The following is a 72,089-nucleotide window of genomic DNA, read 5'->3' as shown; positions in this document are numbered from 1 at the left end:
AAGGGCGTCGTAAATAATGAATGTGTTCTGTTGACAACACAACACACATAACATAACATAAAAAGTAAATAAATAAATAAATAAATAAATAAATAAATAAATAAATTATATATATATATATATATATACTGACCAGGCATTACATTACGATATTACACTATAATATTATGACAAGTGAAGTGAACAACACTGATTATCTCTTCTTCATGGTGTGTGTATGTATATGTATATATATATATATATATATATATATATATATATATATATATATATATATATATATATATATTTATGCAAATGTATGTTTATTTTTGGTGAGACTATACTCAACATAGTGCATGAAGACAAAATATTCCTGTAAATGTTTTGAAGTACTTATGGTGTTTTAAATTACATAAATCATCAGGACACCAAATGGAACTTTTGGTTTGTTTCCACATGGATGGTTTTAATTTCCAGATGTGTGCATCATGGTGAATTATGGTGCTTCATTGGAGACTTGGCACATAAGCAAAACAAATGTTTACCAATTAAAAAAAAGATTTTGTTGGAGTTTACAAAGGACGTCGTAAATAATGAATGTGTTCTGTTGACAACACAACACACATAACATAACATAAAAAGTAAATAAATAAATAAATAAATAAATTATATATATATATATATATATATATATATATATATATATATATATATATATATATATATATATATATATTGTTTTGTTTTGTTTTTTATTGTTATATCAAATTATTATATCATATGCCATTCCTTGAGTTTTGAGCAAATATTGTCATGTTTTTCTGCATACAGGTGAGACCATTCCTAGAGGTGAGCAGGGTATTCCAGGTGAAGTTGGACCACAAGGTCCTCAAGGACCACAAGGACCACCAGGGCCTCCTGGGCCTAAGGGAAATGGTATCCCAGGCCCTCCAGGAATTCAAGGCCCTCCTGGCCCTCCAGGGTTACCTGGCCTTGGTAAACCAGGAATGCCAGGCATGCAAGGGAAGCCAGGTGAAATGGGACCAAAAGGAGAAAAAGGTGAACAGGGACCTGGTGGGGCAGAGGGGCTACCAGGCAGGATAGGACCACCAGGTCCACCTGGACCCCAGGGCTTACTAGGTATTGGGAAGCCAGGTGGCCAAGGACCACCAGGACTGACAGGACCCAAAGGAGAACCAGGGCACAAAGGTCTTCCTGGTCTTCCAGGGTTGCCTGGCCCTAAAGGAGATAAAGGAATTGGATATCCAGGCCCACAAGGCCCAAAAGGCCCACCTGGGCCTACAGGACTTCCTGGACATAAAGGATTGCCAGGGGTGGGCAAGCCTGGAGCACCTGGTTTGCCAGGACAACCAGGTAAACAAGGACAGCCTGGACCACCTGGACCACTTGGCCCATTAGGTCCACCTGGCTTAGAGGGCAAACAAGGACCACAAGGATTGCCTGGCATTGGGAAACCAGGTGAGGAAGGAGTGCCGGGACAGCCAGGTGCCCCAGGCCATAAAGGACTACCAGGGCCACCAGGTTTGCCAGGAAAGCCTGGATTACCTGGCATTGGAAAACCAGGATTCCCTGGCTCAAAGGGTGACAAAGGAATAGGGGGACCACCTGGGCCTCCAGGACTAAAAGGTGAAAAAGGAAATGGAGGTCAACCTGGTTTGGTAGGACCCACAGGACCCATTGGTCCTCCTGGCCCTCCAGGATCAGTAGGAAAGCCTGGTGGGATTGGTGCACCAGGACCTAAGGGAGATTTAGGTGAAGGCGGAGCAAAGGGAGAACAAGGGCCTATAGGAGATCCAGGGCCTACAGGAATGCCAGGCCAACCAGGTAAACCTGGTGAGGAAGGGGAACCTGGGCCACGGGGACCAGCTGGACCTATTGGTCCCAAAGGAGAGGAAGGAGAGAAGGGTCTACCTGGGCCCCCTGGCCTTCCTGGCCTGCCTGGTCTTAAAGGAGAAGGGGGTGCACTTGGTCCTGCAGGGCCTCAGGGACCTAAAGGGATTCCGGGACTTGCAGGACCAGGTGGACCGATTGGACCACCTGGCCCTGCGGGGCCTAAGGGAGAAGCTGGGCTTCCTGGCAAGGCTGGTTCTCCAGGTGAGGGACTCCGTGGTGCTATAGGCCCCATTGGCCCTCCTGGGCCTCCTGGCCCAGGCGGTGCTCCAGGCACGGCAGGTCACCCAGGCCCTCCTGGTCCTCCAGGACCGCCTGGACCACCAGCCGTAAACCCTGACCTCATGGGTGTTTTGCCTGAGATGGGGCCATCCCTGGATGGAGTAAAGGCTGGTGGGTATATGAAAGGAAAGAACAAAGGTAAAGCTGACATAATGGGTTCTACTGGTCTGGAGATGCCTGCTTTCACTGCTCAACTCACTACACCCTATCCTCCAGTTGGCACACCAGTGATATTTGACAAGCTATTGTATAATGGCCGGCAAAATTACAACCCAAAAACTGGTGTGTTCACCTGCGACCTTCCCGGTATCTACTACTTCTCATATCATGTGCATTGCAAGGGATCAAACGTATGGGTCGGGCTGTACCGAAATGGAGAAGCTGTGACGTATACATACGATGAATACAAGAAGGGAGTTTTGGACCAGGCTTCTGGCAGTGCTGTGGTTCCCTTACAGCCGGGAGATACTGTTCACATCCAGTTACCATCTGACCAGGCATCTGGACTCTATGCAGGGCAATATGTCCACTCTTCTTTCTCTGGTTTCCTACTGTACCCCATGTAAATCAGTAAAGAAGAAGGAAGAGTGAGAGAGAAGTAATCAAAATAAAAAACAGGAAAGGACATCTTGAAACTGTTCCTGTGATATTTTGCCAATGATAATGCATATGTCTAGTATTGTGTATATGCAGACACTATACTACCTGAACAAAGACTCTAGTAACAAGTTTCATTCTGTTAAAATTTCATAATTGGAGCTTTCTAGAAGGAGTCAAGATAATGTGGTGCTAATATATGTGTATTTGTGTACTGAGTTTTAGAATGTTTTGGGACACATGGAGAATTTCCTATTTTTTGACAATGTGCTATATGTGGGTTGACCAAAGTGGCAGCTGCCCAAAGATTACAAGACAAACCTATTTAAAAAAAAACCTTAATTAAAATTAATTAATTGTTCTGTCATATTTAAATATTTACTGAAATGTACTGATGTTAAACATTTTCAAAACAAGTACCAATTTTGTAATGATGTCTTCTCCTATATTTTTTATAAATATCAAATCTTTGCACAGACATAATCTTTTCACACCAGTTCCTATTGAACAACAGGATTAACTTTACTCTACGTGAATTGGAATAATAATCTGACATCTGATAATCTTAAAGGTACTTTAGCAATCTGCTCACATGTTTTGAAAACCACTGAATAAATATGATTAATAATGAAAGATACATTTGGGGATTTAAACCCTTATTTAGATATCATACATTAAACATGTCCATACATTTCAGCGCACATCACATTAATGCAGCACATTACAATACCTTCCATCTATCTTAATTTTCTTCTTCTTTGCATCATTCTAATTTTCTTACCATGAATAAATTAGGTTGCCTTAGGAAAATCTTTTGTCATCTGTGCTTGCTAATGACTGGTTGATTAAAAATTTTAAATGGGCTTGGAGGAAAAAATTTAATTGTTTACTCTGTCACTTTATATAAATGGTAAAAAAAGATAAATAATCCATCAAGAAGCCTGAGCTGTTTTTCTTTTTTTTAAGAATTTTGTCTTTTTTTTTTTTTATAAATAAAGGATTTATATCCATTACAAAGTGTTTTTTAATTGAACTGCTGCACTTGTACATATGCACAAGTATCTTCTTCTTCTTCTTCTTCTTCTTTCGGCTTCTCCTATTAGGGGTCGCCACAGTGGCTCATCCATTTTCATACCCCCCTGTCCTCTACATCTGCCTCTTTCAAACCAACTAGCTGCATGTCTTCCCTCACCACACCTATAAACCTCCTCCTTGGTCTTCCTCTTTTCCTCCTTCCTGGTGACTCCATCCTCGGCATTCTCCTACCAATATACACCATGTCCCTCTAATAAACTCATTTCTAATCCTGTCCATCCTCATCACTCCCAACGAAAACCTCAACATCTTCAGCTCTGCTACCTCCAGCTTCACCTCTTTTACTCAATGCCACTGTCTCTAAATCATACAACATCGCAGGTCTCACCCCAGTCCTATAAACTTTCCCTTTCACTCTCACAGATACTCTTCTATCACAAATCACTTCAGCTATCACTCTTTTCCACCCACTCCACCCTGCCTGCACTCTTTTCTTTACTTCTCTAACACATTCTCCATTACAATGCACTGTTGACCCCAGGTACCTAAACCCCTCCTGTCAGACTGTTCTCATACATGTCCTGCACCACCCTCACATACTTCTCAGACACACCTGACTTCCTCATACAATACCACAACTCCTCGGCACTCTGTTGTTCGCTTTCTCTAAATCCACCAACACACAATGCAACTCCTTCTGACCTTCTCTATACTTCATCAATATTCTCAAAGCAAATAATGCATCTGTGGTGCTCTTCCTCGGTATTAAACCATACTGGTGCTCACAGATGGTCACCTCTTCTCTCAGCCTGGCTTCCACTACTCTTTCCCATAACTTCATGGTGTGACTGATCAATTTAAATGCACAAGTATATAGAATATAAATTATAAAACATTTAAATAAAAAGCATATTTTGGACTTTGACCACAAAATCAACCATATACCAAATTTATCCATACTCAATATGTTTAAAATATATGCTTAAAAAGAAATTATAGCCTCTGTCTCTTATTTATTGTTTGTGGAATCATTCACATCAAAGGTGCACACACTTTTACAATGAAGGTCCAAAAACCTTAATTGAGGGCAGAGTTCTAAAAGTAAATGTTGCATTATCCAATGCAATTAGATTATATTAAATTAAAGTTGCCATAGTTGCCCTAATTTATGATTTCATAATATTGAGAAATAAACATTCAATGCATAAAAAAGCTATTCAAGCTTTGCAGCCATGTAGTTGAAATATCAGCTACCTCTAATGAGAGAAAAGAAGCTGGTCCATATTTTTTCTGTTTTTCCAATTTAGTCAACTTCACTTCTATTCTCTACATTTAATGTCAATTAATATTTTCACAGCTGTAAAATAAAACAACAAAGATTAGTTTTAATGTAAAATTAGAAATACAAATCTGGTTCAGTGGTAACCCTTTCTTTTTTTTCCCTTTTCTCAGGGCATGGTGGGCCAAAACAATGGACCCTAGTTTGGGTATCTCTTTAAACACCTCAGTGATGCAGATGAGCAGAGAATGAATTCCTATACCAGTGTCAGTGCATTAATATTGGCCCTATTAGGGTCCCTTACCCTTGATGCTTTGGAGTTGACGAGCGCTGATAAATTGGGCATAGCAACCACTGGTCTACAGTCAATGTCTAAACACCTACAAACTGCTTGCTGCTTGTGAGAAAAAGGGTCAACTGCACAATAATTTATAGATGTAAATATATATGATTAAGGAACATTCTTTAATCTACATAGCATTGTATATATTATAACGTTTCTCATAACTTTATGGTCAAAATATTAACCAGAACTAAAGGTAACATTTTATAATTAACTTTTAAGCCTAACTCAGGAATTCAATATAAATCATTAATGCCAATCACTAAAATTATATGAATACAGTACACTAAGTACACATTTCTGCAGACTAAAGTATCAAACCCATTTAAAACATCCTACATTTATCAGTTGGTCTTATTCCCAGATCATTAAGATTAAGATTAAGATTAATTTACCTCACATTTACCTGTCCAGAAAATAAATGTACATATTTGGCATGGCTTGAAAAAACTTCATGATTATTTATTGAAGTAGTAGATTGTGTATCTATTGTCTATGCATCATAATCATGTGTATTAGTGACATGACAATTGTACAAGATAAAAAGGTTCTACCTCAATGCTGACTGCTCCTTCTTCCAAGTCGTCTTATTGTTATCAAGCACTTTCATTGCAAAAGCTTAGTAAACGTTTGCATATTATATAGCCAGAGAACACACGGTCGACTTCGATACATTCCATTCACCAAGAAAGAGTGTATTAGTCTAATCTTACACAGTACACACTGACACACTGGCAAATTGCTCAATGCATTTATTTCTTTCCTTTTTTTTTTTAGACTGCATGTCAGATACCATTCAACTTCCTTACTTTTTTTTTATATCATTACAAAGTGTGTTTTTTTTTGTTGAACAGCTGCACTAGTACATATGTACAAGTGAAAATTAAAATGAAAAACATATTTTGGTTATTTATCAGCAAATCAATTCATGCTTTTACAGTCTGTATTTGATAAAAAAAAAAAGTAGAAGTAGAAGTAGAAGTAAGGAGAACAAAATAAGCAAAACAGCTGAAATCAATAGCCTTAATAAATATGGTTAAAAACTATATCTACAAAATTATAGCTTTTGTCACTTATTTAATTTCAAGGAATCCTTATATCAGAGGTGCCCACATTTCTTTTACAATTAAAGGCCAAACTTGTTTGAGGTCCAAGAGCTGAAAGAAAATGTTGCATAAAACCGAACTGTTGAGCTTTAGTTTATGAGTTGCTCAGTAGCTCCTGGTTCCATAATCTCAAAAGACTGTATAATACTGTAGAAAGAACATTACTTATAATCTTACACTCCAGTGCTCATGTTAGTTCTCACTCTCCAGTGTTCTGTATTGTTTAAAGAATATAATTACACTCTTGATATCACCCAAATGAGGATGGGTTCCTCTTTTGAGTCTGGTTTCTCTCAAGGTTTCTTTCTCATAACATCTAAGGGACTTTTTCCTTGCCACAGTCGCCATGGCTGCTCATCAGGGATAAACACACACTGTTCACCTCAACTCTTAAATTCTGTAAAGCTGCTTTGAGACAATGTCTCATGTTGTTCTTAATCTCTATGTTGTTGTTTAGTGTAGCACCAGGGTTCCGGAGGAACATTGTCTGGTTTTTACTGTGTACTGTGTACTGTGTACCACTGTGTACAGTAAAACTGACAATAAAAACCTCTTTACTTGACTTGACTTGATGCCTGTTGTGAAAAATGATATAGAAATAAACGTGACTATTAAATTAAGGTTGCCATGGTTCCTATTATTGATGCTTTAATAATATTTCAAAAAAGTATTAACTATTATTAACTATTTTCCAAATCCACAACAAGAGCAGCATCCCAAAGCCCACTGCAGGAGGATGGTGATGCTGATGATAACATCGTTTTGTGGGCGGAGACAGCTGGAGACTCGTACTGCGCATGTGCAGTGCAGGTCTGTACGCCGTCCATTGTCCCACGCCTTTGTCGGCTTTCATCCGGTTTTATTAGCGATTATTGAATAAGACGTATTCCACGCGGGATTTCAGCCATTTTACAGTAAGTCTTGTATTCGGGTGTTTTTTTTTAAATAAAGATATATATAAGAGAGAGCGATAGCTATAGCAGCTGTTTAAATACCTCACCAGGTGAAGCCTCTTATTACTCCATAGACCAGAAGCACGCGCGTGTTATTCTGTATACAGCTCGAATACATGTCGTATGGATGCAGAATAAGATTGCATGATCGCATAATTCAATATTTGTCTCATACGTCTTATTCCAGTAAAAAAATGTTTTAAATACAATAAAATACATGCAATTAGTCTATTGATGAAAATCTATACTGCTGTGTCATATACAATCCCAGGCTGTTCTATAGCTGGCAGGCCTTAATAATAACAGAAATGCAGGTTTTTATTCAATGTATGTCTGTTTTGGTGATATTTACAAATGTCTAAATCTAATCTAATCTGTCTGGATTAAAATAACCCGTCCTGTCATTTCATTTTACAGCCTCATCCCTATAAGCTGCATAATACTATATGCCTTTTCATTTAATTGATTTTTTCATTCATTTCCTGTACACATTATTCTGATCTACTTCCTATGTTTGACATTTGAATGATTTATTATACATCCAGCATAAAGCATGTCACGCTACCTGCGCAGAGTAGTGCAATCTTTGCACTGTTGTGTAATCATTGCAAACTTGTGTTTCATTAATGTATTTTGAAACTGACCGTAGAGTAAATGGCTTTCTCACACAGGAACCGGCCATGACGTCACGTGCAGGCCCAAGAGCTGTCAGGACTGATGGGAGTGACTTCAAGCACAGAGAAAAAGTGGCTCCTCATTATCAGATGAGGTTGTATCTTTAAACAGTAAACCTCCTATTGTGCATGTTTTCAGGGAACAGTATATGGATAGTAGTGTGTTCAATGATTTTGGAGTATCTCGGTGTTAATAGGGAAATGTACAATAAGTCATTGCTCCGACATTGTTGTTTAATACAGTGAAATTGTGTTGCCTATATGTTCCTTTGTTTCTGTTTCGCATTTTTAAAATGCCAGTCCCATCTTTTTCACCCTCTTATTCCATCCTAACTGAACCTCTTTGTGTTGCAGTGCATCTTTAAAGTCTGAGATCAAGAAGCTCACCGTTGTGCATCTGTTAATATGGTTATTAATAGCCTCCCAAGTGGTAGTCACCCACTTCAAGCTGTTTTCCTCTGACGTTGTGGCCATGCCCTATCAGTGGGAGTACCCATATCTCCTCAGCCTTCTGCCCTCGCTGCTCTCTGGCATGGCCATGCCCAAGAACAATATCAGCTACCTGGTGATCTCCATGATCAGCGCAGGCCTATTTTCTGTTGCTCCGCTAATCTTCGGTGCCATGGAGATGTTCCCGGTTGCGCAGCAGCTCTACCGGCACGGCAAGGCTTACCGATTTATCTTTGGCTTCTCTGCGGTGTCAGTGATGTACCTGCTGATGGTGATCGCCATTCAGGTGCACGCAGGGCAGATTTACTACAGCAAGAAGCTCCTGGATGCCTGGTTTGACTCGACACAGGAAAAGAAGAAAAAATAAAGAGACTATTGATGAAGAACTGTTCACGCATGTTGTACATTACTCACAGTTTTGAGATGCATAGAATTATCAATAATCTAAGATGAAATGGACATACAGAATATACCACTGGGCTCTGGTTTATTTATATTTACAGGTTACTCTTTATATTGTGGCTACCATCTAATTTATTTTTATTTTTATCTGACACGACATTACCCTTCGATAGGGTGAAGCTTCTAAGACAGTCAACTGTATTGTAATTTATGTACAGGTACACATTGTTTTACTGCTTCACCAGTCTTCAGTGCTCTCACATTAAAAGTGCTTTTAATGGTCATTGTATTGTGTTTGAAACTACTATTACTATCATGTGCACATGTATTTATTTTAATATTCGAACCTAATTAAAATCAATGCTAATAATGACACTGGAGATAAGTTGCGACTGGATAGGCCTGCTGTATATGATGCCAGGACTTGGGACAATTTGTACTATTTTGAGCAACATATTTGGCCTGTATAATACGAAGACCACATTTTGCCTGTATACCTGGAATGGACTACAAAGAGTTGACCTTGTTTTCCCTTCTCTAATGTCGGGGCTAACACTAAGCACCATTTCCTAACCAAAAAGCAAGCTTCTTTAATCCATATAGCTAAGCTGAACCAGTGGAGACTAATGAAATACGATTATGTAATATACACTCACTAGGTATTTCTATGTACTATTTATATCTGACCATTCAAGCAGTGATCTACTAAGCCAGCTGAAACTGGAGGGTTGAAAATCTTGTTTTGTCCAATCCTCAGCTGTCCAGCTTTGCCCTTTGTAGCCTCAGATTCCAATCCCTGGCTGAAAGAACCCAATGTGTTTTTCTGCTTTCTAAAGTGCATCTTCTACGAGGTTTGATATACTTTCTGAGAGCGTTTTCTGTCCATTATGGTTGTAATTTTACTTGAGTTAATAGAGTTATTTGAGTTACTCTTGACTTCCTGTCAACTCGAGCCAGTCTGGCAATTCTCCTCTGACCTCTCTCATCAGTGTGTTTCTGCCCACACAACTCCTGCTCACTGAATGTTTTCTCTCTTTCACATTCGGTGTAAACTTAGACACTAGACCATTATATGTGAAACCCCAAGTAGATGAGCAATTTCCAATACTTAAATTCAAACCAGCCCATCAAGCCACAGTCAAAGCCATTGAGATCCGTTTCTAAAAAAACACAAAGTTCTGGTTATGCATGATCCTATTGATGATAATAGTATGGTGCAAATATATAGGAAAATTGTTGTAAAAGGCCTGGCTAAGTATGGAAATATTGCAGATTTTCATCTCACTCAACAAGCTCTCCATTGTTTGCTGTATCTTACTTAGACTTTCAGCCTTGTGAGGATGAAGGGACAGAATATTTCTATTTTTCTATGTCCACATTGTCCTCTCCAAACCTCCACACACATGTTCTCTTCCAGATCAGACAAAAAGAGAAATTTGAATAGAGCAGAATTTATCTTGCTAAAGTAGCCATGGATTAACAGAATGATGACACACACATTAGAACTTTCTAATGAACTTTCCTGATCTCAGCGGGAGCCAAAAAAAAAAGTTAAGTTTAAAAGTTTTTGTGTTTTTATACATGAAAAAGAGTCTGGAGAAAAAGAAAAAAAAATCAACAATACAAGACAAAAGACAATAATAATAATAATAAAGTTTTCTGGGAAATTCTTTGTTATAAATTGTAGAAATATTTGGGTGGTGACATAGCTATAGTTTAATGGCCTTAAAAGAGTATCATAAATGTGTAGAATATCTTTGCTCTGTGCTTTATGCACAGTAACACCTTTGTCTAAAGAGAACTGTCCCTCCATGTATCCTATATTTCTGGAATTGATTCTGGAACCACCGTGACCCTATCCAGGACAAAGCATATATTTAAAATAATTGATTAACACTACACAGTGAAGGTTTATAGAGGTTACAGATCCAGGATCAACCCCTTTGATGACACTTTACTAGGGTTTGAAACTTTGTACCAGATTTTAGAGGAGGTCAAATCAAAGTCAAGTCAAGTCAAGTAGGTTTTTACTTTCATCCTAACCACATACAGTACAGTACACAGGGAAACAAACCAACATTTTCCCATGAACAAAGTGCTACAGCATAAATAAACACACATATAAAAACACAGAACTAACTTGTGATTTTTTTTCTGAGTAAGCAGTGATCTGTAGATATTACATGGTGAAAGTACAAGTAGAGTTAGCATTAAAATCTTTTACTATGATAATTACATGTACATAAGTGGTCTTCAAGATCCAATGATGTCCTCATTTTCAATTGAAAGACAATTTCTAAAGATATTATCCCAAGGATAAAGAACACAATTCTGTCTAATCAGTCAGTGCTGTAATTCAATCATCATACTTAGCATGGCTGTATGTGTTAAGAATGTCAATTTGTAGCATTTCCAAGAATCAGAGCAGAATGATAGCAAATAATTAAGTATTATAAAATATTCAGTATCAAATGTGCACTTTAAGATCATCCTCCTATCACTGCTTATCTCTGTTTTGGACTGATGCAGACACAGTGTTGGCTGAAGTTGTTTCTTCTGCCATTAATAAGGTGATAAAATCAGGGTGTAGATTTTGACATGGGAAAGTAAACATCTACTGTAGTGTACTTTTAAATCTTTATTATTATGATAATTACATGTACAGCAGTGGTCTGTAGATCTTTAACATGGGAATGTAATACATATTTTACCCTCTGTATGTATATACACATATATAGGGTGGTATCAAAAGTTTTAGATTAGCTTTAGTAACCAGACAGTGCTTTATTTATCTATGTTTGCACACTATCACCTTCAAAACAGTCCCCTTGCACAGCAATACAGTGCTCACAGTGCTCCTGCCACGTCTCAAATGTGTCCTGAAAGTCTTAGTCAATTCGGGCTGGATCTCCGCAATTTTGCCAAAATGGTGACCTCTGAGCTGGATTTTTATCTTCAGGAAGAGGGGAAAGTCTGAAGGAGCCAAATCTGCAAGTGGGGTGGGTGCAGATCTGGCGAGAAACACGCATGTGAGGAAGGCTCGCATGGTCAGAATAGCAGACGTGGTGATGCATATGTTGAGAATAGCACCAGTTGCACAGTTTCCTTCTTCCTGGCGTCTCCATCCTCAGCATTCTCCTACCGATATAACCAATGTCCCTCCTCTGCACATGTCCAAACCATTTCAATCTCGCCTCCCTCACCTTGTATCCAAAACGTCCTACATGCGCTGTTCCTCTAATAAACTAATTTCTAATCCTGTCCATCATCGTCAATTTTAATGAAAATCTCAACATCTTCAGCTCTGCTACCTCCAGCTCCACCTCCTGTCTTTTACTCAATGCCACTGTCTCTGATCCATACAACATCACAGGTCTCACCACAGTCCTATAAACTTTCACACTTCTCCACCCACTCCACCCTGCCTGCACTCTTTTCTTCACTTCTCTAACACACTCTCCATTACTTTGCACTGTTGACACCAGGTACTTGAACTCCTCCACCTTCTCCACCTCTTCTCCCTGCAACCGTACCACTCCACTGCCCCCCCTCTCATTCACACACATGTACTCTGTCTTACTCCTACTGACTTTCATTCCTCTTCTCTCCAGCACGTACCTTCACCTCTCCAGGCACCTGCTCCCTACTCTCACCACAAATCACAATGTCATCCGCAAACATCATAGTCCATGGAGACTCCTGTCTGTCCTCATCTGTCAACCTGTCCATCACCACTGCAAACAGGAAAGGGCTCAGAGCCGATCCTCAATGCAGTCCAACCTCCACCTTGAACCAGTCTGTCGTTCTTACTGCACACTTCACTGCTGTCACACTGTCCTCATACATGTCCTGCACCACCCTCACATACTTCTCTGACACACCTGACTTCCTCATACAGTACCACAACTCCTCTCTCAGCACCCTGTCATACGCTTTCTCTAAATCCACAAACACACAATGCAACTCCTTCTGACCTTTTTTTACTTCTCTATCAACATACTTAAAGCAAATAAGGCATCAGCTGCTCAAAATACTCCCTCCATCTTCTCAACACACTCTCCTCACTAGTCAACACATTTCCATCTCCATCCTTTATTGCTCTAACTTGCAGCACATCCTTCCCAGCTCAGTTCCTCTACCTGGCCAATCGGTACAAATCATTTTTTTCTTCCTTAGTGTCTGACTTCTAATACAGAATAGAATAGTTTTTATTTGTCACATATATATTACAGCACAGTGAAATTTGTTCTTTGCATATCCCTGTGTGCTCAGAAGCTGGGGGTCAGAGCGCAGGGTCAACCATGATACGGCGCCCCTGGAGCAGGGTTAAGGGCCTTGTTTAAGGGCCCAACAGTGGCAGCTTACGATACCGGGGCTTGAACCCCCGACCTTTCGATCAGTAACCCAGCACCTTAACCACTGAGCTACAACTCCTAATATGCCTTTTCTTTTGCTTTTGCCACATGCGATTTATAAGAATAAACATACAGACTTCCCTAGACATTCAAGTGCAATGGGCACTAATAACCTCCTCGGTTACCATAGCAACGAAACAAACAGACCACATACTTTTAGGCTTGTGACGCTTTATAGGCTTGTGACGCTTTGATCCTCACCAAACACAATCTAAACATACTTAAGTGCAATACCAAATTGTTTTCGGACCTTTCCGATAACAAAAAAGTCATTGTAGGTTTTCAGACAACGATAAGTCTTTACACGCGGCTGGATACGATATTTCAGGTAAACGATTAATGTTCTGAGTAAAGATGTTGTCGCATCAATGTCTGATTTAAGGGTCCGGTAATTCCACATTATCATCTATATTTAGTTTTAACAAATATCTTAACTGTTTTGTTTTAGATAGACTTTGTGTTAGTCGTTTTGTTTTGACAGCTCCATGCTTTAAAAATTGCGGTATTGTAAATGCTTAAGGACCAGACATGCGCAGTATCAACACAACGCATTTGTCATTGTTTACTTCATACGGTCTATCTATCTATCTATCTATCTATCTATCTATCTATCTATCTGTCTGTCTGTCTGTCTGTCTGTCTGTCTGTCTGTCTGTCTTTCTGTCTGTCTGTCTGTCTGTCTATCTGGCAGTCGTCAATCCGTCCATCATCTATCTGTCTGTCTGTCTGTCTGTATGTCCGTCCGTCCGTCCGTCATCTATCTGTCTGTCTGTCTGTCCGTCCGTCCGTCTCCGTCCGTCCGTCCGTCCGTCTATCTATCTATCTATCTATCTATCTATCTATCTATCTATCTATCTATCTATCTATCTGTGTATTTAAATCTATTATTATGATAAATACATGTACAGAAGTGTCCTGTAGATCAGGTGAGTATGCAGTGTATGTTAAATCTTTATGATCATGCTAAGTATGTACATTAGTGTCTTTAAATCCAATCATGTTCCCTCTACTAGCTTTCCATTTGAAAGACACTTTCTACGGATATCAATTCAGAGACAAGGAACACACAGCACTTCTTTTTTTTTCCTTTCTCTTTTTTAAGGTGTTTGATCATGCACAAAGGTGCTTGATGTGGTCCCGCAGTCGTGTGTCTAATCAGTCAATTCTGTATGAGTATGATAATCCAATCATGCTCATCAGGGTGATCGAGTCCACTGCGCATGTGCGGCTGTGTATGCCACGTACAGGTCGAGTCACTTCCGGATGTGTAGTGCTACTCGGAGCTAGTCCAGTGGAGACTGGTTCTACCAAAACACTGTTTACCGCTGCGGGATCAACAGCAAAAACTCCAGGTACAACACTGTTATTATAATATAGAAAAGTGTACGATTGTGTCCGCAGTCACACGTGAATTTTTTAGCATGTCACGTGTTTAAGACTCGGGCTGCGCTACTTGGAACCGCTGAGTCTTCCTAGCTAAGTGTTAGCATCAGTTTAGCCTCTGGAAAGTGGGGCAAACAAAAAATAAAGCCGTTTGGGGCAAATTGTAAGTGTTTTATTATTCACGATTTGTTGTTTGTTGCTTGAAAAAGCTTCGTGTTCATGTTCTTAGAAAACACTATTGAGATCCCTTTTTGTTTTTTCGTCGACGCCGGCAGAGATGAGCTGAGGAGTCTCTTTGTGGCAGGAAGTTTCCGTGACAGCTGGTGGGCTGTAATTCTTTCCACACCTGTTTTCCAGGAGTTCGCCTGTGTCGTGAATGGTTGGGAGCCGCGCGTGCGTTCCTTAAACTAAAGCGCTGATTGGCCGGCCGGCTCGAAATGACCGAAATACGGGTGTAAATGGGAAACAAGTCGTTGCTGAAGAGTGGCTCGCTATTTGTCAGAGAGAAAATGTCCTGCCAGCAACGCAGCGAAAATGGCGTGACGGTGTGCCGTCCGATTCCGAACACGCATTATTATCTATTTACCCGAATTGACTGTATATACAGCTGGAAACGGTGTTGGGGGACCTTTTAGGAAGGTTTCTATAAGGTTTTTGATTGTATCAAAGGTCTTTTTGTTACTTATAGATAATGAGTAGCTGTAATGTAGCGCGGCCGAGCCTCGCCCATGTCACTGTCAGAAAGTCAACACCAACTTAGAAATGGTATTGGAGTGGATTGTTGTAGGTGATCATAGGTTAAAGAAGAGTTTTTTCTATATCCAGACCCTGTGTTCAGGATCCTAATAGGATCCTGGTCCCTGAGTCCATGACATGTTTTCTGATCTTTGGCTGTTTATTAATTTAGACTTAAACATACTTTATTGATCCAGTGAGGGAATTTATTGTGTTACACAAACAGTAGTTTACATAAATGTCTACCGTTCATTTATGTATTTCTGTCACTCCCATCACTGTAATCACCACCTACAGGTTTCATTTCCTACATCAGAGTTGGTGTAAGTGGCCAAAGTCTCTCCTGAGAAGCCAAATCATTCCTCCTGCTCTGACCCTTAGACTCCTCCGTGGCATTACTGTTAGTGCTCACTCTGTAGTGCTCCTGAAGCCAGGGACAAACTTGACTCAGATTACCAGGCTCCTAATTAAAGGGTTTGCTTTCCTGTCTTCTATTTCACCGGACTCTTCTGCGTATCCGATTCCATTCAATTAGGGTCACCAGGCGGCTTGCCATGGCTATCGAGAGGAACAGGCTCAGGAGGTGCAGGATTAACCCTTCAAAGACTTTCGAAATTGTGAAGTCGTTCTTGTAGATACAAAGACTGATTTATCAATCTATCAGTTTATTCACCCCAGAGGGAAATTCACAGAGTGTCACAGAGAGTAAAAAGTATACTAAAAGCAATTGACATTATTACGGAAGTCTTAAGAGGCCGTACATTTCATAATTCTTTTTTGTTTTCTAGTTATCACGTCTTTTAATTTTTTATGATCTTGACACAACATTGTTTCCTCGCGATCAGTACTTCATTTTTCTGCGTATTATAACGGCAGCGTTATTATCCGTGATGCTGCCTCTCGAACATGCTCTTATGCCGAATACGCAGCAAAAACGAAGTACCGATCACAAGGAATGTTCTAGATGCTGCGTCATGGATAACACGTGGATTCGATGGGGCTCGGGCTCTGATGTCAAATACACAGAGAAAGTACTGATTACGAGGAAACAATGTTATGTCTAGATCGTGAGAAAACAACTTTTGTTATGTCGTGATCAGGAGAACAAATGATATAATGCATTAGAACTTCCATACATTATAGATGAAGGATAACAAGGGAATAAATATATATATATATATATATATATATATATATATATATATATATATATATATATATATATTACACACAGTGTATGAAGGAGTATTCAAAGAAGAAACAAATACGGTGTGTACAGACAAATGTAGAACTGTTGAACAGTCTGTTAGACTTTTGACAACTTAATTGACCGTAGTCACTCACGTTCGCACGCACATTCTCTTGTATGTGTAAATGTATGGACTAAAGGGAGTTTAATACATTACAGCGCTGGGGGCAAAAAGATTTTCTGTCTGAGTTATTTGTTTTTTTTTTTCTTTTTCTTTTTCTTTTCATAGTTCAAATCATAGTTACCCAGTGGACCAGCAGGTTTAACAACATGTAAAATGGGAGAAAAAAATCTGAATAGACTTTTGCAAAACATATTATTTCATATGTTCTTTAAACATGAGTTAAATCAAGAAGTCGGACCCAAATTGAACTTTTAATTACATATATTTATGATGCGTCAAAACCCCGGATTGTAAAAAGGGAGAGCGTAAATATTCAAATATTTCCACCAGCTGTTTTCTGTATTTTTGTTGTGTGAGAGGGGAAAAAAGGGGTTTTCTTAAGACAAAAAAAGGCCAAACAGATGTCTTCTGTTCTTACACACGCAAATGTGGAATTGAAGAAAGGTTTGATTCAGCACTTTTTACCCATTTTTTCCATTGTTTTGGCAAGTGCGATTTTATTGCTATAAAATTACAATGTGTCTCCAATTATCTCTAGCAATAAATTAATACTTATCTTTTTATTTTTTATTTTTAACAGTCAGTTCAGGGTGAATTACGACTCAAATTTAGAAATGTATATGCTCCATAAAACTTCATTTGTCTTGTGTGTTTCAGCAGTATGAATGGGCAGCTGGACCTGAGTGGGAAGCTGATCATCAAGGCTCAGCTGGGCGACGATATCCGCCGCATCCCCATCCACAATGAAGACATCACCTACGATGAGCTCCTGCTCATGATGCAGCGCGTTTTCCGCGGCCAGCTCCAGAGCAGCGACGAAGTCACCATCAAATACAAGGATGAAGGTGTTCATGCACACGTAGTCTGAACATAGCTTAATCAAATACATTCACTGGTGCATTTTTCATGGAGTGATTCTGATCATTATTCCTCAACAGATATGGAAAAGTAGTTCCATATTCATCCGAGTCATATATGAGTTTATCCTCTGTGGTTCATGCTTTTTGTTTCTGTTGCAGATGATGACCATATCACCATCTTTGACAGCTCTGATTTGTCCTTTGCCATCCAGTGCAGCAGAATATTAAAGCTCACTCTGTTCGGTAAGTTATGATCTGTGAGCTTTGGTTTTTATGACTCGACTTAAACCTGCATAGTCGTTCATATACTTCTCCTAAACTGCTCAAGTTTTAAAAATAGAACCAATGACAATGAATACAACTGAACTGCAGTCACATTTCTGATCCCAGTTTTATATATATATAGACCATGGGACCACATGTTGTATTGAGGTTTAAGGGCTTAAAACAGCAGTGCTGTTGTATAAACAGATAATCCCTCTCCAGCTGTGAGGAATAAATGACCCGACATTAATCCCTTCTTGAAAGCGTTGGCTTTGTAATTTGTTTTAAGAGAATGCGACTGGAGGCACGAGTACGAATGAATGAATTTGTCTAGAAATCCACTGATCTTCATAACGAAACGTTGTGGATGTGCATTTTTGTTAGGATTTTAACAACGAAAAGGGCTCCATTATACTTATCCTGATCATTTTAATAATATTTCGAATTAAGCACTTATTTCGACGTGAAACACTTGTTAACGTGACTTCGGAAAACCGATTTAGGGTTTTACTGCTGAGTCGGAGAACAAATAAAGACAGCAGTCAGCTCCTGAAATATTGGCATGCTTGGTTTTTAGGTAATTTGGTGAAAAAAATCCCATTTTTGCTTAATTAACCATTTAAAATGCAAACATATGCAGACTTTTAATTGGACTTTTTTTTTCTATTGTTCTGCACTTAGTATTTTGTGCAGTCTCTCTTTGCCAAAATAGCCACGTCTCCCCTATAATGTTTTAATGAGTTTTAAGAACAAACAGCAATAAATCTGAGGCCACTCCTAAATGCAGAATGTCTCCAGATCACCGGTTTTCAGCAAAATTTAGGTCAAGTGCTTGTGATGTCAAAAACTTGATTCTTTGGTCATTCAACTATATATAAATTCTGGATCATTGTTCTGTTGAAATATTCAACTTTGACCTTGAAGAATCCGCCTAGTGTTTAATGGCATCCATGATGAACCTTGAATCCTAACAAGGTTCATTGGACCTTTTGGTGGAGGGGAAAAAACATTTCAGCAACATCCCAGATTCTCCACTCTGTTTAACATTAGTTTATTTTTAGTTTTACTATTTGAACTCCCAAATCATATTCACTGTTTGTTAGCAGAAAGCTTTATTTTTGTGTTCGCTCACCACAGAACCCAGTTTCAGTCAGTGTTCTAGTAGATTTTTGTGGCTAGATGATAAAAAAATGGCGGTTGCCATTACTTCTGAATGGAATAGAAACATTTGGTGATTTGGGTTTCTGCTGTAAACCTCTGGGGGAAAATCCTTACTAACCAAAACCATAGAAATTGAAATCAGAAGGACACTCAATTAATACTGCGTAGAGTCTTGTTTTGCTTTCAAAACCGTTTTGGTGGCAAAAAAACTTTTGTTGGAATAACCGCATTATGCAATTCTTGTAGATTTTTTTTCCAGGTCTGCTTTAATACTTCGAATCTCCAGTGGAATTCAGACCTGGAAGGCCACTGATTAACCAGTTTCAAGCTGCATTTTCTTTGTCATGATGGAATTAGACTTTAGAAGATGGTGGATTGTGGCCATCAAGGATGCATGTGGATAGCAATAATACTTTAGTAGAATCTGGATCGTTTTTGTTTTTTAATTGCGCCATTCTGAGCGAACTCTAAAGACGTTTTGTGTGTGAAAATCTCAGATCAGCAATACCCAAAGCAGCTCCTCTAGCACCAACAATAAAGGGCATGACAACGCCCACCACACCCATTCTGATGGTCTATGTGATCATAACCCGAACCTGCTGGCTCGTATCCGGTGCCACAGTTGGCTCTTAGATAATTGCATGAGTAAGAAATTGTTCAGTGAGTGTATTTATTATATATTATGGCCAGCAGTAACAAGTGACTGCTTACACGTTATTATTCAGTAACGTAGGTCAATATTCACCATGGCCATCTTAGAGTTGATAAGAATTCATTAGTTAGAATATATTTTCTAGTCAGTCATTGCTTCCTGAATTAATTATTTAATGTTTGTGAACAAAATGTTTTCGCTTGGCAGATCTAGTCAAGTGATTTTTTGAGGGCTTTTCCTCTACAGTCGTCTTTAAACAAGAGATATAATGATACAAAATGAAAACACATGTGTTCAAAAAGCAAAATAGGGACCAGAACATATAAAACATGATGAAGGCGTGTGAGTGGTGCCGGTTATTACTTTGTTTGCATTGCAAGTTCTTTCACGCGCTGACTGAATCCTACATTAAACCTTAGGTAACCTTAGATTATATAAGTAGCAGAACATGCTGTTATAGGAAAATAATCAACAATGGGGTGGTGTAAAGCTGGATCAGTGTGTAGTCTGCCTGAATGAGCTGCTGTTGCAGAAACAAGACCGTATTAGGACCAGCTTAATAGATTGAACCTGTGAGTTGAATTACAGTTAGGATTACTGTCAGGGCTGCTGTTAATTCATGCATGGGTCATTCACTTTTCCATACTGAGCTCCATTTAAAATCATGGATGTTTGGATGCAGTCTGGTGAGAAAAGAGTGTAGCCATGGCAGTGCATTTAATCAAAGACAGAACAGCAGCAGTGCTTCGTTTTACTCTAAAATGTAAATGTCCACCAGGGGGAGCCATAGCACTCATTGTGCAGAGGTACAAATCGGAAAGTGTTTAGGCTTCATTCGGATGGTAATGTCATCTTGGCTTAAAAACCCACTTGTTACAGCTAGTTGCATAAGTGTGACTTGGTTCACTCTTGCATACGGTGTGCATGTACGTGTGTGGGCATTTTCTTGCAGCCATTGTCCAAAGATCAATTCTTTCCAGCCAGATGATGTGATTTCCTGTCGGAGGTTTTTGGTTGCAACCCTGAATCTTTCTGCCAGAGGGGTCATTAACTGAGGCGACAGAGAACATTGGGAGGGGAAGGAAGATATGGGGAGAGGTGTATTTGTGCAGGCCAAGCTTGTAGCGCTTGACTGCTGGCCTGTGGCTTTTCAACCTCACGTGCATGAATGTGTACCAAACGTGTGAGTAAGAGACCGGGACTGCACTGAGTGGGTGTGTCAAGGAGCCTCGTGCTCATTTGCAAATTGCAAAACAGGGTAGTCTTGTTTTTTTTTTTTTGTTGTTTTTTTCCGTTGTGCTCCACATATATGCACCTTTCCCACTGAGGAAAATGAGTGTTTTTACAGTGAACGGGCAGCCGCGGCCGCTGGAATCGTCTCAGGTCAAGCACCTGCGCAAGGAGCTGATCCAGCTGAGGAACAGAATCAACAGCCTGCTGGACAGCCTGGAGCCTCCCTCAGAGCCTGCACTGGAGAGTAACAACCCTGAGACTGGTATACTACAATAAATGAGCCTTTCATACACACCCATGTCACACACAAGCTGGGAAATCTGTCTCAAAACACAACTAGAGAACACATTTACGCTTGAAGCTTCATCTGTAATAGTTCCTTTATGAAGACCATATTGCATCCTAGCTAATGATTTTCAAACCTGCCGAAATGATTCGGTATACATTTTAGTCAAATGTGCACTTATTTACAATACGTTCTCTACATTTCTTTAAGAACACAAAGATTAGTTTTTTTTTCTTAACTTGTGTTAACAGCCTCCCTAACCAGCCATGAGAACGGTTTCAGTTTCGTTTTTTTTCTCGTCTGGAAAATAATTCAAATTGATTAAATGTAAATGTTTGGATAACATTATGTTCAAAAGTGTTAATTTCCTTTAAGACTGGAGCCTTTTGGGACATGCGCGTCATTATAGCCACTGAATAACAAATTAGCTCACGCCATGAAGCTATCCAGACCTTTTACAAGAAGCTGAGGGAGTGAGAGGGTTTGGCCAATAGTCTGTCATGGTGCTTTGAATTTAGTGCATTAAGTTGCTCTGAGTAAACTGTGTACTCTAATGCCTTGTTGTGAAATAAAATTCGCTCTCATATGTGTGGGGGTTATAGTTTTCTATTTATGCAAATTAGTACATATGAACTAATCAAAGCTGTTACATAATACTTCATTTGAAACCTGAGGCCTTGTGTTTGTCTTCTAGAATGTGTGGAAGCTGTAGATGGAGCAATGAGGCAGGCTCCGCCGGTCAGCGCTGCCAGCATGTCTGCCTTTGACCCCCTGAAGAACCAAGAAGAAGTCAGCAAGAACGTCATCTCAGCTTTTGGCCTGTCGGAAGAGCCTGGTCCTGGTATGGTTTTTTTTTTATTTTAAATAGTTCACCTCTGGAGTAGATTGTAAAGGAAGTGAATGGTCCTCTGTGGTACAAAACTATTATTTGTACTTTGGATTTCACATCATCGTATTAAGGACAAGTGGCTTAGATGCCCAGTTCACTTAAGTTATTTTATTGTTGTTGGTTTACCCTTTGATCTTTTTTTGGTTTGTTTTCTTTCCTATGATCAAGTCAGATCTGTAATTTTTTGTTCAAAGTTAAAATTTCAATGAACTCTATGTAGTTCTACATCAGAGAGCCACAGTTTCACACAAGACAATATTTCCACAGACTCAAAATTAGTACAGGCTTTTCTTTTTTTATTGTTAATATTTATGTATTTTTGTAAACAAATAAAACACCCTGCCTGGTGAACCCCTGCCCTACATGCATCTACATAGTTTAGACACCATGTGAGACTCAGCCACACATACAAGAGATGTTTCAATGTTCAGCCATTTTTATCTATTATGAATAGTCAATATGTTTTGTTATATGTTGTAATCAAATTTCTGCTTTGTAGCTAGTAGTCTCTGGTTTGATGAACTGCTATCAGCTATGTTGTTCATGTAAATGCTGTCGATTGGCTAGAACAATTTTTGAGGTACAGCCAGTTATAGTTATTGATGCTGCAGGGATTTTGAAGAGCTTGTTTTGGTCAATTTGAATACTGTTTCAGGGTTGCATCTGGACCAACCTCTCTCTCTCTCTCTCTCTCTCTCTCTCTCTCTCTCTCTCTCTCTCGCTCTCTCTCTCTCTCTCTCTCTCTCAGCTCCAGTTGTAGCTGCAGTGGAAGAGCGCTCTGGCACTCCTGACAGTATTAATTCATCCTCTTCTGCTGCACATCCTCCTGCTGGCACGGCTCAGGGCGCCCCACCTTACTCAGGGGTACAGCAGAATCCTGCTACAGGAATTGATGGTAAAACACACACTCTCACATACTAGAATGGTGTTTTTTTTGTGTTTGTTTTTTTTGTTTTTCCCCCAAAAAAATTTTTTATATGTTTTTTGTAAACAATTTTAAGATTAAAGTCTTTCTCTGGATTGCTGATCAGCGGCAAGCAATAAATATACAAGCGATAATTAAGCAAATAATTTTTTTTAAATAAACATTAATCAGACAATAAACAATGTGTCTTGTTTCTACAAAGGCACAAACCTTTCCACAAAGGTTTCCTTTATGAAACTCCTCCACCGTTTGGAAGGAATGTGTCTGTTTTAGGTACAAGTCCCAATTCAAGCTGGGTACAGACCTGAGCATTCAGACAAGTGTGGAAAATGCTCAGGAAGGAATCTGAGGGAAAAGGGCAGAGAGAGGAAATCTGGAAAGACTCTTGTATATTTTAGTTAGCGATATCCTGATGTTTGGCTGCATAATGTCACACCTGCACAAGTGTATGCACCCACAAAAGCGTGTCTGTGAACAAAACCGAGGTCAGAAACTTTGCAGAAGGGCCTTTGGAAATCCCCGGGTGTAAATAGAATCAGACTGTTACTCTCATTCTTTTAGTTTTCAAGAGAGAGAGGTTGCAGGAAATCAGAAAGGGGGGAAAAAAACAACCAAAACTGGTCAACTGAGCTACGCTGGTGAGGAGTGTCATGTTTTCCCTCCGTCATGTTGGATTTGGTTCTGCTTGGTTTCCACAGGGGCTCCCATGGCTGCTTAATCCAAGTGAGGAAACTGTTGTGTTGCTCATGGTTTCACAGTGTCATAACTCTTGGACCTTTGATGCTTTTCTGTGCTTTTTTTTTTTTATTTTTTTTTTTTTTATATCAGTCCAGTGATCTGCCATATTTTGGAACACACACACATTTTTTCTCTTTTGTTACTTAGTGCTGTACACAAACACACCATGAACCCTCAATGACTTATCATTAAAAACTGTTATATTGTATACGTTCAGTTCCTCGTGTGTGGGTGGATTTGTGTGTCCTTTTTTGATGTGTGTCCAGTTCTGCCTAACAGGACATGTTTGTTTGGATAGTTTTTATTTTCCCCGTCGTTTTCTTTCCTGTGTGTTAAGCATCTGGTCAGAACAACAGAACAACTGCTGGACATGTTGTCTTTTCGCAGTGTTTTTTGTGGACCAGTTAATCTTCTGGGATTGATTTGTATATTTTTGTGATATTCCAAGCCCCAACTTTAGTTTGAAGTAAAAACATTGTAATGATCGCTTATCAGCGATCTTTGAATCCTTTAATGCTTTTTGAACGCCCATGTTGGCCTGATCAGTGTGCGAGATTCTGATGCGTTTGTCCGTTTCTCAGGTCAGATGTATCAGCAGTATCAAGCTCCAGGTGGATATCCTCCTCAGCAGCCAGCCGCTCCTCAGCAGCAGTATGGCATGCAGTACACAGGTAAATTTCCTCACCTCTGCACTGACATATTACAGCCCACTGCAAGGAAAGTGTAGACTAGTAGAGCATTTGGCTCTTTGTTTTCCAAAGTCTTTATATAATTTATTGCTCATTAAAATCTTACCACTTTTTTTTGTCTGTTTCTCACCTTCAGCAGGCTACACTACTCAGCCTGGTGGTCCTCAACCCCCTCCACCTCAGCAACAGTTCCAGAATTACCCCACCCCTACATCTCAGGCTGCTGCTCCTGGCTCCGCCCCTGGATTTAGTGGCCAGTCACAGGCTCCGCCCCCTCCCCAGCCCCAAGGTACAGGCCAGTATGCACCGCCTCAGTTTCCTGCTCAGACCTACACTTCCCAGGCCTCCCAGCAGCCAGCCAACTACAGCCTGCCACCCAATTCCCAACCGGCCCCAGGGTATCAGTCTCGTCCTGCATACACCCCGCCCCCAGGTGTGACCCCACCACCAGGGGGCTCCAATCCTTATGCTCGCAACCGCCCCCCTTACGGCCAGGGCTACACCCAGCCTGGCCCTGGCTACCGGTAAAAAAAAAAGAAAAAAACAGCTGAAGCACTAGAGTAGAACAGATCAAACCCCAACGCCCTGAGTTTGATGTTTTTTTTGTGTGTGTGTGTGTGTGTGTGTGTGTGTGTGTGTGTGTGTGAGAGAATGTAGAAGAATTGAATTTGCGTGTGGTGGCACAGATGAGACCAATTGATGTAGGAGTTGAGAGCTCTGTGTGTTATTGGAGTGAGAACAACCTGTGCATGTGTGTTTTGGTGTGCTTTGGCGTGAGCGTTTTATTTTAACACTTGTCTACTCGTTGGTGTTATCGTGTGTTAAATCATGAGTCAGCTTTCTGTTAAAACACTAGATATAATCATAACTGAAGGAAAGTACCTTGTTAAATTCTCTCCCCCATTCATTCTTTCCTTTTCGTCATTCCCTTTCTCCTGGTTTTTATTAATACCTGACTGGCCCTGTTCAGTGGCCCAAGTCATTCTGTATAAACTGTAACATTTGTTTTCTGGAGGTGAATAAAGACTTTAAAACTAAATTTTGATTAAGTGTTTGATGGATGGATGAAATTGGTATGTTCCACACGTTTCCCACCTCATTTTGTAGATTTTCTCATAAATGGGTGCCAACATTTTTTGCGAGGACCTACTCTGGTATGTATACAACTGGTGTAAAGAAACAGAGAAAAAAATATTTATTTCTTATTTTTTGCACCTTCACATAGAAACCGCAAAGTATTCATCAATAAAAGTGATACATTTTCTAGCATTCGCTAGAAATCATTCGTGTCCAAAGCACCTTTTTAAATAGTGTTAATATTGCAATACACCTGAATCTCCCAACAGCTGATCAACATTCAACATATCAACGTTTATCTTCATGGTAACATCTTATAATAAGTTTAAAAGCTGCGAGACTAAATAAGCATGAGGGTTTAATTTAGCGTATTCACATACACATCGATCAGGAATAACACTGACATTATAACATTATGACTGGTGAAGTGAATAACACTTATTATCTCTTCATGGCACCTGTTTATGTGTAGGACATAGTCAGCAAGTGGATATTTTGTCCTCAAAGTTGATGTTTTAGCAGCAGGAAAAATGGCTAAGCGTAAGAATTTGAGCGAGTTTAACAAATTGTGATGTCTAGACGACTGGGTCAGAGCGTCTCCGAAACTGCAGCTCTTGTGGGATGTTCCTGGTCTGCAGTGGTCTATCAAAAGTGCTCTAAGGAAGGAACAGTAGTGAACTGGCGACAGGGTCATAGGCGGCCGAGGCACATTGATGCATGTGAGGAGCAAAGGATGGACCGTGTGGAATCTAACAGACAAGCTCCTGTAGTTTAAATAGCTGAAGAAGTTAATGCTGTTAATGCTCGACAGGTCAGAACTGTTTTGGCAGCAAAAGAGGGACCAACACAATATTAGGCAGGTGGTCATAATGTTATGTCAGATCAGTGTACACATTGAATGCTAGAACCCAAGTTTTCCCAGCAACAAGATTGCCCAGATGGCATCACACTACCCCTGAGGCCACCTTCCATTACTCCAAAGTCTAGTTCGGATGCTCCTGTGCCAAATGTAGGTGCTTTTAGTGCTGGCAGGTTCCAGCATCGGTATTTTAAACGATCTGAAGCTACACAACAAACTGTGATGCACTGTGTGTACTGACACTCTTCTATCATACCCAGCATTAACTGTTCCAGCAATTTTTGCAGCAGTAAGTACTCCATGGGATTGGACCAGGTGCTTTAGCCTCCAGTCCCCACACATCAATAAGCTTAAGACACTCGCTGGTTGTTCCTTGGTTTTGGATCACTTATCATAGACCGAAACCACTACATACTGGCAACACCCCACCAGACTTGTCATTTTGGAGATGCGCCGACCCAGTCGTCTAGCCATTCCAATTTTCATGCTTCCAACAAATCAGCTTTGAGTCCCGACTGGTCACACGCTGTCTAATATATTTCACAAGTTGAAAGTTGCCAGATGATTAAAAAAGTTGACTAAGATGAGATCCTTTGCACCAGTCAGTGGTTTTAATGTTATTGCTGACCGGTGTATATTTGCCAAATGTGCTGCACCTATTTTGCAAAACTTGCAAAAGAGGACAACGCAAAACCATTTTCAATGTTGATTCTGGTAACGTGCATGTGTATTAGCCCCAATGCATGAAATTTCCCATCTCAGGTGTTTTACTGTATATTAATTACATCGATGCTTATTATGACCAATTCCCACCTTTTTTGCATATGTGATTACTTTTGCCAATTTGCCAGGAAACTACTGCGTATGTTATCCCAGGCATCTTGATAAATAATTTACATGTTTTAAACATTCAGGGAGCCTGCTACCCCGTACTGTCATAAACTCTGCTATTTCTCTACGTGTCTGATAAATTTGTTCTGCATATAAATAGTATTAAGCATTTAATATGTGCCATTAGATACTGCGAATAATACACAATAGAACGTGTTTCCTTTCCTTTTTTTCCCCTTTCTGTACATATTTATACATTGTCAGCTTCATCATCTATGACACAGTATACATTCTAATCAGGGCACATCCTCAGAAAGCATCAGCATTCCTACCATGACCCAGGAATGGGGACTCCACACTCATACCAGGCGACATAGTTGATTTGGGTGCTACCCCCAATCTTTCCAAACCTCACAGGCTCCTGGCGCATGGCCCGGAAAAAACCTGAAAAAGATACCAATTAAACATTTGTGCACTGGAAAAAGACAAATGCAGCCTAAAAGAAATTTCTCACATTACTAGTTAGGTTCTGGTTCAAGTATGTGAGAGAATGTCTGCACAAATTACTGTACCTTGTTTGAGTGGTAACTGGTGTGGCGGCAGCAAGCCGGTCCGTCCATCCAGGAAGGAATCAACAAACTGACAATGATCCTCTCCATATCCAGTCTCATCCCCAATATTATAAAACTTCCCTACAGATAGACAGGCCACAGATGCATATTAACTTTAACATGTACGTTTATATTTAATTAATCTGTTAGATGTTGTAATTCATTGTTATTTAGAGGTGCTTCGTAGTCTCCATCGAAAACATGTTCTTTTGCAGGTAGAAACAGGCGAGGATATAAAAATACTTTTAGTTTTACATGCATCTATTCGTACATATTTCATATTCATACATTCATATTACTTTTGCTTTCATGGTCAAAGACAGAGGTCACCAAGACATCTCCCTCCCATCCCACATATTCTAGTTCAGGGGTCTCAAACCTTTAGGACACCATGAACAGGTCTTTTTTTTAATATATATATTCTTCCGGATTAGCTGGTGGTGGTGGGCTGTGTGTGGGTGTGTGTGTGTGTTTACATAGTATAAACATCAAAACAATAATTCATTCATTTCCTTATTTGGCATTTAATTTTAGTCCCTCAATACTGGGTGCCAAAGCAAATTCCAGACACCAAATCAATTTTCAGGGCTACATTGATTCATTAGCTAATGTACCTCCACATATTACACACACACCAGGTTGGGAGCATGTGACCTGCCCTCAGAGACAAAACTGTACTGAGTCATCATATTTTTGGTTAAAGGCTGCTTTCTTTTTTCCCTTTTTGTCATCAGTAGTTGGTATTTTCTTACCTCTTCCACTGAAGAGACTTTCAAGGGACTTTTAAGTTTAACCCTCATGTTAATGATTATCTGAACCTAATACAAGTGTGGAAATTATGTATTCTGAAATCGTGTGATATGTACATTTGGATAGTGGCTCTAAAGGAGCAAGATGTAACCTGCAAAATATATTCTCATATTTATTTAATTTTCCCAGAACATTTTTGCAATCCAGTCTCGGCTCATTGGTTGGGTACCTCTGTTCTAGTTCCTCCTGGGGATCTCTAAAAGCTCTTAAACCAAGTGTAAAACATAAACTATCTATTGAAATACTAAACCTGGCTTTGGTTTTCTGTCTAGTAGGATGTGCCAGATAAAGTTCTAGAAACCAATTAAGGGGTGACTTCATAATGTCCTCAACTGGCTCCACTAAATATTGGATTAGCAGCAGCTGCATTTATTCTACATTTATGTCTTCTTGCATCTTTCATGAATAAGGTTACAAGATACTGAAACTTCTGTACTACAGGCAGGATTCCTTCTCTCACCTGAAGGAATTCAAGGTGATGGTTCGGGTACTACGACAAATTACATGGCTAGTTTAGAGGTCTACATTAGATAGAACCTAAAGAACATTGTCTGGAAACAGTGAGGATACCTCTAGCCCCCTGCACTTGCCAAAGCTTGCTTTCAAATCACTATTCAGTCCATGAAATCATCAAACAGGAAAGAAGATAAGCCACACCTCTCACATCCATGTATCTGTTTTGACCTAATGCCAAAATACCAGAAATGTTTCCATACAGAAACAAGATTCCTGCAGGACCTCCCAAACCAAATGCCAGGCCCAAGAATTACAGGCTTTCTTCAAATCCACAAAACACATGTAGACTGGATTATCTTACTCCTTTGACCCTCGATAAAGCTGTGCAGCATTAAAGAGTTAGTCCACAGTTCTAAAGCCTGGGCAGAACCAGCATTGTTCAATTCTAAATCTTAGACTTAGTCTTCCCTAAATAAACCCTAGAAAACAAAATGCAGACCACCATCCCAGTGTGCCAGTCTGTAGGGCCAGGCCAATATCTTTATTTAAGACCATTGTTCCCAGTATGGAGAAAAGTCTTTGACTTTGATCTTAAAGGGTCAGGAGTCGAGTTAATCCATTAAGGTGCAGAGCAGAGATTAAAATGCACATTCTGGTAGGTGGGGGTCCAAGTCGTCAGGGCTATAAAATTGGTCTATTCATTTTGACTTACTGCTTACTATGTCAGTACAAGGTTTTGTTTAGAGCTGCTCAAAATTCTACCTTAATGTCTAAGAAAAATAACAAGCTTCTGACCTTTTAGTGAATCACTCAGGTAGATCTTGTATCTGAGTGAGTTGCACAGCTGAATTCCAACAAACTTGCGATACCATGTACGTTTCACATATTGGGTTCCAGTGCACTCGGAATAGCCATCTGCTTTAAATGAGAACGATGACCAGATGGCATTTTTACCTGTAGGAAAGACATGATATAGACAATTTCACTCATAAGGAATGCTGCTTCTTTCGTATAAATACTTTTTTTTATTGCAACCTTTACTGCAACATCCATCAATTAAGAACACCTGTACTCCTGTTCATGCAATTGTCCAATTGGTGTTTGGTAGTAGTGCAGATACAGGCCAATAATTGTGTTGGGAATGTTTTCTTGGTTCACTATGGGCCCATCAGTACCATTCAGTTATCAGTTGAATGCCAGAAACTGTTTGGTTATTGTTGCTGAACATGTGCACCTCTTTATGGCCACAATGACCATCTCCTAATTGCTATCTCCAGCATGGTAATGCATCATATCACAAAGCAGCAACTGGTTTTGTTTTGTTAATTTGACACTGAGTTCGGTAATCTTTGGTGGGCTTCACAATCACCGGATCTAAATCCAATAAAATAGCTTTGGGATACACTTATAAAGAATTCATCTTATTCATTTTTATCACCACATTATCTGTGTAAAGCTGCTTTGAGACAATGTTCATTGTTAAATACGCTTTACAAATAACCATGTATTGAAAATTGAATTGAATGTGGTAGAATGAGAGATTCACATGATGAACGTGTACCTGAAAAATCTGTAATAATTAAGTGATGAAATAATATCAGCATGGATCAAAATAACAAGGGAATGTGTTCTATAGTTTATGGAATCGATGCCATGAAGAACTAAAGCTGATTTAAAAGGAAAGGAAAGCTCTACCGAGTATAGTGTTGTGTTTCTAATAAAGTGCTCCATGAGTAGTTTGACAGCTCATAACAGATATTCACTAAAACAATTAAAGCACCAATACTTAGCATTTATGGAGGAAATGTCACTTTATATTCAGCCTTGTAAAGGAGGAATTTAAGGTAATTCAAGTTGTAATGTAATTAGACTGTTTTTCTTTTGCAATTATTTCTGGATTTGTGAGCAAACATAATTAGAATGTCACAAATGTACTGTATGGAGCTAATTAACAAGTAGTTATAAATTAAGTTAGGAATTGTGATATAAACCAAATGTCCAGGATTATCATGCAATAGATTTCTGCAGTTTGTAAAATGCATAGTAACAACTGTAAGAAAAACAAATTCTTTGTAAAGATTTGACCAATTTGACCATTTTGAGTGTCCAACAAAATAAACATTTCATTCCTTCCCCTTTCTTTGGGCCAGTAATTGAATTTTCTGAATGATGATGGTATTTACCAGTTGGGACTTTGCTCACCCGAGGGTCCGCTGCAAAAGAAAAAAGTGGGCTTTAATGCCAGAAATGTTACATAATATAATATTATTTCCATATCATATGCATTACATCATTGTCTGGATAAAATGTGCCAGCACTGTTTGGAATACATTTGAGCTGTCACACTTTAATGACTTCTGCATGGCACATGGATTTTTTCTTCTCCCTTTCTCATCAGAATAATTTTTTGCAGGTACAGATCGATAATTTTTCAAGGAATCGCTCTCCTGCATTTGATAAATAGAGCTACAGTAAACTACATCATGTTTGTGGTCCCAGCTATCTGCCTGCATTTGCTCACACTTTTACTTGAAATGACCCAGGTCTGTTATCATGACATTTAACTACATAAATGCTTTCCTTATGTTAAGACTGGACTTCCTCTCTGTACTGTGAGCGATGTTCTGTTTTTCATAAGAGGCCTTAGCCTCGTAATTTATCAGTTAAGTCATGTGTTTTGGGTTAGCTGCTGGCGCTCAGACAGATTCTCTGGATTTAAGCAGCAAGTTATAAATGCCAAAAAATAAGCCAAAGAAACTGGCCAAATTACATAGATTTCAGCTTGGGCAAAGATATCTGGTTAATTCAACAAGATTTATTATAGAGGTGCAATTTTGAAGCCTTTTTTAGTCAAAATGTGAGCTGCCATCTAGAGCTGCCATTGTAATGGATCTCAATCATGCACTAGCCAGACAGTGGATCCACCTCTCACCCACCCTTATTTGTAAAGCTTTATATGAATAGAGTAGTTTGTTCTTTTGTTCTGGTTGTTCTGTTATGGAGATTGTTTAATAAGGAATGACACCTAAAGTTAATAGGGTACTCTGAATGCTCACTAAGCTCATAGCTGCCTCGGCTTTTGACATCTCTTTGTTTATTTACATTGGGTTCCTATTTATAACGTCAGTACAAGCAGCTACAGGGCTGTGAAAAAGAAATTTTGCCCCTTCCGTTTTTTTTTTTTTTTTTTTTTTTTCTCTGATTTTTAATGATTTCGATTTTATTTATTGAGAGAAAAAAGCTGTTCAAAAAGTTATTGCCACACCCTAGCATGATCACTTTATTTTTGTGTAATATTAAATGATGATGCTTGATGATCTGAACCATTTAATTGTGACAAATATGCAGAAAAAGATCAAATTACAAAAAAAAAATAATTAAACAGGGCTATAATGTTCAGGAGGACATTATAGATCTTCAGGTCTCTGGACTTTTAGCTTTTCTGAAGCTTGACTGTCATTCCCAGTCTAACTGGAAACTTCAAATTGTCAATCAGCTCATCAAACATGCCTTTTCATTTTTCATTACATTTACTTTAAAGAGAATATTGAAGGATTTAATACCATGAGCTGAATTTGTAAAACTGACAGAACAATCTTCCGAAAAATAATTTGTGAAAATATCCATTCACTAACATTCCCAGTTCCCACGAGCGAGGTTGCAAATTGTAGCCAGCCACTACAGCACCTCAGAAATATTTTGGCTCGACATTTGAATCCCCGTTAGTATAGCCATTTATATACTATATTCGTAAGGAATAATCCACAGTTACAGTTGATAGTGTTAGAGGTTGCACTAATATGCCATGGATTCTCACTCTTATATACTATGGCCATTTGCCAGCATTGATAAGATCAAACTGTGAATGTTAGTATCTTCTCAGGGGATAATACTATAGAAGTGAAACTTGGATATATTTTAGAGTAGTCAATGTGCAACGTGTATAGCAGTTTATATTTACTGTCCTCTGAAAATAATCCAACATACAGCCATTAGTGTCTAAATAACTGGCAGCGAATGTGAGTACATCCTAAGTGATAACAGCTGTATTTCGCTTAACCATGCAAAGCCACATGTCCAATTTATCATGTTCCTGTTTTTGTCTGCTTGACAGGACAATACAAATGTGTGTATCCTGTATTAGAGAAGTTAAAATTTGGTGCTTTGAATACAATTCTCTCATACTGACCACTGGGTGTTACTTTTTAAGGATTTAACTTTTTAAGGATTTAAGAATTAGAATTGTTGCTCCCCACAAAGATGCAGATGAATAAAAAGATCAGTAACATCCTAAAATTGAGTTACAGTGCAGTGGCCAGGGTCATACAGAGGTGTCCCAAGATGGAATCCACCAAGAAAAGGCCTCGCCAATGGTCGATCAAAGAAGTTGAGTCTGTGCTTTAAGTGCAGAAGCTGGCTTCAGAAAACAGACGCATGAGTGCTGCCAGCATTGCCGCTTGTCAGTGCTCAGACCATACGCCGCACACTGCAACAAGTCGGTTTGCATGGCCATCGTCCCAGAAGGAAGCCTTTTCTGAAGCTAGCTTACAAGCACTCATACAGTTTGCGGAATACAACCTGTCCAAGAGCATGAATTACTGGAACTAGTGGTCTGGTGAGACTAAGATAAACTTGTTTTGCTCAGATGGTGTCCAGCAAATTGTGTTTTGCCTACAGTCAAGCATGGTGGTAGTACCATCATGGTCTGGGGCTGCATGAGTGCTGCTGGTACTGGGGAGCTGCAGTTCATTGAGGGGGAAAAACGCTGAGGCGTTTCGTGGCATTTTTTCCTCATAACGCCAATACAAACTTAAATTACTCGTTTTTTTTGGTCCTACAGATAAGAGCAATACAACAATCAAGGTTTTTCTTTTATTTGTACACATTTATAATAAACAAAACGCTGTGCTTTTGTAAAATAAAGAAAACAGACAGGGGGCACTCTCTGCCATCTCTGTCTCCTCTCTTAACAGACAAACAAATAAAACAACCGGAATCTTAAATAAACCATTCACATTTCTCCAGTATCACCTCATTAACCGTCCGAGTGGAAACATAAAAAAGGTCCTCTTTGGTGTCCTGATAATGGACACATCCTGGTAGGTAATTTAAAACAACAAAATTACTTTAAAATGTTTACAAGAATATTTTGTTTTCATGCTCTATGTTGAGTTTGGTTTCACTAATAATAAACATCTTCTTCTTCTTTCAGCTTCTCCCATTAGGGGTCGCCACAGCGGATCATCTGTTTCCAAACCCCCCTGTCCTCTACATCTGCCCCTTTTACCCCAACCACCTGCATGTCTTCCCTCACCACATCCATAAACCTCCTCTTTTGCCTTCCTCTTTTCCTCCTTCCTGGTGGCTCCATCCTCAGCATTCTCCTACCGATATACCCCATGTCCCTCCTCTGCACATGTCCAAACCATCTCAATCTCACGTCCCTCACCTTGTCTCCTTGGCTGTCCCTCTAATAAACTTATTTTTAATCCTGTCCATCCTTGTCACTTCCAACCAAAACCTCGACATCTTCAGCTCTGCTACCTTCAGCTCCACCTCCTGTCTTTTACTCAATGCCATTGTCTCCAAACCATACAACATCACAGGTCTGACCACAGTGGTATAGACCACAAGTTTATAAGTCTGACCTATAAACTTTCCCTTTCATTCTTGCATATACTCTTCTATCACAAATCACTCCTGCCACTCTTCTCCACTCACTCCACCCTGCCTGCACTCTTTTCTTCACTTCTCTAACACACTCCCCATTACTTTGCACTGTTGACCCCAGGTACCTGAACTCCTCCACCTTCTCCACTTCTTCTCCCTGCAACCGCACCACTCCATTGCCCTCCCTCTCATTCATACACATGTACTCTGTCTTACTCCTTCTGACGTTCATTCCCCTTCTCTCCAGCGCATATCTCCAGCGCTCCAGGCTCTTCTCAAGCTGCTCCCTACTCTCACCACAAATCACAATATCATCCGCAAACATCATAGTTCATGGAGACTCCTGTCTGACCTTGTCCGTCAACCTGTCCATCACCACTGCAAACAAAAAGGGCTCAGAGCTTATCCTTGATGCAGTCCAACCTCCACCTTGAACCAGTCTGTCGTTCCTACCGCACACTTCACTGCTGTCATACTGTCCTCATACATGTCCTGCACCACCCTCACATACTTCTCTGACACACCTGACTTCCTCATACAATACCACAACTCCTCTCTCCACCCTGTCATACACTTTCTCTAAATCCACAAACACACAATTCAACTCCTGATCTTCTCTATACTTCTCCATCAACATTCTTAAAGCAAATAATGCGCCTGTGGTGCTCTTACTCTGCATGAAACCATACTGTTGCTCACAGATGGTCACCTCTTCTCTCAGTCTGGCTTCCACTACTCTTTCCCATAACTTCATGGTGTGACTGAGCAACTTAATTCCCCTGTAGTTACTGCAGGTCTGCACATCTCTCTTATGCTTAAAAATCGGTACCAGCACACTCCTTCTCCATTCCTCAGAATTCTCCATCTCCTCCATCTTGTTGAACAATCTGGTTAAAAACTCCATTGGCATCTCTCCTAAACATCTCCATGCTTCTACCGGTATGTCATACAACCGACTTTCCACTCTTCATCCTCTTAATTGCTGCTCTCACTTCCTCCTTACTAATCCTATCCACTACCTGCTTCATTATCTCCACACCATCCAACCTTTTCTCTCTCTCGTTTTCCTTCCTGCTCAAAATACTCCCTCCATCTTCTCAACACACTCTCCCCACTAGTCAACACAGTTACATCTCCATCCTTTATTGCTCTAACTTGCAGCACATCCTTCCCAGCCCGATTCCTCTGCCTGGCCAATCCGTACAAATCCTTTTCTCCTTCCTTAGTGTCCAACTTCTCATAAAGCTCCTCATATGCCTTTTCCTTGGCTTTCGCCACATCCCTCTTTACCTGCTGCCGCATCTCCTTGTACTCCTGCCTACTTTTCTTATCTCTCTGTTGCTCCAAATTCTATTTTGCCAACTTCTTTCTCCTTATGCTCTCCTGCACTTCCTCATTCCACCACCACGTCTCTGTCTTCCTTTCTATTCCCAGATGTCACCACTGCCATTTCCATCCTTTTAGCAAAATCTACCACCATCTGCCCTTCCACATTCCTCTCCTTAAAGACATACCTACCCATCACCTCCTCATCACCTCTGTTCCCTTCACCTACATGCCCATTAAAGTCTGCCCCAATCACCAATCGTTCTTTCCTAGGTACACCTTCTACCACTTAATCTAACTCTTTCCATAACTTTTCCTTTTCCTCGATCTCACAGCCGACTTGTGGAGCATAAGCACTGATGACATTTATCATCACCCCTTCAACTTCCAGCTTCACGTTAATCACTCTATCAGAAACAGAAACAGATCTCTTAACCTCCACTACACTCTTACTGTTATCTTGATTCAGAATCACTCCTACACAATTTCTCTTTCCATTCACACCATGAAAGAACAGTTTAAACCCACCTCCAATGTTCCTGGCCTTACTCCCCTTCCACACAACATATCTACCTTTCTCCTCTCTATCATATCTGTTATCTCTCTCCCTTTACCAGTCATAGTACCAACATTTAAAGTACCAACCCGAACCTCCACTCTCCTACACTTCTCCTCTTCCTGCTGTCTCTGTAGACGTCTTCCTCCTCTCCTTCTCCTCCTTTGGCCAACAGTAGCCCAATTTCCACCGGTACCCTGTTGGCTAGCAATACCTGTGGTGGTCGTTGGTAAACCGGGCCTCGACCGATCTGGTATGAAATTCTGATTTGTGATCCGCATATTTGATTTGGCACATGTTTTAAGCTGGATGCCCTTCCTAATATTAATATGATGTGAGGTCCAGTTACCAGCATGTCTCTAAAACAGGTAGTAGTAATGGCTACTTTTTACTTAAGTAAATTCTTCTTTACTTTATCTTGAGTAAAAAAGTATAGTCAGTACTTGAACTTTCTTTTAAAACATGAGTATCTGTACTTCTACTTGAAGGATGTGTGTACTTTTGCCACCTCTGATTAAACTGACCAGAACTTGATACAGTTAGAATCAAGTATTCAGACTGACCAGAGTATAAAGTGAAGAGTATTTTTCAAACTTCTTGTGAGTAAGACTCCTGGGGTTGAGCAAGGGAAAGGCTATAATTACAACAGTAGTGGTTAGAAGCTAAAAATATTCAAGCGAGAAATTATCCACTGAAACATTTTGTTTTTTTAGTTCTAAGAATTCTGGATATAATTTGACCAAATATTAAATATGAACATAAGTACATGCTAATATAATTAATAAATGTGTAGAAAGCCCTCTCTAAAGAGTCGCATAGCCCTCGAAAGCTCCTGCACAAGGGTTCTTGAGTAGTATACAGAAAGTTTTGAGACAGAGAGCTATTCTTAGGGATCCTCATTTGCTTGGTTCTGTACTTTGATTATATTCTGCCTCGCTAGATCAGACAGTGAATAAGTGTAAACGTAAGAATACAACTCATTTCTAAAATAAATACTTATATTGGTTCAGGCTCAGGAAAAGTACCGCTATTCTCTGACTTTTCATCTTGTTTCCTATTCACTCTGGGTTTTTTGTCATAAGGTTTAAACAGAAGTCTTGGCTGACAGTTGATTGATCCCCAGAAAATCAGAACATCCAGCTTTGGACAGTATTAAAATAAACACAGAACTCTAACCTGGATTGCAGTGGAGTATGGCATGTTGAAAAGAAACACATCTGGTCCAATCAACCTTGCAATCAAATACTTTGGCTTGAAGTAGTTGTAGTAAGTTTGTAAACCTCATTGCGGTTTTGTGGTTCAACTTGGAAACCAAAGCTTTGGCCGCAGGACCTAATGCTAAAGGAAAGTATGGATAACAAATGAAGTAACGAGAACACTGGACTCTTCTTCATACCCGATTCAGTGTTGAAGGACACCGGCTCACTGGATGGTCCTGAACCAAGCTCATTTTTAGGTGTTACTGTGAACTCATAACTAAAGAAAAAAAAAGGAAAAAACATGAGAGATATGAACTCTCTGTGTAATAGAGCAAAACTCTATGAGTTAGTGACACATACAGGCAAGTGTTCAGTGTTTGTACCTGCTCTCTGGTTTCAGGTTCTCCACAGCTGTGTGTGTCTGATTGGTTGTTACAACAGATACAACTTGTCCATTCGGACTTTTAACTGAAGAAGTGACTTCATATGCTGTGAATCAAATGATGTATGTCAACAATTAGTCTCAAATGTCCAGTCTTTCCTTGTACACTTTCTTGTATTTGTATAAAAAAAAATATGGAAAGACCTTTTAATAAACTTTTATAATTATTATTTTTTATTTTTATACTTTCTACTTTTTAGTCGACTTAAGGTAAAAATGTTAGTATAATATTATATAAAAACTATTATAATTATTATTATTAAAATAAAACTATTAATATCAATAAGATATTATTGGTTTATTATTATTTATATAAAAAAACATTAATTTTATATATTGGTATAATAATTCAACAATAGTTCCACAGTCTACAAACAGAAAAAAATACCCCTCTCTGTATTAAAGTATAATAAACCGAAATGACTGTCCATATACAATTAAATAATATCAGAAAAACTTTAATAAGCATTAGTAATGTGTTACTGATACTATGACTGAATCACTTTTTGTACCAATTAATTAACCCTTGAACACCATAAGAAAAATAATATATGTAATCAGTTTGTGGTAGTTATTTGGCCAAAGTGATGTATGTGATTCTACCTCATCAACATCATATTAACTTCAATCTGCAAATTATTTGATTTCACTTTATATATTATTAATTGTTTACCATTTATTGTAAAATTCATCTTGTAAAATGTCACAACTTTTAATTCGTCAAATTGTTAACTTTTTCCACTGGGATTCATAAATTTCCCTCTGGGATGAATGAGGTCATCTATCTCTCTAACTTGCTAGTCATAGCTAATCATGTAACAAGGACAACATAAACATGTATTATTGATGCTCAGGTTACCTGTTGTCTCATTATCGGTTCCATCCCAATCAATAATGACGAATGAGGGACATCCCTCCACAGTAACCACAGTGAGGTTGGTGGGAGCGGTCTTGGGTGGGCCTGAGATGCTTGTTACTTCATTTTCTTCTTCAGGGAAGTGGCTGAGAGCATTAGTGACAGAACATGGCTTCTTTGGAGGCTTGTCTATCTGATAGACCACATGAGGTGCTGCAGACACAGAGGATCAGATACAGAGGATTGGATACAGGTCCTACAGCTATGGTCATCTTTGAAAAACATGCATAGCCTGAAGAATTATATACTTCACTCAGATTTGGACACAGCTGTTTGATATTATGTATTGCAGTCATTTAATAATTCAACTTTGTTCCATTCCAGTATAGAGACAGATAAAGTGATGACTAGCCCTGTGCATTCAGCCGTGCTGAGAGCTGGAATAAAATTAAATATAAGCTTCATACCAGGCAAGGACTACGCTACTACTACTAATGCTTAGAAACCTGTATTTTTTTGTCTTTGATATGAAAGTGCATTTAATGATTTTTTTTCCCCTTTCTATTTAAGCTGTAACAATGCTAAACTTTTAAGTATTTACTGTCAGCCTCCCACAGTTGAACAATTAGGTGTAAGATGGTTGCAAGTGCCATACAAAACAAATATACAAAACAAACAAAAAGACGAACAATAATCATGTAACCAGATGATAAAACAAGAAGCATTACCTGAAGCAAGAATAACAGCAGCTGTGAACATTATTTCCATTTGTACACCTGCATCTACTGTATGTATCTACTGTTACAGATACATATAGTTTGAGATAAAGCATGCAACAGCATGATGCATGCAACAGCAAGATGCATGCAATATGATGATATTGCATGCATCATGCTGTTGCATGCTTTATCTCAAACTACTGCATCATCTGTTATATTTATTTCATGTAACCTTTTTGACTACTGGTATACAGCATGCTGTTTATCTTTACCTGTTACACATCATTTTTGTTATCCGCACTACTGTTTCCATGCTAATGAATTTCATTGTTTCTGCACTAAGGTGAACCTAATCTGACCTCATAAATAATCGTTAACTTACCTATAAAGCGTTTCTTTCCCATTGGGTCAACTTCAGAGACAGGAACAGAACTAAATATGGAGGAGTTGTCACCAATGTTATACCGGCTACCTGTAAGTGACGAGCCATAAAGAGAAATCAGAAAAAAAGATGACAAGAAGGAAAACAGAGCTCAAAACTGTTGACTCCTGATTGAGACAGGATTGTGTTTTTAAGCATAATGTACAAAATGGTCTTCAACTCTCATTAAAACTTAGTTCATACTTCTCACACTAGCACTCTTCAGTGCATCATAATCACCATCACAGATTAAAAATGAAAGTAATAAATGAAATGAAATAACTAGAGTTTGGATTCATACCATTATTAGCAAAAAATGGTGTGGTTGTGGGTGTCTTTTGATCCATGATAGGAGGAGCAGGTGAAGGTTTCATATCAGGTACTGCACCCACCACCTTTAGATCAATTACTTTATCTGATGCATCATAAAAATAAATACACACATTTGTTATAATTTATGTAACAAACAATCAACTTTAAAAGTAACTAAGTGTATACAGTGAGCTTACCGTCACTCTCATCTTTGTCCACCTGGTTTGTCTGCTTCTCAATTTCATTTAATTCTGGAAAACATAAACTGTGGTTAAAGACTTATTACAAGAGCCACACAGTGGGACTTTTGGACATAAGTAAAATAAAGATGAATAGCAGGTCCAAAATATCAAACAAAGAAGAAAAAAGCACATGGAAAAAGCCAACATATTGTATGCACATTCAACATAGAAGAGGAATTTATAAATCACATTGTAGACAGCAGAGTGCTCTAAAATGATAAACTGCACCATTTAAACATTATGAAGCTACAATTCCTCATCCTACCTTTACAGAAAAAAAGATATAGCCAAGAGTATCTTCCAAAGCATGTGCAAGAAAGTTTCATAAGGAGTGATGGGCTTTCTCAACATGAAATGCATTATTATTGTAAAGTTGAAGACATTTAGAAAAATCATTTGTGCTTTTTTTGTACAGTTGTAACTCCATGATATCAGGACAGTGTCCTCAAAATCAAGGTTATGTGGTCAGTGACCAGTCCATGAGCATGGGAAAGTTCTATTTCCAAACTAAACGGTTACTCAAAGCAGCTCTGTCACAAGATCACGCCACACAAAAATGTTTAAACTCTTTCGAATTGGTTATGATTGATAGGCAATGGCCATGGTGTTCCTGTTGAAATTTGTTTTGTGTGTTACAGACTGTAAACGTTTGAGGAAGATTGGGCTGGTTTGCTGCAGTTTGATTTTTTGTATCAGTCGGATTTTATTAGTCAGTCAAAACAGAGAAGCAATCATTTAAAATCTATATTCATTTATCAGTTGTTCGTGTTTTGCCTAACTACAAGATTTTAGTATTAGTTTACTAGTATCACTTTTTTTTCTTCTGTGGAATGGCATATCAATATTTTCTTTTGCCTGGAATTAGCTTTAAAGTTAGTCTCTTCCTAGGGAACATCTAGCATGCTTGTTAGTGTTGTATGAAGGCTTAAATGGGAAGGCCAAGCCCTGTTGTAACATTTTACTATGCATATTCCAAAAGAATGAAAAGAGAATTCTATTTTTCTGAGACAGCTACTGAGAAAAATAGTTTTACATAGAATAACTAAAATCAGAGCAGCCAGAAATTTACTCGCTTGTGCAAATAATAAACCAAATAAAACCTGCAAAATGTACAATGTACAAAGACATCTATTATTCACTATATATATATATATATATATATATATATATATATATATATATATATATATATATATAGTGCCACATTCATTTAACACTCAGTAACTGCCATAATGACTCATAAAGATGAGATATATATCTATAGCAAATTGAACATCTCCTTGTGAATGTATCAGTATGACCTGAGTATTATCAAATATTATTACCAGGCTTTTTAGGCCCCTTGTGTGATTTGTCCCAGTACTTCCCATAGTACGCTGTAGGAAAAAGAAAAGCTGTTACTTGTGTACAAGGCAAATTAAAACACACTTTATATAAATATACAAAACCACAAAAATGAGACAACATATTATTATTCACCTGAAATTGTGATATGAAGGAAGGATTGTACATAAAAACAAAATGTATTTCTGAATCTTACTGAAAAATAATACGTCATGTTGATTATAATAACCTTATAATAATTGTTTTTTTAATGTTTCAGTCTGGTTCTTCTATAATTCTGTAAAACAGCCAAAAATGATCAACATTTTGTTTTGACCAAACATACTCTGATATCTCTATTTTAAGAAAACAGAAATATGTTTTACTGAAATGATGTCGAAAGGTTTTTGTTTCTTTTTTATGTTTTGTTTTCTTTGTCATTTCTAATCTTGCCTTGATGTTCTGCCTAAATATTTCACTCTGGGTAAGCAGCCAGATTATAGTTATCAAAGCAATCTGTCTTCCTAAAGCTGTCTGAAAATTGTCCCCTTTATTTAAGCACAGAAGATCCATTAAGGAGTATATACATGGGCTTTAAAGGTGAGTTTCATCATCCTTCCACCACTTCCATAGCTGCAGGAAATAAAATAGGGTCTTGAATATATTTCAGAAGTCGCTGTGCAGTCAAAGTACCAATACCACTTACACTAGTAGAGTCAAGCACAGAAGAGGCATGTGTACTGTAGCAACAACAAGGTGACTTACATTGGGAGAAATAATTATTTGATCCCCTGCTGATTTTGTGAGTTTCCCCCTTACAAAGAAATTAACAGCCTAGAATTTTTATTGTAGGTTGATTTTAACAGAAAGAGAAAAAACTTGTCCCTGATGTCCTTTGACAGCTCTCTGGTCTTGCCCATGTCGGTGGAGAGATTTTAATGGAAGATTGATTCTGTGACTGATGTCTTTTTTTCCAAATAATGAGTTGATATTGAGATTACATTCCTAAAGGGACAGAATTAATTAGGGTCTGTGTAAGTCAGAATTCTTTCTAATTTGGTACGAGATCGAATACTTATTTCACTCGATCAAATACAATTTAATTTTTAACCCTTCTTTAATGTTTTTTTTTTTTAATGGATTTTTAATATTCTTTTTTCCTGTTAAAATAAACCTACCATAATTATAGACTGTTTATTTCTTTGTAAGAGGAGAAACTCACAAAATCAGCAGGGGATCAAATTATTATTTCCCCCACTGTACATAGTACAGTAACATTCCTCTATGATTTAGACCTCTATGATTATATGGAAAATGCCTTAGGGTCTGGTTGAAATTCATTCAGTACAGCATCTCAAGCATTCCTAAATGAGGTACTCAATGTAACAGGTTTGATATAATGTGCATTGAGGAGATTCCTTTGTTTTCACATAATCATGTTTTCCAGATTCTTCACCTATCTACATCAAACTAAAAAAAAAAATTGTTCTTGAAATACTTTATAGTTTAAAAATATTATTATGGAAGAAATTCCAAAAGTGCTAAGTGCTATAGAAGGTCTTGTTTCACAAACTCCATGATACTGAACAATCTTTTAATTTAGCTAAAAATAAATGCTGGTGGTCTTCATTAATAATGATGTCATGCTCTTTGTATTTTATCAAGTCTGTGTTAAATCTAAAACCCGAAAACAGCTGCCTTGTGGTCTCTTTAAATCCCTTTCCTGTACTGAAAATTCAATGGGTGGCACTGACTTCACTACAGATGCACCACACTCATAGCGCTACACCACAGTTATGGTAGTCATTTTCAGAAGCTTGTCCTCTTGCACACCTAGATAAGCTGCACACAGCTATTGAGACGTAAGTATTTGGTAATTAAGAAATGCAAATGCAAACATCCTCAATGTTAAAACTTGGTAGATGGATTTAATTACAATACTATGTGATTCCTAGGGTTTTCTTGAGCAATCAGCATGATTGGAACTGATATACCGTAAACCATTGGAACAAATCAATGGTCCATTACTCTAATAGATTGACTCTATTCCAGAGTGTACTAGGATACAAACATCCTTCTTTCCATGTTCTTAGGAACCCACAGGAGTGGTTTCAGAAAACTAAACAAAAAATGGTTCATGTCTATTACCAATAAGGCATGCAAATACAAAAGATCCATGCCTATCAACAGTGTAGACTCCACTCCAAATTCCAACCTGGACAGACAGTCTGGCTCTCAACAACCTCAAACTTAAATATAAAGATTCCAAGCCAAGGGATTACACTATGCTATGAATTAGAACTGCCTGTAGATCAGGAGAAAAAAGACTTGTGATTATTCAACGCTTCTGATGCAAATGAATGAACAGCAGAACAAACAGAGTGAAAATGGCTTTTCAATGAAAAAACTCTAATATTACCCTGTGTCTTGGCAGAGGAGTTGGTAGGAGGCATCCTTATTGGATTTGGAAGAGAAACTGTAGAGAAACGCTTGGTTACTGTAGGTGCTGAAGTGTGTGCCAAAAAATCAGATGTTGAAGATGTGTCTTGGCCTAGGTAGACATAAACATGATTAGCAATTCCAAGGTGATGAGAAATATTCGGTTGTTCTGGTTGGATGAGGAAGAGGACGGTGGTGGCGGAGTGGAGACAGACAAGAAGCTGCTTTTACTCTGTAAGTAAGGTTGTAAGAAGGTGCCTGAGAGTCCTGTGGAGACAGACAATGAAAGCATTGAGACAGACAGTGCAGTCGTAAATGAGTACAGTGGTGAGAGCAGATAAGATGAGAGAATTCCAGAAAAGGTGGTGCTGTTTCAATGTTACTAATAAAAGTTAAAGGTACCAGTTAACAAAGATATGCTATCTGGTGCCTGTGTTCCATTTATACATTTTCTTTTAATGAGGGATGAGTATGATGTAACAGTACAGTGCAGCGTTTGGTGGTTGACTGACAATGAGGTTTAAAGAACATTGACTGAGTGTAATACAGTAGTTATAGCACAAATGAAGTGTTGGCAAGGATGGCATGATGGCTTTGTGGGGAAAAAAAAGGCTTAAATGATGCAGTTGATGGTATAGGTGATGCTTGGCAGCAGTCTTATATGAGCTTAATTTAGGTGGTGTTATGCGATGTGAAGTCACAGTGCCACGACATGTGAAAGACAATGGTTAGGACCAATAATTGTGGAGCCTGAAGACACATTGATATCATTACCCTGGTTCCTATCCGTTGCCCCACTGACAAGAACAGGCTTTGTTAGATGTCCATCCAGTGACTGGCTCGGAGCTGTGTGACATGGAGAAGCTGACTCAAAGATGAGATTTAAATTGCAGTTTGAAATATTATCTTCGTGTGAGTTTTACTAAAGACTATGGGTTATATCCCCGGCTGTGGATTATAGGTCTATAAAAGTTTTTGGCCTGAATTTAGTGGGACTTTAAGGGGAATTCTTGATAAGATGTTTCGGTAATATTTAGTCATCTAGAAACATTTGCTGTCTTACTAGGGAAGTTTTTACAAAATGTATTCCAGGCACTATTATCTTGGAAGTAATACATCAAGGATGATAAGCACTATGCTTGTTGGTTAACAGTTTTCAATTGAGGCTGTTTTAATACATTGACTTAAGTGATAAGTAAACAACAGGAGAATTTACCCTTTTTGCTGACTGGGGAGATCTTGGTGACCGGCTTCTCTTCACGCCAAGGCAAGTAATGGGTGTTTGGTTTTTCTGAAGGTGTTTGTACTGGTTGCATTGGCTTAGTCATGAGGGTAAGCTTGGTTTGATAATTTTGCCATGTGCTGGTGTTAAAATGTTTCATTGTAGAACTTGTTGGGTAAATGTCAGGTTGTTTTTGGAATTCAGTAGTGCTTAACTCCTCTAATGTTTTGCGTTCATGTGCCAATTTGGGTTTTGTTATAAATTTTGGGTTTTGTTTTGTGACAGGCTGTTGACTGGACCTGTAGTTAGGTTGGTATTTACCTGTATTGGATTGAGTTTTGATTGGTTGGGGTTGTTTTCTGGGCTTCTGTTGCTTTTTTGGGGGTTTGGATTGGGTTGTGGTAAGTTTGGGTTTTACTGTTGTTTGTTGGATTTTCTTATTTTGGGTTTTAATGGGTTTGGGTTGGTTTGTTTGAGAATGAGATTGCATCGTAGTGGGTTGAGTTTTAGTTGTTCCTTGCTTGCGTATTTCCATGCTATTTTCTGCCTTAGTCGTGCGGGGTTGAGTTTGTATTGTAATGGGTTGGGGTTGAGAAGTATTGGGTTGAGATTGGGTTGTGGAAGGTTGGGGCTGGGTTATAAGGGGTTTGGGTTGGGGTTGGGTTGTAATAGATTGGGTTTGGGTTGAGTGGGGATCAGATTTTTTGTGATTGTTTCAAGCGTCATTTTGAGTTGGCCTCTGGTTGTGCTGGGTTGGGACTGATTTAAAATAACCTGAGGATGTATTATATAGGGTTTAGGTGACCTGGGCTTTGGTTGGGCTGTTTTAAGAGGATATTTGGCTGTGTGTTGTTGAAACTGGGTTGTTCTAAGTTGGACTGTGAATGGCTGTATTGGATGGCTGGATGTGGATGGCTGGATATATTGGTATTTTCTTGTGCTAGACTCGGGTTGGGGTTGGGTTGGGTTTTTGAGTTGGGTTCTTTTCTTTGGGGGTAAGTCAAGTTGAGCTTTAACTGTGCTGGATACTGCAGTTTTGGTTGTGTTGGTCTTTGTGTTGGGTGTGTTAAATAAAGTTTTATTTGTAGGCATTTGAGATCCGGTTGTGTGAAATGGTTGTTGGGGTGACACTGAAAGAGATGATGTAGTAGAATGGTGAGTTTGAATATTGGTGGTTGTTAAATTACTCATTGGTGTGTGAGTTGATGTGAGTGTCTGGGTCAAGAACAATGAATCTTCAGATGGACTTGAGGTTCCTATGTCATCGCGTCCTGGTCCTGTTCAAAGAAGAGATATGATAGTGCCTTATTGTGTGTGTGTGTGTGTGTGTGTGTGTGTGTGTGTGTGTGTGTGTGTGTGTGAGAGAGAGAGAGAGAGAGAGAGAGTGTGTGTGTGTGTGTGAGAGTGTGTGTGGGAGGGTGGTTGTGTGTTTCTGTTTGCCGATAGTGCATTGTAAGTGTATTGGCTTTGGAAATATTCAAAGTAGTTGGGAGACAAATTTCCACTTCTTAAGGGAGCTGAAGATGCCTTTAAAACTTATTTGAGGCACTCAATGCAATATATGGACAACTTTTTGGAACATTGAATCATTTAATGCAGTCAGTGTGTTCTGAAACAGGATTGGTTGCAGCATTCCCTATACATATTGGTTTGACGTTTTTGGTTTCTACCATTAAACTTTACAGTTGTCCTTCATATAAGCAACAATATTAATTTCAGAGCGAAATCCACTAGAAAACTGTATACTAAAGTTCCACCAGTAAAGTGAATCTTTGTCTCCCTTCTCATTGTGATGTGTACTGCGAGAAAAATAGACCTAAGGGGAAAAAAGGTTATGATTAAGTTTCAAAATGTCTTGTGAATTTAGCTGTATATAGAGGAGTATGAAATGTACACAGTGGACAAGTGATTTGGTGAACCAACCTTGTAGCTACCCTTGTTGGATCTTATCCCTGAGACTTATGGATCATTATTATGCTGTGCTGGGATATTAAGCACTGTATTCTTAATGGTACAGTCATGGTACCAGTAAAGGAATACACGCTGTGAAATTAACTGTAGGTATACAGTTTAAAATGATAATTCACACTGTAAATCTTAAACCAGTCAAATAAAGTCAAATAAAGTTCACCAGTACTGGTTGACTGTTAATAGGAGGATCTCATATGGTAGTCATACCTCACAAAATGGCCTGTGATTGTAGCACAAGGTATGTGTACTTAATAACATGACCACTGAGTGTATATTTTATACATACTCCTACATACCCATCACTTGTGCAATATTTTATTAGTACTGTCTGATTAAAAATTGTAAACTAATTATTTAACTGGTAAATCAAGCACAGAGCATTTTCATCAGGCAAAATCAAGAGTAGAAACGTATACGTACAGTAGATCGCTAAACATCATCGCATGCAAAAAGCAAAAATTGTGTTTCAGTGCAAATCGTTATTGAATATAATCACCATACAGTAATCAAAAGCTTTAATGGATTTTTATGTAAAAAAAATAAATCAGGTAGTCTATGAGAAATTCACAAAGTTTAAGCAATCAGTCATTAAAAACTGCCATTGTGTTTTCATTACCCAGAGTTACCCTTGGTATAGGAGGAGGTGCTGTGTGTCTGAGGACAGAAGCTGGTCTGCTGTGAGTCACATTATGCACAACTGCAGAGTGAAGCGCATCACAGTGAATCAGATTTTCGACAATTATGAACATTTCTCTCAATGTAATTTGTTTTATTATAAATGGAGAAAATATCTTACTAGGAACTGAGGGGGAGAAAGCTTGAGGGCTTTCGGTGATGGGCTTCTGTAGGAAAGAGAAGTTAGACTTACAAAAAAGGGAAAGAAAAAAGGACAAGGAAAGGAACTTAAAGACAGGTGGAAAATGTGATCAACTTAAAAGCTAAATATGATCGACTTACATCAGGCATCAGAATGTTCTCAGAAGTCGGTGGTTTATGAGTGTCTATAAGTAAAAAAAAAAATATCAGAACATGTGATTACAAAAGTTTATATGTTTTAATTAGCCAAGTGGAGCTTGACAGTACACTTCATACTCTTTAAACAGACTAAATAAGACAAAAATAAATGCATTTTATAGCAACTAGACACTTTGTGTGTTGGGTTCTATAAATGTTCCTTTATTACAACAAGAAACTATGTGGAGACAACATATTTATGCCTCTATAGAGAACTGAACTATAAACATTACCTGCTTAGAGCTTTTAATAGAGCTGGAAAATATAGACCATTTTCTCTGACATAGAGGCATACCTATATACTTCTTTAGTCAAATTCTTTTAGATACAGCTTACTACACTGAAAAAAATGATAAAAATGAGGCTTTTTAAGGCTGCAGGTTTGCTGCTGGAAGATAAATGTTTTGGATCCAGCTTTAGATATTTCCTCCTATTATTAATACATGTTACTGTAATCATTTTCTGGCATAAAAGTATTTTATGACACAATTATTAATATGGGAACATGGGTTGACATTAAACTGTGCCTTGAATTATTACATAACAAACTCATGCCATTATTGTTTCTATTGCTGTCTGACATGCACTCATACATGAGCACATCATTCCTATTAATATAATTGTAAAGATAACAATGTTATGATTTTGTATAGCCCCAACCACAAAACTAATTCCTGGCCCATGCTTAGATAGTGCTATCATTTGATGCAGTTTGTCTTCTGGTGTGAAGTGTAAAATGTTTTTCAGTGGTGTTTTTAAGCATTTTTACTTTGTTACTGTACTAATGTACATATTATACGTATCTTAACTCTTACTTATACTTAACTACATTTTAATATAAAATATTTAAATCTTTAGTCCAATAGAAAGATCAGAAAGATATGCCTTTACTTGCTACTTTTATACATCCTCCATTGAATATACTGGAAAATCACAAGCATAAACCCACAATTCTGGTGACAGTTTGTCTGAAATAAGTGTCTCACTGTGTGTCTGTAACAACAAAAATCTCTCTCTTTTAAAATATTTGAAATGCAGGAGAATAAAACTGTGATATGCACAGATTCAGGACCTTTGCAATAAAGAACATTCAAATTTAAATACCTTTTTTCATGCAGAAATTTAAAAAGAATACTTTTTTTTACTGGAGTTATAAATAGGCAGCAGATTCGAGTTTTTACTGAAACACAATAATCATATACTTTCTTTAACACTGCTACTTTTGTTGTGCCATGAATATACAGTATACATTTGTCCCTAAAATTATGCAATTTTGGTTTCAGAAATCTCTGCACTGTAACTAGTAAAAAAAGAAAATCGTGTCTCCCTGTTCCATCTGTTTACAATCAGAAATTAAATGGAGTATGGATGAAAAAAAATTTACTCCTGGATTTGGACCAAGAAGGAAAAGATCCAGCTAGTCTGGTGTATTTCTCATGTATAGAAGGAAGTATTGGATATACTCCATAGACAATGAATTTGTTATTTTATTATAATGTAGCTACTTTTATTGCCTATTTTCACCTAAAACATACTTTAAGCATAGTTTATAAGTAAGTAAATACAAATGTGTACCAGCCTGAGATAACCAACTAGTTAATCGGTTTTAAGATAAAAAAAGGTTTTGACTAAATTGGGGGTTTCTTTCTGCTTAGAACTTTGACATTTGTTTATTTTTAAGAAACTACAAATATACCTGTACAATTTCATGTGCAGGAAAATATTTCACCATGTGAGTTGCTTCCCGCTTTACTATAACAATAACTGTTGTTATGCACAATTTATCAGCCCTCATTACACTACAAGCATTGATGGAATAGAAATAATATAGGGATACAGAAAAGTGCTAAAAGTGGACCATTTGCATGTATAATTGCAAACTGAACAGACTGGGCAGATTGGCCAGAGTCTCAAAGACCATATTAATTAATCAGTGCTCGTAATCGATGCTTGCCTGATGCAATTGCACCAGTATTACATACTTCTTCAGAAACAGTATCATTGTCAATGCTGTGTGTAGATAAATACATTACTATAGATAAAACCTTCTTGGGATTTTATAAGAAAGTAACACAGGTGGAGACATGCAGACAAGTGGAAAAATACAGGATATTTTTTTTTTTTTTTAAATCATGATATCATGAAATCTATGATAAATTCACAGGCATTTAGGACAATTAGAAATACAAACAGTCAATTAAATTGTCCTTACCTTCATTCACCCTCTGTGTAGAAGTGGGTGATTGGTGTGTGGGGGTCGAGGCTGGGCTTTGGGTTTGCATCACAATGGGCAGAACTTTAGAGTGAAAAATTGAATTAGATTTTTCATAAATGTTAAGTTTTTTTTTTTTTTATAAATAGAGAAAACTAACGAGGCACTGAGGGAGAGAAATCTTGAGGGCTTTCTGTGCTGGGTGCCTATAGGAGAGAGATATCTGGATTACGAAAGTAAATCAGAAAGACATAAAAATGAAATATAGGTTGAGATACCAAAAGCATGTTATATATAGCCAAGGCTTACCTCCGCCTTTATAAATATCTCAGGTTTTAGAGGTTTATGAATGTCTAAAAGTAAGAAAAGAGAATCAGTACATATTGTGCCAATAGGCAGTTTTGTGCACGTGTTTGAGGCATCATGCACTTCTGGTACAATAAAGCAGTGCTGTAAGGAAACAGTTAATGATATAAAGATGAATTAGGGACTATTTGAAGCTTAGATTAACATCAAACAAGCAATTTTTATTAAAGATGTGTGGCATCACCTGGCCTTGGTAAAGCAGTGAGGATGCAGTGCTTATACATGGAAGAAGAGTTAGCCTGATAAATAGTGTGTGCATTTTTTTTACAATTAAAAAAAAACAGTGCATCTGTTTCTAATTCAATTATTAAATAAGTTAGATTTAATTTTTTTCATATTTCGTTATAGGTTGCTACTGTACAGCAAATCATCAGTCTCCATACACCCCTGTCCTCTACATTTGCCTCTTTCAAAACAACTACCTGCATGTCTTCCCTCACCACATCCATAAACCTCCACCTTGGCCTTCCTCTTTTGCTCCTTCCTGGTGGCTCCATCCTCAGCATTCTCCTACTGATATACCCCATGTCTCTCCTCTACACATGTCCAAACCATCTCAATCTCGCCTCTCTCACTGTGTCCCGAAAAAAACTTACTTTGTCCTACATCCCTCTAATAAACTCATTTCTAATCCTGTCCATCGTCATCAATCCCAACGAAAACCTTAACATCTTCAGCTCTGCTACCTCCAGCTCCACATCCTATCTTCTAGACAAAGTCACTGTCTCTAAACCATACAACATCACAGGTCTCACCACAGTCCTATAAACTTTCCCTTTCACTCTTGCAGATACTCTTTTATCACAAATCACTCCTGCCTGCACTCTTTTCTTCACTTCTCTAACACACTCTCCATTACTTTGCACTGTTGACCCTAGGTACCAAAACTCCTCCACCTTCTCCACCCCTTCTCCCTGCAACCGCACCACTCCACTTCCCTCCCTCTTATTCACACACATGTACTCTGTCTTACTCCTACTGACTTTCAGGCTCCTCTCCAGGCTCTTCTCAACCTGCTCCCTACTCTCACCACAAATCACAATATCATCCGCAAGGATAATATATTGATAACCATGGATCCCTGTCTGACCTCGTTCGTCAACCTGTCTATCACCACTGCAAACAGTAAAGGGCTCATAGGGCTCAGACATCTGGGAATGTCACTTAAAGGTTTGACATTAATATTAAGAAAGCATAAATATATTTTACTAAAACAATATGGCAATTTTTTTTTGTGAATTTCCATTCTTGCCAATAATTTCTGATATCCAACCCACCCAACAGACTACTGTCAGAGTGACTTGGATGGATACAACTGAGAAGTTGAGGGTAAGAAGCCTTGCTCAAGGACCCAGCAGTGTCAGTGTCATGATGGTGGTGCACCATTTATTCATCCAAATCATTCATGACTCTTAAACTATTCACTGCATGTTGTACTGTGTATGATGGTTATTATTGAAGTGAAATATAATATGAATTTGTGTTTGAATTCAACTGAATCCTCTAATGCAGCGGTCCCCAAATCTTTTTGCACCACGGACCGGATTAATGTCAGACAATATTTTCACAGCCCGGCCTTTAAGGCGTGGCAGATAAATGCAACTAAATAAAAGGATACGACCGGCATAAAAACTGGTATATTCTAAATATAATAATAAACGTGAATCTACTGTGTTGTTTTTTGTTTATTTTGCTATCTTGTGGGTTTTAATTTAGCGGTAATGTATTATGTGTTAGCGGCTGGAGCAGCCCCTTTAAGAAGGTAGTGGATGTTGGTAAGACATGTGACTGAGGCAAACATCTTCACATGCAACAAGAGTGAGTCATAGACAGATGTGGGGGAGAGAATCTGGTAATTTTCCGAAATAAAACATGGTTCAGAATCAGATAATAAAGAAACAATGTAAGTTATGTATTCTTTTTGTGCGGCCCGGTACCAATTGACCCACGGACCCGTGCCGGTCCACGGCCTGGGGGTTGGAGACCACTGCTCTAATGGAAAGGAGCATATAGGAATATATGGCTATACCACAGCAGGGTACCATAAAGGAATGATGGACAAATAGTGTATCCAGCACAGTAGCATTGTTGGGAATTTTTTACGCACTATAAGATAGAATATACACAGTATGAACTTAATTGTAGGTGTAACCCTTTTCCACTGTGGGCCTGGTTGGCAGACTGACTGAACTATTAAAAAAACCTTTGTAGGTCTTTATGTGAAAGCAAGACAGGTGCAGATAAAAGGAGAAGATGTGTGAAAATTCAGAAAAGAATGTCTTAGGTGGTCTATGAAAAAATACACAGATGCTCAAGAAAGCAGTAATAAAAACATCAATTGTAATTCTCATTACCTTGAGTTACTCTTGGAATGGGAGGGGGAGCTGGGGGTCCGTGGAGGTAAGCTGGTCTGCTCTGAGTCACAGTGTATAGAACTGCAGAATAGAGTCCATCACTATGTATCACATGTTCAATAAACATTATTTTTTTAATTATTTTGTTAATGACTTAAAAAAAAAATCTTACCAGGCAGTGAGGGGGAGGAAGCTTGAGGGCTTTCAGTGTTGAGCTTCTGTAAGGAGAGAAAAGTCTAGACTTACGAAGAAAAACAGAAAGGAGAGAGAGAGAAAGAGAAAGCCAAACGAAAGAAACATAGAGAAAGGTGGAAAATAACTTTTTTTCTGCATATGATAGTCTTACCATAGGTCTTGGAAACTTCTTAGGCTTCACTGGTTTATGAATGGCCATATCTTTTGCTGAGAAAAGAATAATTTGTCATTAAGAATTTTACCTTTTATCAATTCGAAATGATTCGAGAAATCTGATCTGAAAAAAAGGATTTTATCTCGTTTATCACCGTTTTAATTTATGAATCAGTGCAGTCAGCAGCAGTGACATTAAAGTGTAAAAAATATAAATATATACATAAATGTTAAATGTATATAAATATTCATCATAATATCTTGAATATGACATATTCAAGATTCTGCACTGTCTCAGTTTTTAATATGAGTGAATATGTGATACTGACCATGTTGTGATTTTCCTCATGCCTAATCTCTTCAACAGAAGCATTTGTTCAGATGGATTTGATCTTAAAACGGATCATAAGATTTGGCACAAAAGTGAGGAGTCCATGCCAGCTCGAGAGCACACTGTCAAAATGTGGAATATCCAATAGTAAGAAACTAACTCTGAAATTCATGTGAACACATTTTACTTTTTACCCAGGCTGTTGTCTAATTTTTAAGATGATAAAAAAAAGGGAAGCATTTTCACTAGTGGCCTCAGACTTTTGGAGTTCACTGTGTTGCCTTTTAAATAATTAATGTGAAAAACTATAAAACTAAAAACCAGTGAAAGGAAAATATGTCTCCTTGTTCCATCTGTTCACAATGAGAAATCAAAAGAAGTTCAAATCTGTAAAACAAAAAAAAAACTAAACTTGGATCTGAATAAAGTAGGAAAAGATCAATCAGTTCGGAACAAGGCTGCTTTCATTCGTATTCAACCCCCTAGGTTCTCCGGAAAGTACAGATAAAAAGATCTAATTTCTGGGTTCTATTTTCTGAACCCAATCTACTGTAGTTGAACTTTAATGGGAGAAAGAGAGCTACAGGGAGTGGTAGCTTAGTGATTAAGATGTTGATGTTAAGATGCTCTTCAGCAAAACCCTACATCCTCAATTACTTAGTTGCATGAATGAGATAAATGTCCTCCAGTATGACAAAAATCTAAATTTTAATGTAACAGAAGGAAAAAAAAATTAGTGAAATCTAAGGAAGTATGGTCATTTCTGTAGAAAAATGTATAATTCCCAATTTAATTATTGGATTCATATTATATTGAATTATTCCATAATTTAGGAAATGGGTGTAACATTATATCTAAGCAGTTGAACATCCTAACAAGCAGATTGTTGGCTCAATAATGACATAGCCAAAGCTGCATCATACTGCCTAAGCATTAATTAGATTAAGATCTTCCTCCTACTACATCCGTGTAATTATTATGTCAAAGTAAATAATGGATGGAGAAAAAGAAGAAAAGTGGGACTTCTGTTTGGACCACTGAACAAAATCAAGAGAACTAAAACTTGATCTACAGGTTTAATTTTATTGGGAAAAATTGCCATCCTACACAATCTTTCAACTATACAGTATTTTCCCATCACAAAGTATCATGATATTCTTCCATAGCTTTATCGATAAAGATTGTAAAGGGGCTGCAGTGAGAGTGAATGTATGTAAGAGGAGAGAATTTATCTGCCAGGCTCAAACCTTTTCCCGTTTCCTAGCATGATGATGGGGGTTGCAGAAGAGCAAAGTTGTTCACTGCCACCAGGAAGAGGCTGGATGAGCTTGGCATTATTTTATATGAAAACACCTGGCTGTCAGGATGGTAATCTGACTTTGAAATTTGGAAAACCTACTTAAGAAGATGTAAAGTGGATATAAAATTTCTGCACTGTGCTGTTTAAATAGCAGATTAAAATATATAATTACAAACTTGAACGTGATATAGCAATAGTGGTGTAACAACTGATACATTTCAGGTTAAAGAAAAGAAAAAGAAAAGAACCTGTACCCTCATCACACAAGTGGGTACATAAGTATAACTTAATACTTTTTACAGCATCGTTTGCTTGGAATACAAACTCTAATAACTTGCTTTTGATTTGCCAATTTTATTACACTTCAGATCTATCCAATTTTAAGGTTGATCTCCTGTGCACAGTCCTCTTTTATTCCACAGTATTTTTTTAGTATAATTTTCATCTGTGTTTTAACTGGGCCATTCCAAAAAACGTAATCTTTGTTTTCTGGAACCATTCGATTGTTGACTTGGATTTGTGCTTCGGCTTGTTATTGTGCTGGAAGGGGAATATATTTTTTTCATCTTCAGCTGTTTAAGAAAAGCATGAATGTTTTGTGCCAAAGTAAACTGGCATTTAGGGCTATCCATGGTTTGCAATATCTAAGGGCCCAAGACATGATGCTGCCACCACCATTCTTCACAATGAATATGGATATGATGACCTTACAGTTTTTAGTATTATGCCTAAAAAGTTCTAACTTGATCTTTTTATCAGATCATAATACATTTTGTCACATTAATATTTTATTTAGAAACAGCTTCTGTCTATCCACCCTAACTCCCATAGCTTGGACATGTGAAGAATACAAGATGTTGTCATTTACAGGGAGTGAGCTGTACTTGCCAAATATTCTTGCAGCTATTTTAATGTTGCCATAAGGCTCTTGGCAGCCTCCAAAAGGCTTTGGTGTTTCTTTTTTTTTTTCTTCCTAAAACATTTAAATTTTTTTTTTACTTGGATTTTGTTGGTGAATATATCACAGTAATGGTGGAAAAAAGTCTGACATGGCTCATTTTTTTTATTTTTTACCTCACAAAAACCCATGCGTGCAATAGTTTTTTATTTATCCACTGCATATCTTGTAGATGTTAGCAGATGTTTCTTTTAATATTTTTCTTAACTGTGCTAAAATCACGAGTATGTGTGTGTATGTGTTTGTATGTGTGTGTGTGTGTGTGTGTGTGTGTGTGTGTGTGTGTGTGTGTGTGTGTGTGTGTGTGTGTGTGTGAGGGGGCAGCGGTTGTGTATTTATATATGAACTGTGTGCATGCTCATGTTGAAAACCAAATTAAACATAGAACAGAAACTAGAGAAGAGAATCAGTAATAAAACAGCTAAAAAAAAAGCCATTATGGTTCTTATTACCTTGAAGGAAGGAAGCTGAACTGACCGGCGCCACACTGGACACACCTGTGGAGTAAAGCGAATTACAGTGGATCAGATATTTGACAATTGTGATCATTTCTCCTAATGTTTTTATGAATGGAGAAAATATCTTACCAGGCACAGATGGGGAGGATGCTTGAGGGCTTTCAGTGATGGGTTTCTGCAGAAGAAAGAAGTCTAGACTTACATATAAAAGCAGGAAAGAAAGGAGAGACAAAAGAAAGAAACACAGAGAGAGGTGGAAAATAACTTACTGATTATGATAGACTTACCATAGACTTCAGAATGTTCTCAGGCACCACTGGTTTATTAATGTCTCTGTCTTTGATGAGAAAAAGAAAAAAGTGTCACTGGGTTATGTAAAATCTTTTAACATTAAGTCTTATTGAATTGAAAAATCATTGCATTCAGTAACAGGTGAAAAAAAGAAATTGTAGTGTATTGGGTTTCATAGTGTAGATTCCCATTAAATGCTTCATATAACAAACTCAAATGTTTTATATTTAGATTTATTATCCCACACATTTTTTTGTATCCGTATGAGGTTTGCAGATTGTTTAAGACATTGTAAATTTTAATTGAAAAATGTATTCTGTTGATGTTTGCTGGTGGACTTGGATTTGGCTTAAGCTTCAGGTGCAAGGTATAATCACAGTCACAAATTACAAATACTGAATATTCTAAATGAACAGTTTTATAACCTAAATGACTGTATAAGACTGTAGAAAGAACATTACTTATAATCTTACATTCCAGTGCTCATGTTAGTTCTCACTCTCCAGTGTTCTGTATTGTTTAAAGACGATAATCACACTCTTGATATCACCCAAATGAGGATGGTTTCCCCTTTTGAGTCTGGTTCCTCTCAAGGTTTCTTCCTCATGCTATCTAAGGAAGTTTTTCTTTGCCACGGTCGCCACGGCTGCTCATCAGGGATAAATACACACCATTCACCTTAACTGTTGATTTCTGTAAAGCTGCTTTGAGACAATGTTTGTTGTGAAAAGTGCTATAGAAATAAACTTGACATGACTTGACTTTAATGTGGCTGTTAAAGTGATTTAAATGAGGCTGCATTATTTCTGTTTGGGGACCAGCTGAACATGGTGAAAAAATATTAGAAACTGGTATCACAGATACAAACAAAAATAATAACTGCACCGATAACAGAGAATAATTATAAACAAGTGTGATGTAGCACAGTCAGAAAAACAGTCATGAGAAACAGTACACACATTGCTGACAGTAATAACATTTCTACTTTAGGCCATATCTGAAATGGGTCAATATCCAAATACTGATAAACATATACAGATGTAGATACAGACACAGGCATTGTATTAGACCAGAACTTTGTTATTAATATATATAATAAATTGTTTAAAAAAAAAAAAAAAAATGAAAAAAGAAAGAAAATAAGAGACAAGTTTGTTCTGTTCAATTTAAAAACCATGCCAGATTTAAAGCTCTTAACTGTATGCATTCAGTTTGTGAGTCTGATAAAGTCATTTGCATGTGAATTTTTTTATGCTTTTGTTGCTGACATACCCGCTGTGTTGTGGGTTATTGGAGGGCTCCAGACTCCATTCTCAGATACTGCTCGGACCCCAAACTCATAAGGTGTTTCTGGTTTGAGTTGGTCAATAACTGTAACAGTGGTGGGACATGTCTGATAACTCCACTTCTTTCTGGGCTCCTTCTCCCTGTATCGCACAGTGTAGTGACTAGAGATTCAGAGAAGACAAAGTTAGTCTGTCATTCAGTCACTGTAGTGATAAACTAGCGATTAACCTGAATGTGAAAGACATATTATACAAACCCGATACTAAAAAAAGTTAGGATACTGTACAAATTGTGAATAAAAACAGAATGCACTCAATTTACTCAGAATACAACATAGATGACATATCAAATGTATAAACTGAGAAAATGCATCATTTTAAGGGGGAAAAAAAGTTAATTTTAAATTTCATGGCATCAACACATCTAAAAAAAAATTGGGACAAGGCCATGTTTACCACTGTGTGGCATCCCCTCTTCTTTTTATAACAGTCTGCAAACGTCTGGGGAAAATTGCTAAACATCTGCTAAAGTTTAGGTATAGGAATGTTGTCCCATTCTTCTATAGAGTTTTAGCCGGCAACGGCGAAGGGCACGGTGGATTGTGTTCACCGACAATGTTTTCCTGAAGTATTCCTAAACCCATGTTGTGATTTCAATTACAGTAGCATTCCTGTATGTGATGCAGTGTCGTCTAAGGGCCCGAAGATCACGGGCATCCAGTATGGTTTTCCGGCCTTGACCCTTACGCACAGAGATTGTTCCAGATTCTCGGAATCTTTGGATGATATTATGCACTGTAGATGATGATACCTTCAAACTCTTTTCAATTTTTCTCTGAGAAACTCATTTCTGATATTGCTCCACTATTTATCGCTGCAGCATTGGGGGAATTGGTGATCCTCTGCCCATCTTGACTTCTGAGAGACACTGCCACTCTGAGAGGCTCTTTTTATACCCAATCATGTTGCTAATTGAACTAATAAGTTGCAAATTGGTTCTCCAGCTGTTCCTTATATGTACATTTAACTTTTCCGGCATCTTATTGCTACCTGTCCCAACTTTTTTGGAATGTGTAGCTCTCATGAAATCCAAAATGAGCCAATATTTGGCACGACATTTCAAAATGTCTCACTTTCAACATTTGAAATGTTATCTATATTCTATTGTGAATAAAATATAAATTTATGAGATTTGTAAATTATTGCTTTTCTTTTTTATTCACAATTTGTACAGTGTCCCAACGTTTTTGGAATCTGGTTTGTACTTGAAATTATGTGGTAGATGTAAAAAATCTGATGTTCACACTGATTTTAATTGTTTAAGCAATTGAACTAAAGTTGATCTTTTACTGACTTTCTGTCTTTCTTTTTTTTTTGGTTGTACTCGGCAGCAAAACGTTCAGATTGGTTAAACAGAGCAGACTGACGCAAAGCTTTCCACCAGCTTGAGCAAAGGGAAGAAAGATTTTGTGTGTGTGTGTGTGTGTGTGTGTGTGTGTGTGTGTGTGTGTGTGTGTGTGTGTAGCTCTGCACCTGCAATATCTACTATAGAGACATATCACATTCCAAAGCTTTTCATGTCTGTATTCCTGGCTGTTCAACAATGTGAGTAGACAGAGCAGGACTGTGTGAGACAATTCTGATAGTCTTGGCTCATTTTTACTGGTCCTGCTCCATGTTTTCTGACCAAACATTTGGCGGGATGTCAGTGTTCTCTTCTAACACTGCGAAAGCAGACAGACACAAAAACAAACACACAGTCTTACCCATCATCAATACAGTCATCCAGGTTGGTTTCAGTGGAAAGGGTATTTAGCAGTGTGCCCCAGGACAGCATAACTGAGGTCGGTGTCACAGATCCAATCACCAGATGCAAAGGTTTTTTTAAACTTTGGTTCCCTATAGAGGAAGGATCGATCAGGACATCCACTTTATTCACGTGAATGCAATTTAACTAATGGTGTTGAACAGCTTAATGCTTGGAGGAAGTTTGCAACACCCTATGTGTGGACTACAACACTATGTCTTTAACATTTCCATATATTTGTAGTAGTATTGTTTACCTGCACATTCTTTCTTTACTTTATCCCCTTTGACTGGCTGTACTGCAACTAGATATTTTGGCTCAGCATCTAAAAGAGTGAAACAAAAAGTAAGAGTGAGGCAGACAGAGGTCATAAAAAAAGACAAAGAATTTGGAAACTTTTTTTTTTTTTTTACCAATTTCAGTTTCATATGGTTCCCCATCCTCAGGGAGTGGCATGAACTGTTTAGAGAACAGGTCTCTGCCATAACCCAGGATGTAGCCCTCTAGCTTGGTGTCCATGTCTGGTTGCAGGAACTTCAACGTGATGGTGTCTCCAATTGCACTGATCCGAACCTTAGTGGTCTCTCTGCGCACTGGGTATTCGATACAAAACAAACATTACATAAATAACAGGAATAAAGAAACAATTTTGTTTTGATTAAGCTATTGGCCTTCTCTATGGAAGAATATGGTTCAATATGACATCAAATCTTTTGAAAAAGCCAAAACCTACAGGACATTAATTGATTTTGATTTTGGTTGGGTATTTACAGTATCATAGAACAATGTGTTTTTATTCTATTGCCACAGAGAGAAATATTCTAATATACCAGTAAATTGATTGTTCCCACAAGAGCATATTTGGTCATGGGTTTTATAAGATATTTTAATGGTTTACAGTTTGCTAGAAATTTCAACACGGCTTGTGGATCAGACCTTCCACAGTTTAATGCCAGGTTTATATCTATCCAACAACTACATGGCCAGTTCCACCAAAACAACCATTAAACAAACCAGTCATGTGAATCTGAACCACAGACACTTAGAAACATAAAACACAAGTCTTAAACATAACACAGATCGCAGTAAACACAGAAGAAAATAAATGTTTTAGAAATGGATTTGAAGCTAAGCTTTGTGGTCAGCATTTATTACTCGGTTGATGAAACTGTGGGTGTTACTGCAGGAAAAACGTTGCTGTGTGTCTGAGAATAGGAAACTCCTTGCAGCTCCAAAACAAGCAAATTGGCTTTTCGTTAGTTCAGGGCTGGCTCGGCTCATCTCCGGGCATCTCCTAAAACATTAGTCAGGGCTGGATTATCCTGTCAGCAGGTGCACTGGAGAGATGCCTCAGTAATGAAATATGTGCATGTTGAACTTGACAGAATTTAAAATGTCAAACTGTACATTATGTGTAAACTTATGCATATAGCAACCATGGTTATGTTTAATACCATAGGCCTGAATGGCAATCTTGCTTCTAGATAACCTTCATGTCATAAAAAGTACGTAAAAGCATGCATTATTGACAAATTATTTCAGTAAGCTTTACCCTTAACTACACATTATTGCTTTTTTTGGTATATTTTGAATCATCATTTATTTCCTGAAGCATAATGTTAATTCATGAATCCACATTTAGACATTTCTTTAAATTGTGTAATGATGCATGAAATATAAAAAGGTTCTTTTTATTACTGATAATATTTTTATCATCTGTTTTCTCAGTTTCTCAGAAAATAGGGTTTTTCTTCCATGTGGATCTTTCAAAAAATCCATGCTGATTTCTAAACCATTATAAGAAAAACTTTTTAATAAAACCAGATTTTTTAATAAAAAAAATCACTGGCAGTGTTATTACAATAAAACCAAACAAAAATAGAGGGTTTCCTCGAGGTGCAATCTTGTACATACTGTATCTAATAGTCTGTTGCCACATTTGCATGCTCTAATATATTTTAGCCATGATAACTCTCAGAATGAAGATAGCGGAGAGTTTATTTTTGGGAATGGAGTGTAAATATTCTTGTTATTTTTTATTTTATTTTTTTTTTAATTCAGATTAGATTTGAACTGCTCTGTTAATCCTGTTCAAGAGAAGTGATGTTAAGAATCATGCTGAAAAAGGTGATGTAAGGTTGATCTCTGTGGTAGATCCAGATTGGAGAATAGTATACTGGCTGTGGTGCTGCGGAGGGAGAGGGTGAATAGGAAAAAAAATGTATGACATGGTATGACAATCCTGAATATTAGTACATTGGCGGAGTGAGTGAAACTATTTAAATATTGTCCAGATATTGAATATAAATTTCCATGTCAGGATCAGTGTACTAATAATAAAATCAGGTGGCACAGCAAATTATTTAAGGCTCAGTGGTATTAAATAAATGAACAGACATTTTTATTATAGGTGTAGGAACAAGTAATAAGAAAATCAGCTACACTTCCATCTGGTTTCAGTAATCAGCACTACAGTCTTACAGCCTGAGTCAGCCAATAATGCTTAGATATGCTACATGTTCACAATCAGCTTCCAGTGCTGTATGACATTTTGGACATTTAGCAGTAAATAATTTAATAAAAGATCTTAGTATGCAAAAGTGAGACTTGTAGTGCATTTCCCACTGTGATTCACTGCATTTGCACTTGAAAGTGAAAGTGGATTTTATTGGGACGAAAGCTTTCAGATTGAATATTAGAGACTCATGAAAGATAAATGGAAGCTCTCCATGAACTATCCATGTTGTCATCGTTTGGATTACGATTTGGTGTATGAGATGGGGAACAGCATATGTTTCAAATCATTTTAATAAATAATTTTAAAGAAATTGGTCAGAATTTCACTTCTGCAGTTCTCATCCTGAAAGCGACCACTCCCATCAGCCCATGATTTTTATTACGCATGTTTTTATGTGTTTTAGTGCAAGCTTAGAGACTTTCTGTTTATTTTCTATTCTTTCGAGACCATCAAGCAAAGACTCTCAGATTTCCTAAAACTGTGCCATATAGCTAAGGCCTAATCTTAATCTGTGGTTAAATTCGCTCATTGAGTCAGGCAATTATGTAATGGAGTAATTTAGAGAAAAAAAACGCTTCAGGATGATGCAAAAGTGTTCAGGCTGCAAGGTCTTTCCAAGGGCAAAAGTAGAATGTTTGTCACCAAGACCAGAAAAGCCAATATTACAATACAATACAATACACTCTCTATTTTACTTTTACACCAGACCATTTTGGTTTAAGATGATGACCAGAGTCTCCTCACATTTCCACACACCTTCCCAAGAAAATCATACACACTTCTATTACCGATTACTGTTGTGGATTGAAGTGACATCCAAAAGTAATCAGTTCCATTTTGCAGCGACTAATGACCAAATTAAGGCTAACAATAACATCATGTTAAGTTCATAATTTTTTTCATTTTGAACAGGCACTCGTTACCAATCTGATAAGCTAAATTCATTTAATTTGATGTCATGCTTGTTTCTGCTGCATGCTTGAATCCATTTGCACACAAGAGACAAAAACTGAGCCAAACTAAGCAAATCAAAGAACAAAGTACACAAATTCATGCCAGAACCTGAGGTATTGGATTTCAATCAATATAAAGCCATAAATAGCATTACCAGAATTGTACCAGAAAGTCGTGCTCTTGTACGATAAGATTTACCATTAACTAAAATCTAAATATTGGCAGATGAATTATTATCACTCATGCATAACTATGCGTTTCTTGTCTCTCACCTGTAGTGCTGCATAAAGCAACAAATCATAAGCTCACCCCAGCTTCAGTTTTTTCCAGCTATATTTTTAAAACAGTCTGTTTCTGCAATCACATACAGTAATTATCAACCGTTAAAAGCACAATGTACTATACCTCTGGATGCACAGGTGAGGTTGGGGAGCAGGACCTCGCTGAGGATGAGAAGGAACAGGTAGACTGACATGCTGTTCCCTGCTGTTCTCAGGGGGTTACTATAGCTCAGTGTTATCCACCGTCGGCTGCTCTGATTGTTCTTCAGCAAACTTCTGCTCAGCTCTGAGGTTCGGCTCACACCCACTTTCACTTTAATGTAACTAAGTGTTCACACGTGTGCCTGAGAGTGAGCATATATTCATGTGTGTGAAAGGGCTGTGCATAGTATGGCAGGAGTTTGAGAGGTTCTGGTTTGTGACCAGACCATCTCTAGTGGACAGGCTGGGGGGAGGTAACCTCTGATGTCACACATGTTGTCAAAGTTTGACATGACTCTCTCTCTGTTTTTCTCTCTCTCTCTCTCCCTCTCTCTCGTTCACACACCCTCTTTCTCTCTCTTCATTCTCGCTCTTCAAACCATGAGGATTTATTTTTTATTAATGAAGAACATCACATTTCAAACATACAATCATAGTTTTTTTTTTTTACATATTGCAAAATAAATTGTAGAATGTATTACTGACATTCTCTCACTGTATCCTCATTAGTTCTCACTATTTGACATAAAGGATCATTGCTGTTTTACCACTGACCAATGGCTGACTACTGACAACACACTTACGCATCATCAGTAAGCACTTAATCCTGGCTGGGATCACACTGTATCTGTATCAGGAAAACTGGGAATAATTTAGGAACACACCCCAGATGGGATACCAGTCTATTACAGGGAACACACACATTGATAAAGTAATTCACATCTTGGAGCAATTTGGAGCCACCAATTCACCTACTGGCCATGTGTCTGAAATATGGAGGGGAACCAGAGGTTTCAGAGGAAACACATGTGGAGAGCATTTCAAATTCTATAGAGATAGTTACCTAAGCAAAGGATTGAACCACAGACCTGGGAACTGTGAAGCAATGTAGTGCATATACTGGGGTCATTCATCATTAATTTGTGAATTGGCTCACCAATTTATTAACTCACATATAATCTCATCACCAATTTACTTGTTGACTAATCCACACATTAGCGCTTTGGTCCTCCACATTGGTCCTCCACACCTTCTGTCATCTATTAACACAATATTTTAACATACTGAGTCTATTAGCTAATAAAAGTAAATGTAACCACTTTGCCTAGTCATTTTCTTAATGACCATTAATTCAATATTTATCTCATCAGTTACTTCCTACGTTATCTTAAAGTTTTTTGTTTTGTTTTATAATATGGCTTATTATGACGTAATGAAGAGAGGAATTCCTGGTATGGGCACTTCTAGCAGAAGAGCGTGTGCATGCAGCAACCAGAGCGAGAGCAAGCCACACCAATTAACGTGCTTCATTCGGTTACGGAAGTCATCAGGAGCATGGCACAAGCTTTGATCGAGAAGAATGTCTCCAAAGAAGTGAGTTTTTGGATTTGAGGGAAGGAGAACCGTGTTCAGTACTTACCATATAAACACTTCCTGCTGGGGTGGTTGTTGCTGTTGTTGCTCTTGATGTTCAATTTCAGACTCTTTTTGTTAGCCATGGTTCATTTAAGAAGAACTCCGCCTAGGGCAAGTCTCCAGGAGCTCGACTGTTTCCAGAGAGAATCATAAAGCTGTATCCTACTTTTATAAATCTGATTAAAATAAAGACTCTTCGGAAAAATTTGGGATGCAATACAACTCTATAAGAACTCAAGATTAACATGAGATTGGCCCGAAACTGGGTGTGTTATGTTTCCTTTAATAATTACACACCATTTTATACACATCATTTGTTTAACTTAGTGATGAAAAATATTTTATTGAACTATGTGTTTATTCTTTTTCTTCTAAACTTAGTGGTTCTTTTTAGTTAAAACTCTAACTTATTTCAGTTGAATTTTCAGTGGAGCTTTATAATCTGTTTATGGTCTGTTCAGAAAGAATTGTGTGACTAAATTGGTGACACACGTTGTTTGTACTTAACACCCAATTATCCAGGTATTTATTTGGATTGGAAAGGATAAAAAGTTTGGCAAATATAGAAGAGTAATTGTTTCATTAAACCAGCAATATAAAGTTTTTATCAGCTCAAATTAATCAGTTTTACAGATCATTATTATTGAAACTTAAATAATAAATTGACCATAACTAATAAGTTTACCCTGCAGGTGATTTGTGCACAGAGAACAACAATATTATTATTATATTAATATTAATATTATTATTATTATTATTATTATTATTATTATTATTATTATTATTACTATTATTATTATTATTATTATTAATTTAAAAAAATTTTATAATTATAAATCATATATAAAAAGTTTATTCTAATAACATTATATTCAGAATCATATTTGTGTAAATAGGGCATCTAATGATCTAATGTGGGAAATTATGGTTTAAGACACTATTATTCACCTACATTCAATTTCTCTGACTTTGTAGCCAGATTTCAGTTTTTTCAATCCAGAGTAACAATTGAAATAATATTCTGTTCTATAACTAACTCTGTAATAGCAGGTTTAATAATGTATCTCAGACATTCAGCAAAAAGCTTTTCAAAAATCACAGAGATTCCCAGAAGCAGCATTAAGATGATCTTAACAGGTAAAGCAAGTGTTCAGTGTGATGCTCACTCTTCCAAATTAGCAATGATTATTGATGCTTTAAAGAACCTCAGCCAGGAAAGATTTTCAATTGTTCTTCAGAATGACATGCAATTCAATTTGGACACACTGTTTTTAAAGAAATGTAGGGTTGTCTGTAAAAACCCACCCACCAATCAGCAAACCATTTCTGAGAACAATGGGAAATGTTTCTTCAATTATTTCAGAGCACAACACTTCTGCTCTTTATACTACTTCATCACATCATATATTATCTTATGTCTTCTGCCAAACAGCTGATTTATAAGCTTATTAGCTTTGAAGATTTTCCCAATTCCAGAGCCTTAAGTTAGGTTGACACAATACAGCAACTCACATCGACAAAATGTCCAGAGACAATACCGATTTCAGTGAGTTCTGGGAACATAAACCACAGTGACTGATTAAATGTGGGTGTCCAACATTGCAACAAAGTTTAAGTTTATGAAAATATGGAGAAACTTGGTGCAGTGATTACCAATGGGTTTGAAGACAGTAGACTATGATAGAATATGACAGAGCACATGTAACAGTCAGACACTTTTTGTGTAGATGTCACAAACATCATCTTGTATATATAAATTAATGCATTCAGAAAGTATTCAGGCCATTTTCAGTTTTTTTTATGTTGCCGCCTGATACTTACAATCATTCAAATTGATGATTTTTTTCATTAATCTAGTAATCAAAGTGAAAACAGAATTGTAGAAATGTCTGGAACTTGTTTTTTATTTAAAAAAAAAAACCTTAAATATCACATGTAGATATGTATTTAGTCCATTTGCCAAATCTCTTTAAAATGTGCCCAGGTGCCTCCCATTTCTTTTGCTGAGATATTGCTACGACGTTTCAACACCTTGACTGGAGTCTACCGGTGGAAAGGTTTAAAGATTGGACATGATTTGGAAAGGCATAAACCTCTCTATGGAGGGTGACAATTTATATGAGCAAAATACAGAGGTATTCCCCTTGAAATCCTGTTCCACAGTCCTCAGGACGTTCCTACATACAACAACCCTGTGCACACAGCCAAGACAACACAGGAGTGGCGTAGGGACAACTACGTGAATGTCCTAGAGTGGCCCAGGCAGAGCCCTGATTGAGTACTGTTGAACTCAAGAGACCGGAAAGTGGCAGTCCACATATGGTCCCCATCCAACCTGACCCAGCTTGAAAGGATTTGCCATGAAGAATGGCAGAAGATGAAGAATGGCAGAAGATCCCTAAATCCAGATAACGCCACAATTCCCTTTGCGCAGCACTCACACCATCACTATTCTTATAAAAGGATTTTACAGTGAATGCTTGTTTCACACCATTCCACTGCTCCATTATATCTAATGGAAAGGGGTTCTAAATGAGGTTCCAAACAAATGTTGACAGCTCAAATTTCCTGTTTCCCTGCATCATTCTGTGTATATACAGTAGTAGTATATACAAAGTTACACACTGTTGCTGGTAGTTTGGCTCATTCCTCCATGCAGATCTCCTCTAGAGCAGTGATGTTTTGGGGCTGTCGCTGGGCAACACAGATTTTCAACTCCCTCCAAAGATTTTCTATGGGATTGAGATCTGGAGACTGGCTAGGCCACTCTAGGACCTTGAAATGCTTCTTACAAAGCCACTCCTTTGTTGTTTGGGATCATTGTCATGCTGAAAGACCCAGCCACGTTTCATCTTCAATGCCCTTGCTGTCCTAGAAGGAGGTTTTCACTCAAAATCTCACGATACATGGCCCCATTCATTTTTTATTTTCTTTACACAGATCAGTCGTCCTGGTCCCTTGGCAGAAAAACAGCCCCAAAGCATGATGTTTCCACCCCCATGCTTCACAGTAGGTATGGTGTTCTTTGGATGCAACTCAGCATTCTTTCTCCTCCAAACACGACAAGTTGAGTTTTTACCAAAAAGTTCTATTTTGGTTTCATCTGACCATATGACATTCTCCCAATCCTCTTCTGGACCGTACATGTACTGGCTTAAGCAGGGGGACACGTCTGGCACTGCAGGATTTGAGTCCCTGGTGGCATAGTGTGTTACTGATGGTAGCCTTTGTTACTTTGGTCCCAGCTCTCTGCAGGTCATTCACTAGGTCCCCCCGTGTGGTTCTGGGATTTTTGCTCACCGTTCTTGTGATCATTTTGACCCCACGGGGTGAGATCTTGTGTGGAGCCCCAGCTCGAGGGAGATTATCAGCGGCCTTGTATGTCTTCCATTTTTTAATAATTGCTCCCACAGTTGATTTTGTCACACCCAGCTGCTTACCTATTGCAGATATTTTCTTCCCAGCCTGGTGCAGGAATACAATTTTGTTTCTGGTGTTCTTTGACAGCTCTTTGGTCTTGGCCATAGTGGAGTTTGGAGTCTGACTGTTTGAGGTTGTGGACAGGCGTGTTTTATACTGATAATGAGTTTAAACAGGTGCCATTAATACAGGTAAAAAGCGGAGGACAGAGGAGCCTACGTTAAGTTACAGGTCTGTGAGAGCCAGAAATCTTGCTTTTTTGTAGGTGAACAAATACTTATTTTTCACCATAATTTGCAAATAAATTCTTTAAAAATCAGACAATGTGATTTTCTGGATTTTTTTTTTCTCATTTTGACTTTTGACAAGTGTACCTATGATGAAAATTACAGGCCGCTCTTACCTTTTTAAGTGGGAGAACTTGCACAATTGGTGGCTGACTAAATACTTTTTTGCCCCACTGTGTGTGTGTATATATATATATATATATATATATATATATATATATATATATATATATATATATATATATGCACATACATACATACATACAGTGGGCCAATTGTGGTGGCTGACTAAAAAGTTACCAGTTCAACCAGTAGTAGAAAAAGTACAGCAACTGATGATTTGTGTGAATGTATCATTTTGTGTGTTTCAATTGTAAGTGTAATAATTTAAACTACAATAATTTTTAAATATAAGAATATTGCAATTTCATTAACCAACATGTGGATGATTATGAACTCCTAATCGATCAGAAATCAACATAATTATCTAAAAGCTAACCATAACACTGACTAAAGTTAGGCTGTATTTAGACAAGAGACAGTTTGATATTAATCTAATGTTACATGATTTTCTGTTGTCATTTCGACTAATCAAAGAACTCTTATGCTCAGCATGAAGTTTGGATCTTCCATTGTTCAGTTTTCTGCCCTCTTTCCAGATCCTTTTTTATCATCTGCACAAGGATTTCCACTTGGTCCCAATTATTTAATAACTTCCACTCATCAGGCAGGGTGTGCATGTATGTGTGTGCATATGTGTGAGAGAGCGTGAGAGAGAGAGAGTGAGAGAAAGGCGACGTGGCAGATGGACCAATGAAAAGATCTACGAAAACAAAGGCACTAATCAATGCAGTCATTTTTAATTTACCAGAAACATACCTTACCTACACATACAATATTCAAGGGAAGTTTGAAAAATCCCAACAGAGGCACCGGCGGACCAGCTGTGCTTACGTACGTGTTAATAATATCGCACGTGGGACTTTTATGTCTCTTTCTCTCTGACTGATTAACTAAAACGTTGCGTTTAAGTGATTTGAATTCCAGCACAAATTTGCACAGTGTCTCTGCTTCAGTAAAAGTTTAAATGTATGAGGAATTTAGCATCCTGGACTCACTTATAGGAGAGAATCTGCAGGGTAGCGGAATATTTTGCATGTGGCGTTCAGGAGGCAGGGTTCGCGCATTACCTCATGCTAAAGCAATACTTGTGCAGGATGCCAGATTTCAGTGTTTATTAAAAAATGTCTGCTGGATGGATTAAACGATCTCTTTCCATCAGCTTCACTAGTTTGGGTTGCAGGAGTCCAGGGTTATAAATAGAGAGACTGCACACATTGCATTAGATTTAAATATATAGCTTCCTGGACAGTTGTAAAAGAAGATGCAGTTTGCATGTATGTGTCTTTAAGCATGGAACAGCTTTTATCAAGCCATGTTTTCTGACAAGTTGAAGTAACCACAGTGTCACACTTACAATTATGTTTGGTGCTCAGAAAAGCAATGTTATTTTAAAGTACACATTTCAACAAAAAAACAATACAACAAAAGCACTTCTCACACTTTACTAGCACTGATCGATTAGACCCATCATCTTATGCATCAAGGCTCTTTTCTGTTCTGGGAATCAGGTAGTGAAATTAACATCTTGATTGGTCTTAAAATGAAGAGTAAAGACCTACATTATTACCAAGCACTGAAATCTAAATGAATTCAGATCCTTACATTGGTTTTTCTATCAATGCAGGGGACCTCAACTAATTATTTTCTCCCTCCCTACAGATGCTCTTGTTTCCGCTCAGATCTTGGGTCATGTCTGGCAGATATTTCCCAGATATTCATTGTGGATCGCAGCTCATCAACTGGAGCTTAAACCCAGAAAAAATTAACCACTGTTCATACCAGGTGATTTCTTTCCATGTAAAGATCTTGTGATTTCTATGGGCAACTCTCTGAGGTCACCTTTACGGCACGCAACCTTGGGATAACCATGGACAATCGACTGTCTTCTCAAACTGCTAATCTAATACACTCCGGCCGCAGAACTTGTTTTCGTTCCTCCTGGGTTCTCCTACACCACCCCTTTTGCGCTTATCATTGGCTTCCTGTAGCTGCCTGCATTTGATTAAAAATATTAATGCACATTTTTTAAAGCTAAAAATGAACCAGCACCCATCTACCCATCAACACATGCTCACTCTAATCCATTACCATCGCTTGACTGGTCTTACCATCTCTCGTGGTATAAAGAAGACATGCTTAAAGATTCTTCTCTGTTCTGGTAATGACGTGGTGGAACGAACTTCCAACTGACGAGCTGAACAGCCG

General features: G+C 38.0%; 4 protein-coding genes across 7 annotated transcripts in view; 3 read left to right on the top strand and 1 right to left on the bottom strand.

Annotated features, from left to right (window-relative positions):
• Window positions 1–3,646, top strand: part of col8a1a (collagen, type VIII, alpha 1a) — a 12,350-nt gene extending 8,704 nt beyond the window's left edge. Inside the window, exon 3 of the mRNA XM_046841359.1 lies at window positions 814–3,646. Coding sequence (XP_046697315.1) covers window positions 814–2,741 — 1,928 coding nt within the window. The 3' untranslated portion in view covers window positions 2,742–3,646. The remainder of the gene's footprint in view (window positions 1–813) is intronic.
• A 3,649-nt stretch (window positions 3,647–7,295) lies between these two features.
• Window positions 7,296–9,298, top strand: jagn1a (jagunal homolog 1a). Its single transcript, XM_046845439.1, has 3 exons — window positions 7,296–7,449; window positions 8,160–8,257; window positions 8,517–9,298. Exons 2-3 carry the CDS (start codon window positions 8,169–8,171, stop codon window positions 8,977–8,979), a joined length of 552 nt encoding a protein of 183 aa, XP_046701395.1. The 5' UTR covers window positions 7,296–7,449; window positions 8,160–8,168; the 3' UTR covers window positions 8,980–9,298.
• Window positions 9,299–14,626: 5,328 nt separating this feature from the next.
• Window positions 14,627–47,333, top strand: tfg (trafficking from ER to golgi regulator). Of its 4 annotated transcripts, none has more exons than XM_046843652.1 (8): window positions 14,627–14,781; window positions 17,578–17,765; window positions 17,940–18,023; window positions 21,206–21,352; window positions 22,071–22,217; window positions 23,014–23,160; window positions 24,510–24,599; window positions 24,754–25,656. In XM_046843652.1, the coding sequence occupies exons 2-8, from the start codon at window positions 17,582–17,584 to the stop codon at window positions 25,143–25,145; spliced, it is 1,191 nt and encodes a 396-aa protein (XP_046699608.1). In that variant the 5' UTR covers window positions 14,627–14,781; window positions 17,578–17,581; the 3' UTR covers window positions 25,146–25,656. The 4 variants fall into 4 exon arrangements, 3 of the variants coding, with proteins under 3 accessions (XP_046699608.1, XP_046699615.1, XP_046699601.1); XM_046843659.1 differs by having other exon boundaries at window positions 14,630–14,781; window positions 17,581–17,765; XR_006924922.1 differs by lacking the exon at window positions 14,627–14,781 and adding an exon at window positions 47,298–47,333 and having other exon boundaries at window positions 24,754–25,263.
• On the bottom strand, window positions 25,790–64,857 carry LOC124381801 (target of Nesh-SH3). Its single transcript, XM_046843670.1, is given in 32 exon segments — window positions 25,790–27,828; window positions 27,957–28,076; window positions 30,057–30,215; window positions 31,445–31,474; window positions 38,210–38,289; window positions 38,396–38,501; window positions 39,314–39,523; window positions 40,412–40,501; window positions 40,752–40,865; window positions 40,960–41,013; window positions 42,330–42,380; window positions 44,747–44,878; window positions 45,541–45,612; window positions 45,983–46,622; window positions 46,625–47,265; window positions 48,576–48,656; window positions 48,756–48,801; window positions 48,917–48,960; window positions 51,186–51,269; window positions 51,346–51,391; window positions 51,495–51,538; window positions 53,906–53,986; window positions 54,078–54,123; window positions 54,252–54,307; window positions 57,295–57,339; window positions 57,430–57,475; window positions 57,588–57,637; window positions 58,864–59,039; window positions 60,644–60,776; window positions 60,941–61,009; window positions 61,098–61,277; window positions 64,562–64,857. Coding segments are annotated over 32 exon segments (3,912 nt in total). The 5' UTR covers window positions 64,632–64,857; the 3' UTR covers window positions 25,790–27,712.
• Between the last annotated feature and the right edge of the window lie 7,232 nt (window positions 64,858–72,089).

The sequence above is a fragment of the Silurus meridionalis genome, chromosome 3 (assembly GCF_014805685.1).
Source record: "Silurus meridionalis isolate SWU-2019-XX chromosome 3, ASM1480568v1, whole genome shotgun sequence".
NCBI classification, from domain to species: domain Eukaryota; kingdom Metazoa; phylum Chordata; class Actinopteri; order Siluriformes; family Siluridae; genus Silurus; species Silurus meridionalis.
This window is presented reverse-complemented; position numbering and strand designations above follow the sequence as displayed.

Excerpts from the sequence above, each read along its gene's own strand:
- jagn1a (XM_046845439.1), top strand. The coding sequence starts at position 8,169 with ATGACGTCACGTGCAGGCCCAAGAGCTGTCAGGACTGATGGGAGTGAC. Across the intron at positions 8,258-8,516 it reads GCTCCTCATTATCAGATGAG|TGCATCTTTAAAGTCTGAGA; the intron begins GTTGTATCTTTA and ends TTTGTGTTGCAG.
- tfg (XM_046843652.1), top strand. The coding sequence starts at position 17,582 with ATGAATGGGCAGCTGGACCTGAGTGGGAAGCTGATCATCAAGGCTCAG. Across the intron at positions 23,161-24,509 it reads TCCTGCTACAGGAATTGATG|GTCAGATGTATCAGCAGTAT; the intron begins GTAAAACACACA and ends TCCGTTTCTCAG. Across the intron at positions 24,600-24,753 it reads GTATGGCATGCAGTACACAG|CAGGCTACACTACTCAGCCT; the intron begins GTAAATTTCCTC and ends TCTCACCTTCAG.